Source organism: Grampus griseus (genome assembly GCF_964374135.1).
Source record: "Grampus griseus genome assembly, chromosome: 3".
Taxonomy (NCBI): Eukaryota; Metazoa; Chordata; class Mammalia; order Artiodactyla; family Delphinidae; genus Grampus; species Grampus griseus.
Window position 1 is genome coordinate 2,468,116 of NC_139019.1, and position 72,089 is coordinate 2,540,204.

The 72,089-nt window shown below is 44.6% G+C and overlaps 1 long non-coding RNA gene across 1 annotated transcript; it reads left to right on the forward strand.

Moving 5' to 3' along the window:
* Window positions 1-29,386: 29,386 nt before the first annotated feature.
* Window positions 29,387-33,810, forward strand: LOC309821267. The gene is made up of 3 exons (XR_014296583.1): window positions 29,387-29,476; window positions 31,737-31,915; window positions 33,415-33,810. It is a non-coding gene; the product is annotated as an uncharacterized lncRNA (long non-coding RNA).
* The last annotated feature ends 38,279 nt before the right edge of the window (window positions 33,811-72,089 follow it).

The following is a 72,089-nucleotide window of genomic DNA, read 5'->3' on the forward strand; positions in this document are numbered from 1 at the left end:
AGAGGCCTGAGGAATGAGAGGATGGCTGGCACTCTGGGCTGGACAGGAGGGGGCTCTGGGCATTCTTTGCAGGAAGCTCAGCAAGGCCACAGCTTAACTGGAAGATGCCAACAGTCAGAGAGCCAGGACCAGAGGATGCACCTTCAGAGATGGTCCTGGCTGCTGGGAGGAGGAGAAGCTGCAGGGCCGAGGTGAGCCTGGGCGTCCACTGCTCGGGGTTGAGGGCTCCAGGATAGGGACACTGGTGGATGGCACTAAGGTACCAGCAGTGGAGGTGGACAGAGGGGTGTGTAGTGGTGGTCTGGAGGGTTGGAGGGGACGGGGGCCTTCATAGTAACCGACATGGTGGCCAATGAACTCTCCCAACAGGGGTGATGGATGCTAATCTAGATGTGGCCTCCTTGTCGCAACAGTACCCTAACATCCCAGCCCTTCAGCCAGGCTATAACCCTCACAGCAGCCTGTGCAGAGGTTGGGAGACATCAAGGGGGAGGGGGGAGCCCCGCCCCCATCGTCACTGGCTGACTTTGCATCTCACTTCCCACTGCAGAGAAGTAAAAGGGGTGATCCAGCGGGACCCTTTCTTCTCTTCCAGGGGTCCCCGCCACACACACACACACACATGCAGCCCAGCTCGCTGGAGTATATGTATGAGGGCAGCACCACGTCTCTGTGCTCACAGGTGAGCAGAGAACAGAGGACCCTGGCCAGCGCTTGGGGAATGGCCCAACCAGGTCTCCCTGGCCAGTGGAGAACTTCTGTCCCTGGTGGGGTCGAGGAGGGACTCAGGCCGATGCTTGTGGTGTCCAGACCCAAGCTCTGACACGTGCCCCATCCACGGGTGGCAAGAGGCAGGCTGACCCGACTAACAAGTGTGTCAATGACACAAGGCAGGGAATCCTGCTCCAGCATCTGCCACCCAGACTCCAGGACATGTTCCTTCACAGTGACACTTCTGTGCCCTCACCCCATCACTTCCAGGGTCCCTCGCTGCCCTAGTGGTGCTCGATCCCATTGCCCGCGATCCCAGCCCTGGCCACTGGGCAGATGAGGGGTGTGATGGTTCAGGGCAGAGTCATGAGCACTCAGAGCAGAGCCTGCCTTAGAGGGTCAGTAATACGGGTCAGTAATGCCATCTTCATATATTCAAGAAGAAGCTGTCCTTCGTGAGGAACCAGGGACAGCTCTATCAGCATAACTTTTTAAAACAGTGACAAAAGTATCTATCATTTCACCATATATGAATTTTTTAATATTTCCAATATAGATGATGCTGAATGTGGGATTTCACGAGATATGATTCTACTTAGCCTGGGGGCCTTTTGATTCCTCTGACATTTTTTATCAGGTTTCATCAGCTTTATTGGAAAATGGGCTAGGGCCTTATTGGAAGATGGGGGGAAATTTGTCAAACACTTAGCCATGCCATCGCACCCAGCACACTTGGCTGCTCAGACACAATTATTGCGGCAGGGGGTGTGGATGTAGAGAGCTCCTAGAATATTCTCTCCATGGAAAGAATCTATAGATAAGCACAGAATAAATATGCTTTTTTACACATATAGCAACTAATACAGGAGAATGGGAGGTAGGCCAAAAAAAAGACAGATATGGTTATAATACCTCCCTTAGAATTACTGAAAACTACCAATATTTTCAAGCTGCAGTTAGAGAGAACTGAGACAAGGCTGAAAATATATGCTAAATGAACAAGCGTAGGAGAGAATTTCTTTCTCCAAAGGGAAGGGGTGAGAGAGATCCAAGGGTGACCATGGAAATTGTGAGATCATATCCAGGCTTAGAGGGTGGGGTGAAGTGAGGGTCTGGGGGGCGGGGGTGGCAGGTAGAGTGAGGTCTCAGAAAATGCCCTTTGGGGCATGTTTTGGGGAGACTGATCACTAGCCTTGAACCCTACAGAAAGACCTCTGCATCCTGTCCTTAAGGAGACTTTTAGAGCAGTGTTTCTCTGAGCAGAGCCCCCGACAAGCAGCATCAGTTACCTGGGAACTTGCTAGAAATGCAATTCCCCAGGGTCCACGCAGACCTGCTGGAGGAGAAGGTCTGGAGTGAGGCTAGGTGGTCTGTTGTAACAAGCTCTCCAGGGCAGTCCTGATGTGTGGTTAGTTTGAGAACCTGTGTCCCAAAATTCCATGTCTCCAGAACAGTGAAAGGGTGAACCAGATGGCTGGGGGCAGATGGCAGTGTTTAGGGGATGAAAAATGAATCAGAGAGTAGAATTTTAGTGTTAAAAGAAATTCTTCCAAGACAGAGGGCAGTTGACCACAAAGAAGGGCAGCTCTGAGAGGGAGCAGTGAGGTGAGAAGGGCAAGCAGGGAACACCATGAGGTAAGAAATCCTTGGTATCTCACCTACCCATGTAACTCAAATACTTCACCCGAAACATAACATTTAAAAGACACACACATTTGTTGAATAAAGACATGTGTATTCTTTTGCTCTGTTTTCCATGTCAGGCAATCAAATAGTTGTGTGATTCTGATGAGAATGTTTAACCTCATCAGGCCTTTGTTCCTTTGTCTATATTGAGATAAACTTTAACCTTCTTTCTGACTCAAATTTCTCATTAACTCAGGCTGAACTATGTTTAGCAAGATGACACCCTGAAGAAAGGGTTCACACTTCTGTTCTCCTCTCCAAATTTCCTAACACATTCTACTGTCTCCAAATCTTTTCACTCCCTGAGTGTCACTAATGAACAAAAGAATAATTAATTGAAAAAAAACCTAACAAATATATTCACTTTTTAAAAACATTTTAGATATAGAAATCTAAATGTTGACTAAAAATTCACAAGTTTATTATTTTTACAAAATAATGACAATATTTTTTTTTCTCCTAGCCATGACAGAATAACTGGTATCAGATGAGCCCTCCTGCTATAAAATTATAAAACTGAACAGTTCTGAGGCATTGGACAGCAGGCAGAGCAAGGCCACAGTCTAAAAATCTCAGTGTGGGAACCCTTAGCTGAGGATCAGTCTGGATACACACAAGGTGAAGTTTATGTTCAAGTGTCAGTTACAGGGTTGAAAGTATGAGATTAATCAATGCTGAGAGACATTGGTTTCCAGACCAGTTAGAGTGAAAAGAGCTCAAGGACATCCCAGCCTCTATCTGAGACATGAGAAAGACTGAGGCATAGATTTAAGGACTATAACATATATTAAGGCATTCTCTAGGCCCAGGTTAACAAGGTAGAAAGTCAAGCATAACACAACCCACAGAAAAGACAGAATTTGGAGATTTAGTCATGTCAAGTTAGATAGGTTTGGTAAACACTCAGCCTTTCCACATTTGTAATAAAAAAAAGCATCAAACCAAGTCTAAAATGTCCACAATAATCAGTCAACAATTGAACTTTATGTTATACAAATGAAGTCTTTATCATTCAACACTCTCCAGAGGAATATAACAAAATTCAGAGATTTTATAGTATATCATCCTCAATCAAAATTGACTTGTCATAGAAAGAAATACAAAAATGTGAACCATAGTCAAGAAAAATATCAAACCACAGAAACACACCTTGAGATGGTCCAAATGTTGGATTTAGCAGCCACAGGTATTTAAAACAGATATAAATATGTTCAAGGATGTAAAAGAAAATATGGTCTTAATGAGTGAACAGATAGGGAATATCAGCTGAGAAATAGCAATTGTTAAATAAATAAAAAACCTAGAACTGAAAAGTACAATATCTGAAATGAAAACAGTCACTAGATTATCTTAACAGATTAAATATGACAGAATAATGGTCAGTGCCCTGAGATAGAGCAATAAATATTTATCCAGTGTGAAGAACAGAAATAAAGAAATTATTGGATAGAGTTTCACTGATTTCTCAGGCAACAGTAAATGTGCTTAAATACGTGAAGCTGGTATCCCCAAAAGAATTTCAAGGATGGGGCAGAAAAACTATTTTAAATATAATGACCAAAAACTCTCCAAATTTGATGAAAGCACATCAATACACAGACCCAAGAAGGTCAACCAAACTCAAGTAGAATAAACACAGAGTAAGCCACATCTAGGAACATCAAGGTCAAATGACTGAAACTAAATATATAGAAAAGAATTTTGAAAGCAGCCAAAGAAAAAAGGAACATTATATATAGGAAAACAATGATACAAAAGATGCCTATATTCTCATCAGAAACACTGTAGACCAGGAGACTAAATGAAATCTTTAAACTGAAACAGAAAAAAAAATCTGCTAATGAAGAATTCTATAAGCAAAATATTCTTCAAAAATTAGAATAAAATGAAGCCATTGTCAGATAAGCAAAAACTGAGAGAAAGCGGAGTGAAAGCTGAGTTGCCAGAACACCTGCATTACAAGACATGCTAAAAGATATTCTTTAGGTTGAAGGAAAGTTCCATATGGTAACTTCCTTCTAAAGGAAAAAATAAAGAGCATGAAGAATGGCAACCAAACAGGCAAATGCAAAATAATCATGTGAGTAACTTAAATTTTCCAGTGTACAAAGCAAAGATTTTGGATGTTTTTGAAATTGCTTTTCATTATGCTTATCCATTCTAAACAAAACCACAGATTATTTTTAGCTCTAAAAAGAGGGCAATAAAGATTATCTAGTCTAATGCTCTAATTTTTCAGTTTGAAAATAAACTGTCACTTTCAAAACTCATTCAACAAATAGAAGTATCACTTATATCAGAGCTTTCCTGACCACCACATACAAGCCCCGCTTCACATGGGTTTTCCCACTGTGGGGTCAAGTGGAAGAAGATACTTCATAGTAATGATTCGGAGCCCGAGGACAGCCCCCATGACTGGAACTCTTGCTCCCAAGCCCTCATCCATTCTTCCAGAGGGATCACTGACTGTCTCCCCACACACAATGTTAACAGTCCTCACTGGGCTCCTATACATCACCACCCATAGGATATAGTCTCCATTCTTCCATTTATGTATTAATGCATTTTTATTCACTAAATGTGCATTGAGTTCCTACCATATGGTAGGTAACATGCTGGTGGGGGAGACATGGAGTAGGTAAACAAACAGGCCAACCCTGGGCCTTCTGGAAACCTGGGTCTTCTGGAGTCTGCTCACGTGGCTTCTGTTTTTCTCCACCAATCACAAGCATTCCTTCTATGTGGAAGCTTCCATCCCTGGGCTGCCCTGAGCAATAGGAATATTTTAGCTGCCCTCTGCCTCTTCAGGACTGCACTGTAGAGCAGAATGAAGAAAGAACCTTGGTTAAACTTTGCCATGAGCAATGGCCACTGATGTCGTTAGAGCCCCATGGATTTCCCCTCTGTGCTCACCATTTCTATAAGCGTTGAGGGCTTTGTACTGCAAAAGTGACTCTGCCTGATGTCTTTCTCTGGCTGGGGGCATGCTTGGTCCACGTGTGGAGGGGGCTAGAGGTGCCCGAGAACTAATTCCCTAGGGCAGCCGTTGGTGATGGATGGGAGTTGATGGAAAACAACCCCACTTCCTGGAACGATACACATGGTATCCCAGGCCATCAGGGTCTGCAGGGCTCACCTGTCTGTTGGTGCATCCTCTACTTGTGTCCTCCACTCTCTGTATCACTTCCTCACTCCTCTCTTCCTCTCTTCAAAGCACCTGCTTGTACTCAAACCTTTGTCTCCAGCTCTGCTTCTGGGGAGCTCACACTGGGATCCCACCATGCTCACAGGTTTGCACTCCTGGATCCCCCTCCTCCATGGTGCTGTGGTTTCCTTACTGCTTTTCTACCATTTAACGTGCTTTATCCCCACCATGGCCTCTTCCCCAGCAAGTGGAAACCAGGCACATGTTTCCCAGCAGCGGTGTGAATAAGGTTCCCTCTTGCTTTAAATCCTGAAGACACACTTGCTGACTCCCAGCTGATGTCCCAGGCCATACCCGAGTACCACCATGCTCTCTCCTTCCTGGTGAGTCCATATATTGCCTGGGGGTGTAGAAAGTGGTCACTGCTCCCCAGAGGCTCAGCCATAAAAACCAAGCCACTTTCTCTCCCATAGGTGTGCTTATTTCCATCTAATTCATGATAGATCAAACGAGCCAAGTCAGATTGTCAGCGCCCATCACTTCATCTGCTGCACAGAACCCTTTGCACACCTTTTGATAAGAAACTCTAAACCCTGTGAAATTGGCAGTGTGGTGGCAATTGGATGGATATTTGCATACTTGTCAAGCTCAGCCCAGCAGCAAGTCGCAAGTGAACTGCAGGAGGTGGAAATGTTTTCTTTAATTTTTTTCAGCATTTCTGTATATGTATTTCAGTGTTTGCAAAAGCTCTGTAAGTCAGAAAAGGGCCTCTGGGTGTACATACAATACTTAAACATCACATATTCACTATTAGCCAAACTGGAATCTGCCCAACAAATCAAATCCACCCCAGTGATTTTTGACAAAGCCACCTAAGAACATACTTCTTCAGGTGCTTTTGCTACTTTATAATCAATTTGAGCATTTTTTTTTCATCCAAAGACTAGAGTTGCATTAATAATCCCGTTTAGGGATGATGTTGTAGAGGGACAAGATTTTATGCAGAACTGGATAATGTCTCTCAAATTATTATGGTCAGGGAAATTTGGAAGTTTATTTAGTGAGAGGGAAAATAAAGATTTTAAAATATATACTTACATTTTATTTTTGAACTCCATTCTGGGAAAGTTTTTGTCTTAGTAATTGATGACTGTTAATAGGTGACCCCCAAATTTAGTGACTGAAAACAATGAACATCTATTTTCTCAAAGTGTTTGTAAGTCAGCCATCCACATACAGCTTAGCTGGGCCCCAGCTCGAGGTTTGTCACAGACTGTGATTACAGTGTCACCTGGGGCTGGGTCATCTCACCCTCACTGTCAGCTGGGGCCAGATGCCCTTCTGATGTCCCTCTCCTGGTTGTTGATGGGACTCAGATCTCAGTGGCTCTTGGATGGAGGCCTCAGGTGTCAAGTCCTCAAAGAACACCATCTTAAGTACCAATGTGCACCAGTGTCAACACTGTTGCCAAAGTTGCATGGTGCCCTCTATTTTTAATCAAATAATATTTAACCATAAATTATTTTTCAAAAAACTATTTTTCATGTTGAAAACAAATTCTATTCTGTTGTTGAGTTCTTAACAAAACTTTCCTCTAGATGGGGTTGCTCAGTGTCGTGCTGGGCTCTGTGAGTGTTGTAAAGTGTGTAGCTGCAGGAGACGGGGGTCGGGCAGGTGGACGGCCCTGGGGAGAGACCCTGAACGTCAGGGCACATTGTCAGGGGCCCAGATTCCAGCCCTGGGTCCACCTCTCACTGTTGCTTTATCACCTCGGTCTAATCCTTCCACTGCTTGAGGTGCAGTTCCTTCCCTTGTAAAACTAGGAGAGCTGAAATAAAGGATGTTTCTGGTGCCACTGCCTTTGTCTGTCCGGGCTGCTATAACAGAATATCATAAGCTGGCTGGCTGATGACCAACAGAGACTTACTTCTCACAGTTCTAAAGGGCAGGAGGTCCAAGGTCAAGGCACTGGCAGATATGGTGTCAGCTGAGGGTCCGATTCCTGGTTCATAGATGGCTGTATACTCTCTGTGGCCACACATGGCAGAAGGGATTTAGGGACTCTGTGAGGCCTCTTTCATTAGGGCATTAATTCCATTCCTTAGGGCCCCAGCCTAACTACCTCCCAAAGGTCTTACTGCCTAATACCATCACCATACAGTTAAGATTTCAATACATGAATTGTGGGGGGGAGGAGCACAAACATTCCGTGGATAGCAGCCCTCTACAACCAACGGTCCATGTGGTTAAAGAACACAAAGTCTCTTTGTTCAGAGGAATAAATGCAATGCCTAACCAACGGGTGTTCATCAGAGAGCGTTAACCTCTGTGTGTGGTGATGGGGATGCAGGGTGGTCCCTCTGCTCAGGAGAAGAGCAGAACACGGGTACATATCACAAGTTGTACCTTGGTCTGAGGCCACGCAAAGTTAAATTCAATGAGCTCCTTGGGTTTGAGATCCCCAAATCCAAACCCAGGAGAAAGGAAAGGAAGAGAAGATGCTCTGAGGACCGGGCCCCAGAGGCGGTATGTCGCACACTGGCAGGGTGTTTGGGGTGAGCATCCAAGGCAGAGGCCCTTATTGGCATGCGGCCGGCACTTCCTGCTGCCTCCGCTCCTGTGGCCTCACTCTTGACTCCAGAATTACCCTGAACCCCAGCCAGAGAGAAAGCTCTGTCTCCCTTTTAACCTGCCATCAGGAGTCGCAGCCTGCAGGGAGAGATGTGCCCTCTGTGTTTCTCTTACTAAACCCACACAATATCTACACTTGCCTCTTCTGATTGAATCAGAAATCACTCTAAATCTATCATTCAATTACAAGCAAAATGCAGTTAAATCAGCAGGCTCAGAGCACTGTTGTTTCCTCTGTCCGTTGCCTCTAAAACTGTCACAGCCTTCCTCAGCCTCCTCTGCTCTCTAGAAAAGGGCCTTGAGTGTCTCTCTGTCTCTTTATGTCTGTGTCTTTCTCTCTGTGTGACTCACTCTCATAATTTATACAGTACTTCAAGATTACAGAAAAGTACAGAGAAAAATAGAAGCAATGCTTTCATTAACCACTTGCTTTCCCAAACCTCTCATTTTTCCCATATTTGTTCCAGGGTTCTTAAAGAAGTAACATCTTAAGGATTATGTTTGAGTCCTTCTCTGTATTACTTCCTTCTCATCCTAAATGGGGTGCGGACTGTTCCCATGCACAATTTAATACCCTTTCTGCTTATGCTGTGCCAACATACTTTTTACAGCATGGTGTTACTGGCTTTACAATCACACATGAGCACAAGCGTTTACCCTTGTGCCCTTTGTTTTGTGGCTTCAACACTCTGTGTTTCGAGGTATATTTCTTTGTACCCAAGGCTTAATTTCTTTATGCATACTTTCATTTTAAAATTCATTCATTTTGTCTTTTTTCTGCATGTAATGTTTTATTTTGAAAGAATTATAAATCCCAGTAAATTACAAAACTATTGCAGAGTTTCCCTGTACTCTTCACTCAGTTTCCTCAGGGATGACATGCTACATGATTACACAACTTCAAAACTAGGACTCTGACACTGATGTGATGTATGTCTATGATCTGATGCCATTTGATCACAGGTGTAAATCCTTGTGACCATGTCATAATCCAGACCCAGGACTGTGACAGCACCACACTGATCTCCCCACTCTATCCTTTATAGTGAGACTCTTCCTCCCTAAATCTGGGCAATCACTGGTCTGTTTTCCATCTATCATGTTGTAATTTCAAGAACATCACACAAATGGAATCATGTAATATGTCACCTTTCGGGACGGGCTTATTTTTACTCAGATGGTACCCAGAGGGCACATGCACGTAGCTGTGCACATACAGAATTTCTCCCTCTGTGCTGCTGAATCATGTTCCAGCATTCCAAAGTATGATGGACACAGTGTGCGTGACCATTCATCTGCAGAGGGACATTCGGGCAGTTTATAATTTGGAGCTGTTGCAAATAATGCTGCTTTGCACAGTCCTGCAGTTTTTTGTGTGGATGTAAATTTTCTTTGCTCTGGATTAAGTGCCCGCGAGTACAATTGCTGGATTGTGTGGTTAACGTTTTTGTTTTGCTTTTCTTTTAAGGAAATTGTTCCACTACTTTCCAGAGTAGCTGGACCATTTTACATCCCCTGCACAATGCAGGGAACATCCTCTGTCTCATTTCCACAGCATTTGGCTCATCGAGGTCCTCGTTCATCCCACCCTCCTGGCCAGTGATGGCAAACCTCTTTTCACGTGCTTATTTACCATCCATACACACCCCTGGTGAAACATCTTCATATTTTGCTTATTTTCCAACGAGACTATTTGGTTTTGATTGTTGAATTTTGAGAATTCTTTATACGTTCTAGGTATGGATTCTTTGTCAGATATGGGCTTTGGAAATATTTTCTCCCAGCCCACAGCTTGTACTCTCATCTGCCTTACCCCAGAGAAAAAAATATTCAATTTTGGTGAAGTCTAACGTATTTATTTATCTTTTACAAATTGTGCTTTTGATCATGTCTAAGAACTGTTCACCCAGCCCTAGCTCCTAATGACATGCTTCTATACTATCCTGTAAAAGTTTCATACTTGTTTGTTTTACATTTAAATCCATGATCCCTTCTGAGTGAATTTTTGTATGAGATATACAGTTTACGCTGACTTAATTTTTTCCTAAGGGTCTTCAATCACTTCAGCGACATTTGCTGTAAAGTTTTTCCTTCCTCCAATTGAATTGCTTTTTCATATTTGTCAAAAATCAGCTGGCTGTAGGGGGCTATTTCTGGGTTCTCTTATTTTGTTTTATAAACCTATGTCCTATTCCTCCACCAGTATCACATGATCACACAGTCTTACTGTGTGTGTGTGTTTGTGTGTAATGAGATAGACAGACAGAGACAGAGACGGTCTTTAAATAGGGTAGAGTGATTCCTCCTACTTTATTTTTCTTTTTCAGAATAATGTCAGCTATTCAAGTACCTTAGATTTTCATATACATTTTGGAAAAGTCTTGTCTCTATTTATAAAAAGAATCTTAAGCCTATTTATTGATTTAGGGGGAAATGACAACATCACAGTGTTGAATCTTTCAGTCCTTGAACAGGATGGTCTCCATTTATTTAAATCTCCTTTGATGTCTTTCCTCCACATTTCATATCTTTCGGGGCACCACCCCCACCCCAGCGTGGCTTCACCTTAACGAATTGTGTCTGCAGTCACCCTATTTCCAAACAGTTCTTCAACACATGAATTTGGAGGGTTCACGACTCCAGCCATAATAGGCCACAACCATGGGAATGGCTTGTACTTCTTCTCTCCTTGTCCGAATTCTGGCACTTCTCTCCTTTAGAATTTTCCAAAATTCCTCAATTTCCAGAGAGTGGACTCAAAACTGCCTGCCTGTGGCTTCTAGAGGGGAAGCAACCTACTTTCCAACCACATCTCCCACAACTTTCTCCAACCCGCAAGTCCCACTTTGCCCTTATTCTCCATGAGAAGTCAACCAACAAACAAGTGGGGACCCACCAGGTCCCAGATGCTGGGACGATGACCCAAGGAGTAAGCAAGGATGCAGTGACAACAGATTCTTCACGAGTTACAAAATCCATGGATACTGGCACATGGCCTAATGCTAGGACTTTGCTTTTTCTGTTTAGTTAAAGCCATAAAATGAACATAGTTCCAAAACAATCAAAATCCTGTGAACGTAAGGCTCAGTGGCAGTGCAAAGTCAGTGCTAGTATTCACCGTGATTTATGCTAAGCCTATAGCATGCTCACAAAAAGTAGAACATAAGGCCTGGTAAAATACACACTAGGATTTTGTACAAAAATTAAATAAATCACGAAACCATTTGTGAAGAATTAATCTGCCTCCTTCTTCACTCATGAACCTGTGGCTCCTAAGAGTGTACTTTCTAGGGCCAAAGGCGGTGACTTACCTGTGTCCCCCTTACCTCTCCATAGAACAGTTTGCTCAAATTCACTCCATTTCTTCAATGTCTCCAAAGGCATCTGCAGTGGATTGAATGGTGGCCCTTAAAAAAATTGTGTCCAAGTTCTGACCAGAGGAACCCACAAATGGGAACTTATGTGAAAAAAGGGTCTTTGCAGATGGGACTAAGTTAAGAATCTGGAGAAGAGATCGTCCTGGATTATCTGGATGTACCCTAAATGCAGTGACAATTGTCCTTACAAGAGAAAAAAGAGGGGATAAGGCACAGAGACACACGGAGGAAAAGACATGGATAGAAACTGAGGAGACATGTAAAGATGGAGTCAGAGGCTGGAGTGACACGGCCACAAGCCAAGGGACACTTGATTTTCCAGAAGCTGGGCAAGGGGAGCAGGACTTTCTCCAGAGCTCCTGGATGTGTGTGGCCCTGCCGACACCTTGATTTCAGACTTCTAGCCTCCAGGACTGAAAGAGAATAAATAAATGTTCCTTGCTTTAGGCCACTCAGTTTGTGGTACTTTGTTACCTCAGTTCCAGGAAACATACAAATCTATGATCATCCTTTGAATCAAAACCAAGATGACACCAGAAAAAATGATGAGGGGTGAGGGTCCACCAGCCATGCCAACCAGGACCCCTGATGAAGCACTCATGTGGGCCCTGGAGCTTCTCCTGGAGGGTCCACACCACTGGAGCTGGACCCTGAGGGTGCAAACCTCCTCCCCGAGGGCTAAGTTTGTCCAGTAGGCCCTGGGCTATGCAAGGGACACCTCTGGACCTATGGCTTCCTTGACGTGTATGGCCTACGTTAGTCACTTTCAAGAAGAGAGAGTCCACTGAAGCATCTGCTTTGTGCTTGTTTGGCCTCAGAAGAGCCTGTGAGGCAGGTGGGAGCCCTGGTTCCCCAGGGAGCAGGGTCCAGGCGGAGAGTTCCTGTACAGGGGGCCGAAGGCTGATGCCTCGTGGAGTGGCTGCCTATCCCTTGGGACCTTCCTGCTAGGATCCCTGTGCCCTGGACTCAGAGGGGCTGCAGGAGGGGTGTCAAAGGGAGGACATGTCCATCCAGCCTGCCTCCATTGACCAAAAGCCTGTCCTTGGGAGGTGGACACCCCCGAGTTGCCTGGGGTGTGTGCAGCTCCAGATCACAAGGTTGGGCTAAGGCTTCGCTGATTGGAGGCCACAGAGCCTGAAGAGCCAGTGGATCCAGAGCCTCAAGGAGGGGTCACAAGAGCCCATGGGCACACAGCCTTCTCAAAGGACTGGGCGGCTACCGAGGGCCTCCCTGAACTTCTTTGTGCAACTCAGCCAGTTGACCCTGCAGCCTGTGCATGTCACCAAGCTTGGCACTGGGTACATGAACAAGAAGAAGGCATGGCTGGGTCCTCAGGAACAAGTAATTTGTGTGTGTCCATGTGTATCATTTTCATTGCTTTAAGTAATTTGCAAATATAGTTAAGTCACTCAAATAAGACCATCTGACAGGGGTATGTACTGAGGTCTGTTCGTGGTGAGAACACTGTGCACAGAGGGGATCTGCTCCAGGTCCCCCGTGGGCCAGCGTTAGATCGAGGGTACAGACAGACCCAGACCCCTGGCCCAGAGCCACACCACAACATCCACACCTGTCCACCCCTCCTTGAGATCCTTAGGGGTAGTGGATTAACAGAGGTATTTGTGTGGAGGGGAAGGAAATGGTAAGTGCCCAAGAAAGAGAAATAAAACGCTGATGGAAGCAGAAGGGTAATGGTGGCAAATATGGGACCAGCAGAGGCAGAGGTGCGCTCTGAGTTCCACCCCAAAGGACATGCACTTTGGCACTGGAAGAGTGAGTCAGTGGGGAACAGAATGTGCCCCCCCAATCAGAGTCTCCCCAGCTCAGGTCCAACTCTCTTGCTGCCCATGCTGGCTCACCCCAATCACCAATGCAGTTGTAGGTTCCTAGCCCGAGCACTGGAGAAGTGAGGGTGGAGAACCGGCCTTCTCAAGGTCAAAGCTGTCAGGCTGGGAACAGCGGCTGCAGAGCCAGAGCGCCATCCCACCCACAGCTCACATTTCCTGTCCCCACTCCACGAGCCAAGCTCTCTCCCTCCCCAACCTGCTCCCAAATGCACTCCTCTGCATTTACATATTTCTTCTCTATCTTATTTGACCTTTCTGAGACACAAGGTTATGAGATCCAGTTCCCAGGGAGGGATCGTTTACCTGTTTTCACATCTCCTGCCAGGATCATAGCCGTCAGCAGTTTTGACCACGGCTTGCTAAGCAGATGTTGTACAGAGCAGCGCTGGCATCACACGGCCAGCGTGGTGCAGAGGACACACGGTACGTGGCTCAGCTCTCCTGCAGCGCTGCCCTGTGACCTGCTCTGGCCCTGGGCTGTGAGGGGTGAAATTTCTCCATCTCAGAGTCAGAGACGCAAGGAGACAACTTGCCCTCTAATTGGAGCACATCGATGAGATAAGAGGTCTATTTGTTGGGAACTCACAGGCTTATACCAAGCATGGGGGAGGACATGGTTCCCAAGTCCAAATAGCCCTGGGGGCCCTGAGCAAGCACGTCATCCATCCAAAGAGGAAATATGTGCACAAGACCAAAGCCAGAAGGGGAAGCTCCCTTCTGGGAGCTGAGAGGGCGTTTCCAAGTTCTCGGGGTTGGACTTTCCAGGTGCAGGGCAGAGATCGTTTCTGAAATAATCAGCAGGACGTCAAGCATGGGGACTATCACACAAGGAGATCCAACCTCTGGGGAAAGGGGGAAAGAAAGAACCAGAGGAAGAAATGGGGAGGAGGAAGCCTGGCCTAAGGACACCGGTATCACCCATCATTGGCTCAGAATTGTCAAGAGATGGATTTCCGAGATTCTGAAACTTCCAGGTGTTACCCATATGATCCCCTGGTTTCTAGGACCTATAAAGGTGGTCAGTGCAGTAGTTTTGCAACTAAGGAATATATCACCACATTAACATAAGCTGAATGCATTTGATGACATAACTAACAGACCTGCTGGAGCTCTGAGATCACAGGCACATGAAGTATCTCTGAATCATCCTGAAGCCCACTGTGTGTTGAATGTGATGTTACTGCCCACCAAGAATTCCTCTCCAACCCCAGAAGAAAAGCTCTCTCCATGCTGTTATTCACCCCTTACCCCGCTACTTTCTAGTTTTAACCCATTTCTAGGTATGCCACAGGTGCTGCAGAAACTGGTCCTCTGGAGACCCTCAATGTCCTGTCCATCCCATGGTCACTTCGTCCACCTAAAGTCCACCTCCCAGAGTCTCCGGGGAGCAACTGTGTCGACCTGGCTATGCTCCCTCCACCCTGTTTCCAGCCCGCCCTCCGATCGAGGCACCTACATTTCTCAAAGTGGGTTCCTTCCTGTCCCTAATCTTCCACACGCGTCCAGACAATTTCCTGCTGGCCACAAAATCACTGCTAAAGCACACTTGACTGCGCAGGCCATTCAAGGTAAAATGAACCCTAGTAGAGCAAGGGCGGTTCTGTGCCCAGCAGGAGGAAGCCAGAACCCGTAGCTGGAAATGGATGGATGGCCGACCCTCCCTGACCCATGCAACGGGGAACTGGTCCCCACAGGATGCTGAGGTGGAGCCGAAGGGAGGGGCTGGCTCTGGGCTCTCTGGCTCCCCACACTGGCCCTCCCCCCGGTCTGCACGACCATCAGAGAGCCCCCCCCCCCAGTCCCGGCCAAGCCTTCCTGTGGCCAGATGTGCTATTAGGCACCAGTCACTGGAGGGGACAAGAGGACATTGCTGTATGAATCTCACCACCCTAGTTGATGATGAGGTTACATGTGGCATTCTTTTTGGTCTGTTTATGGTATTTTTTTGTCATAAAGAAGCTTTTAATTTTGATGCGTGTGTGTGTGTGTGTGTGTGTGTGTGTATTCAGATATATGTATATACACATATATGCACATTGACATTAAAATTAGAGTATATAAATATATGATTTATTTCACATATATAAATAGTAAAGAAAATTGTATAAATAAAATTTTCCTGTGTAATTTCTGCTCTATAATACTAGTTCCAGCGCTCTCTCCCTTCTCTGGGGTCATAAAAGCATTTATGTTTAACTTTCCTGTTCAGGTCTGTCACAGTTCTACACGGAGAAACACTCAGGGCATGATTTTCTGCATCATTTGTGACAAAATTGCACAGAAATTCTCTGTCCGTTTAAGAAATAGAGAAGGTCTGGGATGTTATTCTAATGGAATGCTTGGCACCAGATACATAGATTAAATAGCCAGAGGTGCAGGTGGGCCCAGGCGGCCGGGAAGCCCCGCTGCCATGGAAGGGAGCACAGCCTCCACTGGGCCGGCACTGGGGTCGCATGCCAGGGGTCTGTGCAGCTCGGCGATCAAGAATAAAGGGGTGGCTACCTGGGTCAAGCGTTTCTTTTTGGAAAATAATCTCGAGACACTTTGGGTACCTTAGCACTATTATTCTGATTAACTTAGGTAAAATTTTCTTACTGACCCAGAGTCACAAATTACTTTCCTAAACAAAAACAGCACAGCCAACTCTTAAGGAAACTGATTTCCATTTTCCGACTTGAATATCTAAATGGAAGTAGGCATCTGAGCCTGGCTTTGAGCACCTGCTCATGAAAGCGTCTGTGACAGGAGAATCCCCACCTGCGACAGCCTCTGTTCTGGAAAGGGGCTGTGAAAGCCGAAAATGTCACACCCCAGTGGGAGGGAAACAGAGGCAGGGCTCGGAGCTGCACGCGGGGACTCTGGAAACAGCGTCTGCAAATGACTTTGGTCCCCTGGAGTGATGAATCATGGAGTCGCAAATCCTTTTTAGCTAATTGCTATCAGCTTGTGAGATTTTCCCTTCCATGTTCAATATCAATTTTCATGGCCATAGGAGATAGCGCTGCTCCCCTGAGCCCACTGGCGACTGGCCGATAACAGGCAGAAGCAGCACTTAGAGCTGAAAGGGGGTGTCGTCTGATGTGCAGCTGCTGCCAGGGACCGAGGGGAAGCCGGGGCCACCGTGCATCGCCCGCCTCACTAATGCATTCAGGTCTGTGACCTTCTCGCAAAAACGTCCTCCGGTGCTGACAGGCTGTCCACACACTCGGCCTTGTCCAACACGGGCTTGGCCTTCCTGGACATGAAAGCTGGACTTTGTATCATCCTTAGTATGCAGTACAACACAGAAAATAAACCGGTTTATGACATGAAAGTGATGCTGTATTTTAAGGTGGATGCGTGGTAAGGTCACTGGTCCTCTCCCTGGAGTATGTAAAGCTGTATTGAATCAGGAACTAAACAGGTATCAATGCTGCCATTCCAGGAAAACAAACACAGATTCATGACTCGAGTTCGACCCCAAGGAGTTCCTCAGAGTTTCCAGAACTGGCAGAACTTTCCTGCATGCAAAGAAGCACTTTTCATGACAAGGTAGCCACAACTAGATGCGTATTTACCGTGAGTCCAATAAACACACGGGTACTGTGACATGGGCATGGTACCATGAGACACCCAGCTCCGTGAGACACTGGGCAAAGGAGCCTGAACTAACGTACGGATCTGGACCAGATCATCTTAACTGAGGATCTTCGCTGTAAAGATTTGACATGCGAGTAACAAATCGGTGAGCTTTAGGCGACACGTGTGTTTTCTCCCAAGCAAGAGCTAAAGAGATTCACAGTCTTGAGATCAATCAGTGGAGAGGTTTTAAGTACCGTCATGTTGCCATGACTTGGATATCTGGCCAGCAATCCCTCAGCAAATCCCTGAATGGATCACACACCGTCATTCAACAAACATTCACTGGACAACATGACAAACCAAATGTGCACAAGACAGTGGGAGACACGGCAGAGCCCAAAGACATTGGGAGCTCAGAGGACAGGGTTAGCCCCACCTCAGGGAGATGGAGTGGGGTGAGCCAGCCAGGCTTTCTGAAGGACGACTTCTTGAGGCCCTTTGTGACAGAGATGGTGGCTTTCCATGAAGGCACCCTTTTTTATCAGATGAGCATGGTTTCATGTGGGAAGAACAGTAGCATATGACATTTTTAGATAATTCAGGTTAAATAATGTGTTTCATCTGTGGAGGGTTTACTCGACCAACTCTGGACAGCTGCCTGCTTATGAGGCATCAGCACAGGTGGACATTCTTACCTGTGTACCCACAGCAGGTCCACGGGGCACAGACCTGGGTGTAGTCTCCACTGACCCCATGATCCATGTGGTCCCTCTTTCAGCTCCCGCACCTTCCAGCCTGAAAAGCCAGGGTTTCTCACCACCAGCTCCAGCAGTCAGATTGGTCTCAAGTGGGAATACCTTGGCCTGCCTTGTCTTTGCTCTGAAAGAACAGCAACGGGTCTACAGTAGACGCTAAAACCATTCTGTCCACTTTTGCTTTATTTGCGTGGACGGCTGTGGGCCTGTGGTATTGGACAGCACAGATCTGCAGTACAGTGGTGGTGAGGACAGCTCTCGGGCCGGGATCAGCCACAAAAGAATGCACAGTTTGGGACAGCGGTATTTAATCATCCGATATAACTGCTATCATTTTCTTAATCTGTTTCTAATAAGGTGATCTGAAAACACAAAACTCTTCAAGTATCCTGGATCCCCCGAATAAGAATAATGAGCTTATTCAATAAATATACAGCACTATTGTATTAACGTGCGTGTCTTTCCACACATTTCTGTATATGTCACATTGTTACATTACAGCATCCTTTGATTTATATCATTACCTTGGTTATACAGATGAGAATTCATGTATTCACACGTATTAATTATATCATTTTTATCTATTGGAGAATTATCACTAAATCTTATTGATTGATCCTATTAAGAAATAAAGCCTATAGTTGACCAAGGCTATGTTCGCACTTGATTTCTTTGTATGAACCCAGATATGTCCTCCAATGTTAGGTCAGACTAAGGCACAGGTTGTAGTTTCCCTGTAGAACTCAAGGCACAGGTGTTGTTACAGCAGGATGCCACCTCCCTAGGACCCATCACCATGTCACCTAGTGCCACCTCCCCAGGACCCATCACTGTGTCACCTAGTGTCACCTCCCTGGGACCCATCACCACATCACCCAGTGCCACCTCCCAGGGACCCATCACCAACTCAGTGCCGGCCCCTGGCCGCCCGTGTCCTGTAGTGGGGCTGAGCTGAGCCATCACAGACTAGGGGACTTGGACTTGCTGAGGCAAAGGTCCTCCAGTTCAATGTCCCTGCTCGTGGAAGGCAAGGGCTTGGCCTCCAAAACGTGGACAGTTCAGGGTGACCTGTCTCCTCCAGGCCTCTCTGATGTATCATTAGCAGAATCCTTGGGTTTAAGGTACAAGACAAGCCTAATAATCAAGATGATGGAACAGAAGTGGTGTTGGAATCTGTTGGGCTCCATCTCCATTGTCTCCTTGGTTATCCATCGCCAAGGAAGTTGATTAAACAGGGGAAAATAAGACCGGGAAGTGAGGCCCAGAGCTGGACTTGGGTCCATCACAGGAAACAGGGAAGACATTCTGCTTCTGAGCTGATGCTGGTTTGATGTCTAAGAGTCTACACTTGCCGGAGGCCATCTGGCAGTTACTCAGAGAAGAGATTCCAACTGCTGGGCCCCTGCCTCCCATATCAGAAGGGTGCGAGAGGTAAACGGTTTCACAACAGGGTTTCTTGTCCCCCATCTCTGGACCTCGGGGCTGGAATGGTGCTTCTGTTACAGTGGCTCCACCAGCGAGCCAGGCGCCTCCAGCCCGCCATTCGCGTGTTCCGTTGTGTATTCTCAAGGTCCCTTCCTAGACTGAGCATGCTGGGTTGCCTCCCTCTCCTGGGGACCGGCTCCATCTCAGGACACTGTGTTCACTGGCTTGGGCCGGGCCTTCGGAATTGGCTTAGAGAGAGAGGACGGTGAGGCCCTGGACGAGCATCTGACTGGCCGGCACAAGGGTCTGGATGCATGCAGCATTTCCTTAGGTTGGAGGCTGTGCAGTCCGGAATCGTCACTGAAAGGCTCGCTGTCACAGGGGTAGGATGGATGGCAGCCTTACACACACACACACACACACACACACACACACACACACAATATAAGGAAACCAGCTCTCTGTGCTAACCTGTGCTGAGGATTAAAAAGGGTGCCTGGTCTAAGTAGAAATTCTCTATTTAGGCTGTGGAGGTCAAATTACTAACAATACAGTGCACTTTTTCAATCCACATCAAAATCTCATTTATTTTTTACAAAAGTGCCTGGGTGTGTCGATGAGCAAAGACTCCACCTTTCAGGAACATTCTCCCAATGCTAGCGATACCGCCTTTGCGGGCTCTGCCCTGCGTCTCTCCTGCATTGGCCAGACTTGGTGATTCAGAGGCAACGTCGTGAGATCAGGTGCCTTGAGGGTGACCCTCTGCCTGTCCTGAAGCCCCAAAAGATGATAAGTCACAATTACGTACCAGCCCTCCTGTGTGCAGCTCAGAGCGCTTAGAGTTTTTTCTCACTAATCTTCCCAAGAAATGCAAGCCCCCTCCCCAGCCCCCCTCCACTTAAAAAAAAAAAATCCCCTTGACAGCTGGAGATAGGGAAATATGGGCAAGTCAGGAGAGCTGTCCGACAATTCCTTATTTTTATTCCAAGTGTTTATCTGATCTGCTTTGTTCCTGTCCTTTCCTTCCTTCCTGACCACAGATTGGCTTTGCCCCATGCAATTCTGTCTTCCCAACAATCTAAAATCCTCTTGAACTCCTTAACCCCTTGCTCATAAAATCACTTACATCTGGAGTTGGTTTTCTTTATTTCCTATAATTTGAGCAGAAGAAAAGCACAGCCAGCTTGACGGGGAAACTGCAACATGGCACCGCGTCTGGGAGGAACGCAGACGCGACCCCAGTTGATAAAGACGCACCTGCAGAAACACAAGTGCGGCAGAGGCAGGACGCCAGGGGACACCTGAGTTTGTCCTTGTGTTGTGTTTTTAAGTCTTGTGAGGCAGAATCAAAGGCGGGGATTCGCCAGTGCGACTCACTGCCAAACGCTGGAGACTGAGCCAGGCTCAGACAGTGGTGGCTAATTTAATTGCCATCCTGCAAGCGTGGTGCATTTCTTATTTGTTCATTTTTGAACGGCATCACCCCCTCCCCAGGTCCCGGGGGGAATCCTCAGGCTCTGGACCTTTGCCTTTGAACATATCTGGATTTGAGCATCAAGAGGAGGTGACGAAGGCTGGGAGGCCCCCCACGCGCGGCTCCAGCACCAGCCTCTGCAATTACCGCCCGGTTCCTGCAGAAGGAAATTGAAAGTGTGAACCACATGGGTGAGAGTCGGTGACACGTCGGCCACAGATGACACTCGGCGCTGCCGCGGCTGCGGTCCTCTCGCTCTGCTGTTCACCTTTTATCCTTCTCAGCATCACGACTTAATCCACTCTAATGAGGTGACTCGACTGCCAAAATCCAGCGGCCATGTGGCTGTCTTCTGGCACTGCGTGGGGCTTCCTGAAAAAGAAGGGACTTTGTCAGCCTTCCAGGAGAGGAGCCCGCGCTCCTTTGACCATGTTTCCTTTCTCGCAGCAAGTTCTCTCCATCCTCGCCTGGGACAGGCTGAGCTGTGCGCCGTGTCCATCATGAGATGGGGGCCAGCTCAAGGTTGCCCGCCTGCACGTTTAACTTATCGGCGCTTGAAGGACACGGCTGGTGGCCACATGTCACTGTTTACAAACAGCAGGTGACGGCCAACAGCGGCGAGAGTGTGAATCCTTCGCCCTCCTTATCCATCTGTCCACGCGACCTGGGTTGGAAGCACCCGTGGGTAGAGGCAGCGGCGGGGACCATAGAGGCAAGATGGTATTGCAGACAAAACCACACGGAGGAGCCGGGAAGAAAATAACCGACTGTGTCTAACGTGGCAGCACGTTTTAAAGGAAGAAACAGGAGCCAGTTTAATTGGTGAATCCCATATGTTTCCCGGGCTCCGTCTCAGAGATCTGCAGCAAGGTGGTGACGCCAGGAGATCAGATGTCGCGGAGCTGCGCTTACACCTGCCCCACCGCCAGCCCGGCTCCATGGCAGCCTGTGTTAATAATTAGCATCTTCTCTTCCGCTGACTTCACACTGCTCCACCGTGTGTCTCGGACCCAGAAAATGCCAGGCCTCTGACCCTTCCCGGGCGGACAAGCGAGCCCACAGGCTGTATTGCACACCCAAATTGCTGGACTTCTCTAAACCGGGCAACTCCACCAGCCCTCGATGTGCAGGGCTCATATTTTGATAATTAATACAATATTTCACTTTAATGACTTTTTTTTTTTCCGATTGAAAGAAGAGGCAGAAGAAGAAAAGGCAAGCACAATGCGCTATAAGCCCGTGGGATTAACCGCATGGTCTTAATAAATGGACACACATCCAAGGCAGGGAGAAAACATGTGCCTGTTACACGGCTCGAAACTCCCCCCTTTCTCCAGCCTTAATCTGATTTTTGCCAATTCCTTTTGATCTATCGGGGCCAGGCAAGTCAGGTCCACCAGTACAGATGGACTAAATATGGAGATTAGCCCCTCTCCTCCTGCCTCAGCGCCTAATACCTGATTAAGTCTAGAATCGCACAATTGTCTCCGAGCTGACTATCAGAGTGGCCGGGCTCAGAAGGGGGCAGGATGAAGGGCGATTTTGTAATGGATACTTATTTTATCCCAGTGCTCTAAGAAGATTAGGCCTGGGGGTGTCACATTAGCCGTGATCTCTGGGCCCCTGGTCGTCTCTTGCGGTTTTCAAACACCTCTCCTCGGCCTTAGAACAAACAGGGAGCTTGGACCCAGCGGCCCCATGTCGGGCATGAATAATTGCCCACTGCAAACTGTTTGAAGATCACAAAGTGCTGTGTAAATTACTCAGTTTGGGCTTCAGCCGGGGTGATTTGTGGTGACTTATTGAATCTTTTCACAGTTCAGAATTAAACTTTCTCCGCTGCTAACTGCAGACAGCGTGGAATGAAAGTTGGGTCTTAAGTGACAGCGCTCTCCTTAGATCAATCTCTGCAGAAGCCCAGAGGAATCGGGAGGTTCCGAGCCAGCCTCCCCTGCATTTCAGAGGGACGGGTGGACGTCTATTCTTAGCTGCCCTGCCAAGTTGTGCCTATTCAGCCGGCAACTTAAAATAGCTATTGAAACCAAAAAAGGAGGGGAACTGCTCGTTCTGAATCACCCACACGTTTTTGGCATGATCTCTTGGGCAATTTTCCTACCAGCATATCCAATTATTTTTTGTTTGTTTTCAAACACGGCACATTTCTTTAATTAGTGAGGGCAAACAAGTTAGGAACAGAAAGAAAAAAATAGTAAGTTTAAGAATTCTGGTCCGGGAAACGATGTGATTAAACAACATTCAATTAGAGGGAATTAGCCAGGCGGCTAGTTTCCCATCCGAGTTAATTCTGGGTAAGAGTAACTGACCCTGGGTGTTTACGGCCCAGGTGCCAGCACCACTGACAGCCATTTGAATAGAGAGCGTGAACTGCTTTTGTATTTCAAATACACTTGTGCTGTAGGTTATTGAAGGTTCTCTGTTATCTGGCATTTTGCCTGCCCTGGTTCTATCCAGGAGGTTGCTTGGAAAAATTAATTACTGTGTATTTTTTCATTGTGTTTACCCAATCTGAATTGCTTTTGGTAAATAATAATTATGAAATTTAAAACAGATTCTGTACTATCAGAAATAATGATGATTTCTAATCTTGTCAAATATTTTAGAAATAATGTAAGAATATAGATCATTGTTTTTATGTCCTCAGATAGTGTTTGTGTGTTTTTACCCTTGTATTGGAAAGTAGTAGCTCTAAAAATCTGTTTTTAAATTATCCAGAAACTTATCATCAGACATCTGAACATATAAATATTTTTAATCACATACCGTTAAGAGAAACATCAAAATTAGATTGTGAAAATAAAAAATGTAATTATCTCTTTAGTGGAAAAGGTTATTACAGTTCTTTTATATACTTGTTTATTTTCGGATTAACATTTTTTATTATGCTATATTTTTTAAATAAATGCTGACTAGATTTTCATAGCAATTAAGATTTTCTGGGTTTATTTCTGAAAATGCAAAAGAAATGCAATCCACCCATCTACAGAGCATCCTGCATCTCCCTGAATAGAATAGTTTTTTTTTTTTTTAATGTTGTTACTAAGGTGCATTTATCACCTAGTGAAGATCAAGAAAAATTGAGAGGCAAAGCCCAAATAGACCGTGCTTTGTTTTAAAATAGGAGTAGTAAATAGAAAAAAATCAGTACAGTTTGTATTGTAAAGGTAGGTAAATTTTGTGATCCTTGTTGAAGTCATCCTAGTTAACTATTAACCATAGCATTTACCTAAATTATGGAAACAAATGCAGTGCTTAGAAGGATAAACTGAGCTCAATTCTATACCTAGACATTTCACCATGCACATTTTTGTGCTCACTCTGGGCTCAAAAATTCCTGACTGGGGCTTCCCTGGTGGCGCAGTGGTTGAGAGTCCGCCTGCCGATGCAGGGGACACGGGTTCATGCCCCAGTCCGGGAAGATCCCACGTGCCGCGGAGCAGCTAGGCCCCTGAGCCATGGCCGCTGAGCCTGCGCGTCCGGAGCCTGTGCTCCGCAACGGGAGAGGCCATAACAGTGAGAGGCCTGCATACCGCCAAAAAAAAAAAAAAAAAAAAATCCTGACTAATGTGCAGAGAGCAAAATATTGTAAACAAATAGGTTTATGCTTGGTGGGGTATGAGGTGCTAGGAACAATCTAGGTCATTGTTGTGGCGGTCAAGTTCATTCAGATATTATCTGTCTAAATTTAGACCAGGTTACTTCTTGTAGAAAGATTGTATTCTCATAGAAATAATGCATATTTCTACATATTCACTTACTACCATATTCAAGGCATCACACTAGGTATCAAGGTGACATGTGGGTAAGAGGCTTCTTGAAACTTTAGACCTCTGGAGAGTTATGGGAGTGTGGGCACGTGTGCAGGAGGAAGACAAGAGAAGAACCTCCTAACAATAACAAACCGTTGGTTCTAAGAGCTATATATATGTTTTATATACGCTTTATAACGTTGTGAGTTGGCATTATGATGCTCTCCGTTTCACGTGGGGGGAGCTGAGGTGAGGTGGTGTGTCCAGGATCACACCAGGCAGGAAGTGGCAGAACGGGGCTGAGAGTCAAGCTGCCTGGCTCCAGAGTCCCTCCTCACCACACCAACTTCCTCTTGTCCTGAGAGTGGTGGACATTCAGAGAAAGGACACGCTTCCTTGGGAGCCAGGAAGGAGTAAGGCTTTTTAAACGTGGTGGCATTTGAGCTGAGCCTTGGAGTGTTTTTAGGGACACAGATTGGGATGCGAGCTTTCCAGGCAGGGTTAGAGCCTGCCATGCCAATACACCAACTGCTGGTGGCCTCATTCAATGTGGCTGAACCAGAGGGTTGGTAAGGGGTGCAGCTGAGGAAAAAGCTACAAAATAGAGTTGAGGTCCGACTGCAGAAGAGGTCAGAGGCCTTTGGAGGCAACCCACCTCCAACCGACAGACAAACACAAGCATCTGGAGGATTTCACATGGGGCTGCAACTTAAAGTCTAAACAAACTGGTCAGCAGGAACGAGTACTGAAGCACATCTAAGTATCTCTACAGCAAGGAGTGCATCAAAAATGGCAGAAGCTTATTGATTGTTTTTTAATGATGACATATCCGTGTAGCTACAATATGAACCCAGGCTACTTTCATTTTGTTTGTGATGATGATTTAGCTTTCTTGTGAGTTTTATTGAGACTTTAGTGTCCAATTGAAACATAATCTGCCCTTTGTCCCATAAACACCGTGCAACTCTACATGGCCCCTGGGTCTAGGGTTTCAGGCCAGCTCAGGGATTCCCTATCTGTCCGCAGGAAATGTTCAAGTATCTTAATGATCAGGACATTTGGAAACTTAGTTCCTCAATCCCTCAGAGTCCTCTTGGGGAGGGGAGAGGAACCTGGCTCAAGCTCCAAGTTCTCAACAGGAAAGTGTACAGTGCAGGAGAAGTTTGATTTGGTTGCCAGAGATACCGCCAGGCATCTATAACCCAGAGCCCATGAGGGCAAGACAACAGGGTTGGTTCACCTTGCTGGGTCTGTTTGCCTGTGGGACCCAAGGCCTTTGCATGCTATTCACAGGATGATTCTGTGACTTCCAGTGGTTTCTCAGGTGACAATGGAACATTGGATGCCATTTCTTCCTACACAGGCAAACTGTGCAAACGGGACCCGGGACCCACATTTTGTCCTGGTGCGTCATTCTGCTTCAGTACTAATTGGCTAGGCATGGAAGATGTGCTGAGGGATACAAGGGGGCAGCTCCCTGGCCAGTCAGTGTTATGGGGAACCTCCAAGCTCATGCTCTCCTGGGGCTGGGCCCCTTGTGTTCTCATCAGTATTTCTCATCCAGGAACCGTGATAAAAATCCTGATTCTCACATCCCGCATCCAGATTCTGAGTTAGTAAGTCTGGTCCAGGGCCTCAGAACCTGCATTTTAACAAGTTCCCAGGTTACCTTTATGCAGTTTTAGAACCCAGATAACCTGCTCAGATCTTGACCTTGTGAGTTTTCTGTCTTGACAGTAGCTCATTGTGAAATAGTTATTACGAGCAAAGAGTAAAAGAACAACAACAAAATTGAGATAAAAAGGCAAATCAACATTTTTAATGCTTTATTATTTGAGGCATAAACAGACAGCTATTCATCCCTCTCACTTACTTTGAGGCCTCAAATCCCTTCATTTAAGGATGTTTCCCAACTCTATCCCTCCCTTTGCATCTCTACAGAGCAAATGTGTTTACTATGCCTTTCTGTTTCCATACGTCTATGTGACCATCTCAGGATGTCCCTGGAATTTTTACTGCTTCATTTGTGTATTGTTGTTTCAAACAGAGAGATTTACCAAAGTCACATTTCATTGCATTGCAGAATATCGGACAATTCCCTTAGGTTAGCTGAGTGCAGTGCTTTGATTTAGGCACTGCCTATTTCTTTACTTTGCTGTTTCATGGAGCTTTCACACGCTCCCAGGACCATGGTGGCTGCAGGTCCTCCTCACCTGAAGGCAGAAGACTGGAGCCTGATTCGACTCTCTAATTCACAGCCTCATCCTTCCTGCCTCTGGTGTGCAGGGGGCTCCTGAGACACAGACTCCACAACAAGACATCCCCAGGGTTGGGAAACTGCTCCAAGGAGAGCCAGGCAAAGGTCAGATCTTAGAAAGGAAGTGATAGTTATTTGAATATTACAAGGGTCAGTTCGATAATTACCCAGCTGAAGTGAGCCGTGGCCCAGGCCCCCAAGTTACAAAACACACCACAGGCTCTTTATTAGTGACTCAGGGCCTCAGTCAGGGATGCTGACTGTTTCCCTAACCCCTCTGGCCACAGTCTCTCAGCCAGCCCTGCAACATGCCTGTCAATCCTATAGGATTATTAATAGAAGCTAATCAATAAAGATAGACATGGGGCTTTGGTGCAGCAGGCAAGGTCATCCAACTGCAGGGCAACCCCCAGCCTCTTGCTAAGCCCCTGATCTTTAACTGATGTTCCCTGCCCCAAAGGTGCAGCCTCTGAAGACGCGACAAAGGAAGACTGCAGTCCTGTCTTTCTCCTGAGTTTATGGTGGAGACCTTAAGAAGAGGCTCAGGGAGGAGGTGGGGCCGTTCTGGGAGACCACTGGACATGTGCCTTCTGGGGCTTCCTGGGTGGAGGGGTGCCCTTACTAGGACGACTTCCTGGGGGGACCATACTTGTTCAATTTCATCTACTGGGTTCCTGTCTCTCTCCTTCCCTCCCCACAGGTACGGTTTTAAATGGTCACAATGTGTATTTTTATTTATTTATTTATTTTGCAGTATGTGGGCCTCTCACTGTTGTGGCCTCTCCCATTGTGGAGCACAGCCTCCGAAGCGCAGGCTCAGCGGCCATGGCTCACGGGCCTAGCTGCTCTGCGGCATGTGGGATCTTCCCAGACTGGGGCACGAACCCGTGTCCCCTGTATCGGCAGGCAGACTCTCAACCACTGGGCCACCAGGGAAGCCTACAATGTGTATTTTTAAAGTTAATTTAAGCTACTGTAATGATGTTTATTCAATTATAAAATTATTATATTATCTTGTAAAGTGGAAGAATCTTTCTCAGAAGTAATCATGATTCATGTTTGAAACACTTCTTCTTAATATTTGTAATGCATAGATGTCTCTCTAGCACATGAAAATTGCAGCTGTTATGGGTACCTACATTTCCCTAATACACTCTCCCATGTTTACATTTCTCTGTCCCGGACATTTGCATAGGTGCATTTTTCACTCCTACAAACAAGGCTGCGACCATGATCTCAGCTGAGACTGCTGACTGCATCCCTGAGTCTTTTCTTAGGAGAGATTCCTCGAGTGGAATTGCTGAAATTGTGGACGTGCAAAAGCTCTTACTACACATCGTCAAACTGCTGTATGGAAAATGTGTGCCAGATTGAAAATCCTGCTGAAACTCAGACAGAGGTGTCCCGGGGCGTCATGGACAGGACTCAGCATTGCCTGCTGAAATCCGGCAGACCAGGCAAAGCTTTAACTTGCAATTTATCTGGATGCAATAATGTTGGAAAATCATTTCCTAACTTGGAGTATTTTTGTTTCTAACCTTATATTTTCATACGTGTCTTTTTTTTTTCCATTGATTTTTTTGGTAGAAATTATGCTTTAAGAATAATAATCTGACACATGGATTACAAATTCACTTGAAAAAAAATGGATTTGTAAAAATATTTTTTTCTCCATTTAGGATATTTTTAATATCATAACCTTCCATTGCAGTGGAGATTTTCCATTGCTAAATGTGCTTGAAGTGTCTCATTCCTCAGATCAGATAAAGATAAAATAGTTTATTCTGTACAGTAATTTCTTAATCCACTTGAAGAATATTTTTCAAAGGATATAATTTGAGTTTCTGTCATCTTTTTCAAATACTTATTTTGGGAATTTATTTTCTGAATAATGTGTCCCTCCTTATTCTGTTAGTTGCATTTATGGCCACAGAACAAGTACTGAACCAGAGTAGGGTCAGCTTCAAGGAGCCTGTTCTGTTCTCCTGACCATCAGCTTGGGGACGAGTACTGGTCAGTGGACAACGTCATCTCATATTGAGAGTGACTAGACCCCCTTCGTCATTCTCATTTGTTTTTTACATTCTTTTAAAACAATTATTTTCCCTTATGGTTTATCATAGGATATTGAATATAGTTCCCTGCGCTATGGAGTAGGTCCTTGTTGTTGATCAATTCTCTATATAATAGTTTTCCTCTGTTAACCCCAAACTTCCAATCCATCCCTTCTCCCTCTCTCTTGGCAACCACAAGTCTGTTCTCTATGTCTTTGAGTCTGTTTCTCTTCCATAGATAAGTTCATTTGTGTGATATTTTAGATTCCACATATAAGAGATATCACGTGGTATTTGTCTTTCTCTTTCTGACTCACTTCACTTAGTATGACGAGTTGCATCCTCATTTTTAAACATTTTGTTGTCAACTTTTGTTGTTATGTTCCAGATGAAGTTTAGAACATTTTGTGTCTTGGTGAAAACCTGGGCTGGGGACAACCTTATGTCTGGGCAAGTGTGGGAGAGGGCAGCTCGCATTTCAGGGGCTCTTCTGTGTGGTGAGAAACAAAGCAACTGTGCTTTATGTATCCTTGTACTTTGATCGCATCAGTGCTGTTGTCAGCATTTTCTAGAAGAGAAAGCTGAGGCAGAAGGGGTTGAGCAACTTGCCTGGGTTTCACAATGAACAGAGGCAGAGCTGATGCATGGTGCAGGCAGTGTGAGGACACGTCCCACCCAGTCCCTCCCTCCCCAAATCAGAAACAGCAAAGAACCCTCCTCATTTGTCATGATGTTTCCTGCCAATAAAGCTTTCAACTTTCTTCATACAGAACTCACACACCTGAGGTGAGGGTACTTCTAAGTGGTTATATTTAAAAGACTTCAGTATTTTTTTTTATAATTTCTCCCATAAATTTCCTAGTCCTATTTTCATAGATTTATTCTTAGAATTTTTGTTGCTGTTGTACAAGTTGTATCTTTACCTTTGTGTGTATGGTGAGTTTGGAGGAAGTGAATACAGCTGTTTTTCTTGTTATTGGTATTATATTGTTTTCTATCCTGAAATCCTGATGAATAGTTTATAGTGAGCAAGAGTTAGTTGATTTTCTGGAATTTTCAGTATAGATAATCATGTCTTCTAGAAACCAGGAAAATAGTGTCTCATCCTTACCAATGCCTATTCATCATATTTCTTTTTTAAATATATAATGTCTTTGAATTGTCGATTGTAAAAAAAAATGTTAAATAGAAGAGAGTGATGAGAGGTAACCTTGATTTCTTCCTGATTTAATAAAAATGCTTCTAATCTCCCATTGCTAAGGAGTATGCAGCCTTTAGTGGATAGCTTTATTGCAATAAAGATGTCTTCCTAGTTCTCTAAGAATTTTTCTTGAATGAATGTTGAATTTTATATATTTTTCTCTCTCTAATGAGATAACATGTTTTATTTTTTCTCTTTTAACATATTAATCTGGGTGAACTAGGTTGATAGAATTTCACATGCCAAACCATCCAAATATAAATGCTACTTGTTAATTACATATTACTTTTATATACACCACTAAATGTCTTCTTTTTAATTAATTCAATATATTATTTCATTTTATCTGTTCTAGTAGATTTTTTTATTTTGTTTATTATCACTTTGTAGTCATCTCAAAAATTTTTAAAAATGGATCCTTACCTATCATTAACTCCTTTAAGTTGGCACTTTTCTATATCCCAAACAATGAAACCTCTAAGAGCAATTTAACTTGATTTTACACCAATTCTTCTCTCACATATTGTCATATGTTTTATTTCTATACAGGTTATAAGCCCCTCATTGTTATTATTTTTGTTTTAAAGACAATATATTATAAAATTATTGATACATTTTTCTTTTTCAATGACCTTTCTTTTTCCCCAGTTCTCTGCTTTTTTCTGGAACCCTTGTCTTTTCTCCTGAACAAGGCCCTTTCATAGTTTCAATAGTGTGAAATCTGATGGAAACAAATACTCTCAGCTTTTGTCTAAAAAGATCTTTATTTTCCTGTAATGTTGGAGCAATATTTTCACTGAGGATAAAATTTCAGAGCTTCAGGTGGTCATCCCTCCTCTTCCCCTGAAGTTAATGGATACCCACTCCACCCCCAGTGCTTTTAATATTCCCCTTTATCTTTGGTTTTAAACAATCAGACAATGATATGATTAATTGCAGTTATCTCTGCATTGTGCTTTGAATTTGCTGAGTTGTAAGCAGATTAGCTGTTTGTGAGTTGATGTCTTATCATTTGGAAAGTTCTGGGTAATTACTTTTCAATATTGCTTCTGTTTCATTCTCTCATTCATATCTTCACTCATATTTCTCTCATGCTCTGTTCTGCTGTTTCCATTCTTTCTTATCTTTAAAATTGAGCCCAAATACTATATTCTGAATTATTTTCAAGTTTATAAATTCTATCCTCTGCTTTAATTTTAAAATTAAGTCAATATACTTTTTTAAAAAATTATATTTTGCAGTTTGTATTTCTAGAAAGCTTATTGATTATATTTTGCTCAGTGTTGTTTGTCCATTTGTCCATATTAGTCATACTTATTTTGAAGTCTTTACCCACTAATGACAATATTTGATTTATCTCCTATTTGCTTCTATTGAATATTTTATCTCTTGATTCTTTGCCATTTTTTCTTGCTTTTTGATTATATATATATATATATATATATATATATAATTTTAACATGTGCTGGAGTTAGTGTATAATTTATTGTAGGGCTTCTGAATTATATTCTCTTCCTCTAAAGAGTGTTGATTTTTTTTCTGCCTTTTTCTGTTAAATTTGATTTGCTGTCCTTTTACAATATGTATATTTTTACGTATATGGTCATAACTCCACTGTGATTTCTTTAACTTGTGAATTGGATGTGGGTTGTTTGATTCTGAATGGGTTGGGATGGAGGCACTTTCAGTTGTTAATTTCTAGTTTCAGTCCTTGGCTGTCAGAACCCAGAGAAGGAAGAAAAGAGGGGGCAGCATCAGGACCATCTACTCATGCATCTCTCCATTGTCGAGGAGGAGGCCCTTTACCAGAAGCCTTAGCATATGTCCTCTTACATCTCTTAACAGAACTTGGTCCCTGGACTAAATCACTGGCAAAGAGGAAAGGACCATCATGGACCATCCTCAGAGTCAGGTACATGGTCACCCAAATGTGATCAGGTCAGTAGAGAAAGGAGGAATCAATATTGGTCTGCTAACCAATAAAGTCTGCCGAAAACATTGTGCCGAGTCACTGCATATGACAAGTGAGTATTCCTTTGTCAGAACTGCTGTGAAAAAGTGCCACAGACTTGGTGGCCTAAACAACAATAATTTATTTTCTCACAGTTCTGGAGGCTGGAAGTCCAAGATATCAGCAGGACTAGTTTCTTCTGAGGCCTCTCCCCTTGGAATGTAGATGGCTGTCTTCTTCCTGTGTCTGTGTCCTAATCTCCTATTCTTATAAGGACACCAGTCATATTGGATTAGGGCCCCACCTGTGTGACCTCACTTTACCTTAATTACCTTTCTAAATTCCCTATCTCCAAATACAGTCATATTCTGAGATACCAGTGGTTTGACTTCAACATATCAATTTTGGGGGGACACAATTCAGTCCAGAACATAAACCAGTGGGCAATTCTCTGATCTTGGCTTATCTGAGCTGTTAATAATAGTTGACATGTGATCAACTGCTCTTTCAAAAAAAAAAATCTCCTTCACTGGCTCTTGAAAAGTTACTCCTGGTTCTTCTACCTCACTGAGTGTTTCTTTTACTCGCACTGTTAGAGGATAACACTCAACTGTCATTTAAAAAGTCCACCTATACACGGGTGATTCACAAAGTATCCCTCCAATCCAGACCTCTCTCCTGAACTACAGTCCTGTAAGTCCAGCTACATTCTCAATATTTCCACTTAGATGTTCAAGAAGCATCTCAGTCTTCATGTCTTAAAAGGAACTCAATCTTTATCCCCAAACATTCCTCTCCCATAGTTTTCCCCATCCTGGTAAGTTATAACTACATTCTTCAATTTGTTTTAACTAAGATCTTAGAGTCATAATTAGATCCTTTCTCTCTCTCTCTCTCTCTCTCTCTCTCTCTCTCTCTCTTTTCACTCAATGTGTAACTCAAGAAAAAATTCTGTCATTTCTACTTTAAAATATATCCATATTGCAACTACAATGTGGAATCCCATTGACGGGACTTCCCATCTCCCTGAGTGTGGAGACCTGGCCCCGCTTCCTCTCTGGCCTTATTACCTGTTACTCCCCTCCACCTTATCATCCCCACCTCACTCTGCTACCACAATACCACCTCCCCCTGTCCTTGAATTTGCAGAAGACCCTGCCAAGACCACCTGCACTCCCTCTGCCTAGACACTCCCTTAGCTGATTTTGGTCTGGTCCCTGCTAAACTCCAGCCTGCTACCCAAGACCACCTCTCCTGACACCCCACTCTGCTTTATCTCCATCACTCATCATTCCCTGGGGTCTTGTGTGTTTGTTTGCCCATCCCTCTCCACTGGATTAGGATCCCTGGAGAACAGACACTTATCTCATAGATCTCTGTATCCTCAGAGTCTGGAAGAATGCCTGACAATAATTAGTGCTAATAAATATCTTCCAAAGGCAATTGTATGTGTGCCATTGTAACTCACATCTCTTTGCTAGTTAATAAGTTTGAACATTTTCCTCTTGTGTGGGTGACCTGTTCATATTTGTGTCCATCTTGGCTTCCTGATATTTTTCCTTTTAATTTCAGACCATCAGTGTTAGTAAGCTCACTTCATTCCATCCCATAAGAGTTGGAGTCTCCTGGCGGTTACCCCTGCCTCTGCACAGATGGACCCACAGGGAAGCCACGTCATGTATGATGTCACACCAGAAGCTAAGTTTCCTCCAGGTGCCAAAGCTGAAACATGCCCTTCTGCTGGGCTGTATCTTCAGCACAGATACATCAACCTTGAATCTGAGAAACCTGCTGAATGCAGCTCCCTTTGGGTCGAGAGAGTAGAGACGTCACAGCCGAGGTCCCCAAGTCTGGGAGCTGGGGACCCGTCACCATGGGCTGGCTGTCAGTGTGGCAGCAGCAGGTTCTAATAAGGCACAGATTCAAGGGGAGCTTGCACCCCGACCCCCTGGTGAGGTGATTATGATTTGTTCATGGGCATTAGCAAATTTTGCTCAAATGTGCATTGGACCATGTTTCTGCACATTTCATGAATAATTAAAAATGGAAGTCTAAACAGTTCACGTGTGGGATTTGTGTATGATTCTCATGATAAAGACAATCACCAAGGTCTTAGAACTTTATCAAGAGCACAGGATGTTTCAGTAGCAGCTTATTCATGACGTAGGCTGCATGGGAACTTTAAACCGCACCCCCCCCCTTTAAAAAAGGTGATTCATGGGGTCTGTGTTCTTGAAGACAGTGTGTTTTTAACAAAAAGAAAAAGAAGGCTTTAAAATATTCAAATGATGCTTTCACATAGCCTGTATGAACACAGAACACATTCTAAGATTCCAGCATTTTCGACATCCTTTATCTGTTTTCACTTACAAAGGCTAACGTGTTTTCAACTGTATGATAAATCCATTTTTTAAAGCGATCACTTTGACCTCTATTATAGGAAGCAAGTGGAAGCAAGAGATGCGGTGACCTGGAAGGACATCATTTCCTAGGAGTCAGGCCCTAAATGTTCATGATGAAGTTGCTCAGAGTGGAGCTACTCTGAGGGCCCCTCATGGCAAACACCTATCCAGAGCCTTGGAGCCAGCCCAACAGGGCCACTGGACTCCTCTGCCCTCTCCTCTGCTCCCACCCAGCCCTACCCACACCCTGGACTGTGGCTCTCTCTCCCCAGCTGGGTCTGTCTTTGTTCTTGTTGTCCATTCTCAGGCCTGAATCCACTGCAGATGGACCTCAGATCTGCCCTTCCCTCCAAACCCTCAATGCCCCCTGTGGTCCTGATGTGCCCACAGGTTCCAGCCTCGCCCACCCTCCCTACCTGGCTGTTCTCAGTCACCTCACTCACCCCACTGGCTTCAAACACGCTGGCCTCCCTGGGGCCCTGACCCTGCTCTTCCCACCATCTGGAACGTTCCTGCTCTCTCTCCCTCCCTGTCTTCTGGTCTCTTGCAGCCAGGCCTTCTCGCAGTCCTAGTTAAAAGTGGCAGCACCTCCGTCCCCATCCCTAAGTCATGGCCCTGTGTTGATCTGCCTCAGACACATGGAGGCATAGTTTATTTAGTTATTGATTATCTGCCCCACACACCTGTGTCCACTCTAGTGAGAGGAGGCTTTTCTCCTATTTTGTCCACTGTGTGTCCAGGATAAGAATGCCTTACCTGCAGCAGGTCCTTAATCAGTATTTGTTGAATAAATAAATTCTTAAAATGTCATTAGGCCTTTCAGGGCCACCAGGCTGAAGGTCAAGGGCACCTGCAGTCCACATGCTCCCTCTGTAACCCGCCCCGCAACCCTATCATGCAGGAGGCTTCCGGATGTTGCGGGAAAGGCACTCGGTGGGGACACAGATGCCCTGGGACCCCTGACGCTGAGCAGCCCTGCCAAGCACATGATGGGCTAAATGCATGTCTCCTGTGGGGAGTGTGTCGGGGACTCCTCACCTATGCGCCCCCATCGCCATCCCCAGGGCACCCAGCTCTGCTTCTTTCCATGGGGTGTCCCGAGGACACAAGGCAGATGTGATAGACCCGCGGGGATATCCCAGTAACAAATGGAGAACATTCTCAAAGGAATGCCTTTCTTCCAAAAAAAGCAAAACAACAAAACCTCCGTCCTCCCACGTGGAGGCAATAGGGCCCACACGTCACCTCCTTTCTTTCCTACGTCCCCAATGGGCCCCTGAAAACCAGCGGGGATTTCACTATGGGCCACTTCTGCACAAAGAACGTGGCTAAGTGTCACTAAGTCACTCAAGTCACCCACGTGGGGAAGTGCCCAACGTTTTCGAACTTCTAGATCTTTAACTTTTCTGTGGCTGCTCAGCTCTATGGTTCACTGTTAAAACAGCTGAGATAGGAGCAGGCCCTGCAGGATGGCCCTCATGGAGAGAGAAGAGCAGTGCGTTTCTCGGTGTGGGGGGATGGGAGGCGGAGGGGGGCGGAGGGGAGGAGCGGGGCGGAGGGGAGGAGGGTGTGGGGTGGAGGGGGAAGGGTGGAAGGGGGAGGGGAGGGCTGGGCAGCTTGGATTCAGCGAGAGTAGCGTTTGGAGCAGCAGCGAATTGTGCATCTGAGGAACAAGCAAGTGAAAACTTCCGGTAGCTTCTCCCCACGGGGGCTGCTCTTTAGTGTAGGGACTTGAGACGAAGCCTCGGTCATCTCCTCACGTCCCTCCCAGGAAATCAGGGCAGGGCCGGCCTGGGATGCTGGTCAGATGCTCCCTGGGATGTGGGCCCTGGAGGTGGCGCCCTGCTCCCGGGGACTCTCTCTCACTGAGGCCTGGAGCCCACTCCCCGCACACCTTCCCCACTCTCCAGGCTCCACCAGACTCCAGCTCAAGGTTCCAACAGCGGGCAGCCAGAGGGGTCTGCGCTCGAGAGGGGGTGGCGGCCTCAGCCGGTGAGCATGCGTCTCAGTTCTCTCTTGTCTTCTGCTTCCGGCCCGACCCCGTCCTCGCCCCCGGATGCCTTCTCTCCCCTGATGGGCTCTGGCCAGAGCAGCAGTGGGAGAAGGGGTGGTGTCACCCTCCTAGACTGGCACGGGTGACAAAGGCAGAGGTGACTCCGGTTCCGCCGAGCCCCTGACCTGCACCTGAGCTCTTTATCACTGGCCACGCCCAGGCCACCACGTGGCGGCTCGCGCTATGCTTACTAAAGGGGTGTATTTACCCCCGCTGTCCCCCTTGCCTTGACACATCCTCATACCAGACTCACAGTTATGGGTTGAATTGTGTCACCCCCTCCCAAGAAAGTCATATGTGAAGTCCTCACCCCCCGCCCCCCTGGACCTCAGAATGTCACCTTTTTTGGAAATAGGGTCATTGCAGATGTAACTAGGTGAGGAGAGGTCGTAGTGGAGCAGAGCCCCTCAGGTGAGGAGAGGTCGTAGTGGAGCAGAGCCCCTCATCCAATAGGACGGGTGTCATGAAAAGGAGAAATTTGGACACAGACACACACAGGGAAAAGACCTGGTAGAGACTGGAGTTCCGCAGCCACCGGCAAGGACCTTCCAGAAGCTTGGAGAGTGGCCTGGAGCAGATCCCACCCTGCTGCTTCCAAAAGGAGCATGGCCCTGTCCACACCTGGGCTGGGGCATCCCACCTCCAGACTGAGAGACAGTAAATGCCTGTTGTCTAGGCCCCGTGGTTTGTGACACTTTGTTAAGGCAGCCCGAGGAGACCAGCACGCACACCCCAGGACGTGACGATGTGGAGATGGAGGCAGTGGGTCGTCTGAGTGTTGACCCAGAGGCTTAGGTGAGAACCACACATTTCTGATCTGCTGAGGACAAGAAAGATAATTCCACCCAACCATTTACCATTAACAAGTAAGTGAGACCCAGAGAGATTAAGTGACTTGTGAGGATATGATGACTAAAAACAGCCATCAGCCTGGAACCCAGGCCTCCCCAGCCCCAGGTCAGTGTTCTCTCTGTTGCCTGATTTTTTTCTTGAACTTTTATTCTGAGCTCATCAAAAGAGGCCACCACTACCTGGCTTCTCAGTAATGGGATTTGCTCTGGGGCCATCGTCAGGGCCAGAGCATCCAAGACCACAGCCCAACATCATCCCGGGTGAAGCACAATCCATGGGGCACCTTCTCAACCCCAAATGTGCCCACATTGGTGGGAGGTGGAATGGAAGCGTGCATGGCCTCCAGGTGTGAGGCGGGCGCTTCCAGACGGGCAGCGGTCAAGACAAAGAATGCCAGCAGGGCCCCGCCTGATACTTGCCAGGCAAAACTGCATGTGAGGAGAGGACGTATCCACTCCTGAGGTTTTACTCTGAGGACGAAGACCACAGCACTGATTGTGCAGGGTGAGCAGAGTTGCCTTCTCAACGCAGGGATGACACAACTAGAATGGTTTAAGGGTCCACACAGAGAGGATTCATGTGAGAACCCATGGGTGGATGCCTGGCCTCTGTCCTTGAACCACACCATTGCAGAGAAAGTGGCCATGGAATCAGGCACATGCTTTCAGGGGGGCATGAACACAGACACTTGAAGATAATAACCTACCGCTGGTCAAGAAAAAAATCAAAACTTTCAAGTAATGAATGGGAGTATTTGTTTTGGCAGGAATTGTCTGATGCGCTGGCCTGGCGTCCACCTCCGATTGCTAAGGTGGGTGTGGCCAGAAGTCATGTCCACAACAAGTGGAGTCGTTGTGCCCACTGGTGATTCTGCTTAATGAAATGTTTTCACCTGAGCAACCACGTGAATCTAACACAATATTGCCTGTAGGGCTGCAGCATGGGCCTCACACCTGCAACAGTCCACCCAAGACGCAGGCCAGAGAGAGAGGCCGAGACACACAGAGGGGATGCTTTTGGTAAAGAGACTTCAGGTTCCCTAAAACTAAAGTATCCTGATGTGTGTTCTGCACATCAAGCACACCAGTCTCTTAAAAGTTCCAAGAAAAGCCCAAATACCCTTCTTCCTAGGGGACAGTGTTTATGTCCCTTCTCTCTGGAGGGAGGCTGGATGGAGGGGGAGATGGGAAGGATGCCTCAGGTGGAGGAGGGGGAGATGGAGGGTCAGAGAAGGGCAGCTAGGGAAACACAGGCTCCCCAGACACAGGGAAGGGCTAGTTCGTGAGCCCAGTGACTGCCTTGAATTTCTATGGGGTTTCTCCTGATACTGTCAGAGAAAGGGGGCTGAAGACACAGGAGATGGAGGGGGAGAGAGCTGGGACGGGGGGGTGTAGCTGAAGAAAACCTCTCTCTCCTTGATATCTGGGCCTCCTCAGGAACATGGCAGGGTCAACCTTCAGCCGGAGGGTTGGGCAAGGGATCAGGCTGCAGGCAGGTGATGGATCACACATGGGATGGTGTGGACAGAGCCCACTATGCGTGTGCTACAGAATAAATAAGTGTATTTCCAGATTTCTCCAGCAGCTCCATCAATCCGAACTACAACAAACCACATGGAGCTCACTAGGTAGTCTTTAAAGGAAACAAGTGATTCAGAACAACTCAGTATTATATGATATTTGTCTTTCTCTTTCTGACTTACTTCACTTAGTATGATAATCTCCAGTTGCATCTATGTTGCTGCACATGACATTATTTCATTCTTTTTTTTATGGCTGAGTAGTATTCCATTGTATATATGTACCATATGATATCACTTATATGTGGAATCTAAAATATGACACAAATGAACCTATCTGTGAAACAGAAACAGACTCACAGACATAGCGAACAGATTTGTGGTGACCAAGGGGGATGGGGGTGAGGGAGGGATGGACTGGGAGTTTGGAGTTAGCAGATGCAAACTATTACATGTAGGACGGATAAACAGCAAGGTCCTACTCTATAGCATAAGGAACTATATTCAATATCCTGTGATAAACCATCATGGAAAAGAATACGAAAAAGAATATGTGTGTATATATGTGTGTGTGTGTGTATATATATATATATATGTATGTATAACCAAGTATCTTTGCTGCACAGCAGTAGTTAACATAACACTGTAAATCAACTATACTTCATTAAAAAATATGGTTAAAAAAACTGAGTGTTTATCAGTACTTATCATGGGCTGGGAGAAGGGCCTTCCTGGTGCCCATGAGAACCCTGATGTGTGGACAGCTGGGCAAGTCCTTCACGTGCTCAGAGCAGCAGATGGATGAGGTGAATTCCAGCCCTGTCTTCGTGAGAAAGCCCGGCTCCTGGGCACAAGGCTGAATGGCCCATCTCTGCAGCCACTAGTGCCGTGACCCACAGCACTTGGGGGCCTGAGAATTGCCTGCAATATTTGGAAAGTTGAGAAATGTGATCAGCAAATGGGCTAAAAAATCTGATGTAGCGTGAGACCAGGTTTGTGCCTGGGTAGTTTCGGTGGTGCTTTGGCTGGAAGGGCGAGGTCACATGACTCCTTCCACTGATAGTTTTACAGAAATAAACTCACACATCCATCAATGCATCCACCCAGACACCCGGTGGTACCTTCCTGTGTCTGGACATGGCTATCGACATCTGAAGGCAAACCAGCCCAGGGTCCTGCAGAACACGTTTCTGGACCTTTCCTAAAGGGGCTGTGCTGCACCCTGGTGACATTTCTGCATACATTATTTAGGGAAATGATGGTGGGGAGGGGAAGGAGAGGGAATAAAAGAGAGAAAGGAAGAAAAAGGAAGAAAGGAACGAGGCTTGTCCTGCTTGAGATTCAATATTTCTTCTTCCCGTTTTAATAGTAAATAGAGCAAGCCTTCCTGACAGTTGTTCCTTTTAAAATGAAATTATTAGACTGTGAATTGCAGAGGCTGGAGAGCAAATCAAACAAACAAACAAAAGATTATTTCTATTTCTTTGCTGGATGGTCTGTCCAAACCAATGAATGCAATTTAAAGGCAGGGCCTGGGAAAGTGTAGTCCACATAATACACGCTGAGACCCATTCCGTGCGGGCACAAAGGACTAAAAATAAGAAAGAAAAAGGGAAAATCTATATAAAAAAGGATAATCTCAGCCCTGGAAGCACAGGGGAATTGCCTTTACTGCGACAACCAGAGAAAAGTAGAGAAACGGCATCTTCGAGCAACGTGGTACAGCCAGAGGAATCAGTGGCAACATCAATTGACTCCAGCCTGACAACCTGGAGGGCCGGGGGTCCTGTCCACCTAAGGCCCTTCCATTTCCCAGGGAGACCCTCCCTTCCCCTTGCTGCTCCTCTGTGTTGTATCCGTCTCCTTCCCTTCCGCTACCTGGCTGGCCTGTAATATGTTTTTTCTCAGTGTTCACTCTGTAATGATCCCTGTCTCCTACAAAGGCCACGGCGTAAATGAGATGTGACGCCACTGCAGTGAGGCAGTGTCTAAATTGAAATATTATAGGAAGGGCAGCTCACTGCAGACCTTTGATGTAACAGCCCCTGTCTCCGAGGGGAGCTGTGAATACAGAAGCCATTGTCGGCTGCACAAAGTTCGTCGTCATTGCCAAGAGGGAGAGGAGAAAGCAGACAGAGTCAATAAAAATAATTCCAACTGGGTCAGCAAAGTGGGGGCCGTGAGCTTGCTGAGTGGGACGCATTCCCTGATGGCCCCTGGCTCTAGAAAGTAAAGCCAAGGAGGATCACTCCGTACTTAAAGTGGCTTAAAATACGTTTATACGTGGTGGTCTTTTTGCTGCTGTTATTAGAAAAACAAACACATAAATCCAAGCCATGAATGAAATGAACCTGTAAATTAAACCGTAAAATTGTTTGAAAATGACCTGTTACAGATAAATATGGAGGGGGATCTCTGAGATGGTGAATTATCTCCCATCAGGAGCAAGGGGGTGTCTGTGCCCTTTTACTTCTTTTAAAACAGGCTGGTGATTATTTTCAATACATAAGTATAGTTGTGCATAGCTCTAAGAACAAACTTGCTCACAGGTAACATGATCTCATATGGGGAAAACTCAAAAGGTTCCATAAAAAAAAAAAAAAGAAACTGTCAGACCAATAAATGAATCAAGTGAAACTGCAGAATGTAAAATCAACACACAAAGATCAGTTGCATTTCTATACACTGACAATGAACAATCAAAAAGGAAACTTTTTTTAAAATTCTATTTACAATAGTATCCAAGGGAATAAAATACTTAGGAATAAATCTAACCAAGCAGGCAAAATACTTGTACATTGAAAACTACAAAACATTCCTGAAAGAAATTAAAGATTTAAATGGAAAGACATGCCTTTTTCATGGATTAGAAGACTTAATATTAAGATGTCAATACTACCCAAAGTGATCTTTCATGGATTAGAAGACTTAATATTAAGATGTCAATACTACCCAAAGTGATCTTGAAAGTCTTAAAATTCCTTTCAAAGTCCCAACAAAGTTTTTGTAGAATGAGAAAAATCTATTCTTAAATTTCATATGGAATTTCAAGTGACACTGAAGAGCCAAAACAATGTTGAAAATGAAGTACAAAATTAAAAGTCTCACGTGTCCTGATTTCAAAACTTAATACAAACCTATAGAAATCAAAACAGTGTGGTACTGGCATAAAGACAGATATATAGACCAATAGAGAACCCAGAAATAAGCCCTCAGATATAAGATCAAATGATTTTCAACAAGGGTCTCAAACCATTCAATGAGGAAAGTATTTTCAAGGAATGGTATTGGGAAAACTGCATACCCACATGCAGAAAAAAAGTGAAAATAGACCTTTATCTTACACCATATACAAAAATTAACTCATAATGGGTCAGGGACCTCAACGCAAGGATAACAACTATAAAGTTCTTAGGAGAAAAGCCAGGGGAAAAGCTTCATGACTTTGGACTTAGCAATGATTTCTTGGATATGAACCCAGAAGTACACATAACAAAAGAAAAAAAAAATTAGATAAATTGGATTTCAGGACTTTATCATCAAAATTTAAAAACTTTTGTGGATCAAAGGATACAGTCAACAGAGTGAAAAGTCACCTCACAGAATGGGAGAAAATACGTATAATATCTGATAAGGTGTTAATATTCAAGTATATAAAGTACTCCTATAATTCAATAACAAAAATCAACCCAATTAAAAACTAGGCAAAGGGCTTGGGGAAATAGATCTCCAAAGATATTCAAATAGCCCAGCATATACAAATATGCTCAGTATCGTTAATCATTAGGGAATGCTAACCAAATCACAATGAGATGCCATATCACACCCACCAGGATAGCTATTATCAAAAAAAAAAAGTGTTAGTGAGGATGTGGATAAATTGGAACCGTTGTGCACCACAGGTGATAATGTAGAGTGGAAAACAATATGGTGTTTCCTCTAAAAACTAAAACTGGAATTACCATGTGATTCAGCACTTCCACGTCCGGATTTACACCCAAAAGGAAGAAAGTGGACAAGTAAGTCGAGATGGGTGCTCTGTAGGAGGGGTAAGTCACAGCTGTGTGGAATCTTCCAAGAATCAATTTTTCTGTTGTTAGAAAAACAGTTGTTTTTGAGCATATTTTTATGTGCTAGGGGCCATTTGTATATCTGTGGAGAAATGCCTATTCAAGTCCTTTGCCTATTTTTAAATTAGGTTTATTTTTGTTATTGAGTTGTAGGAGTTCTTTGGGTACTTGAATATTAACACCTTATCAGATATTGTATTTTCTCCCATTCTGTGAGTTGTATTTTGTCTTATTTTCTTGTGGAATTGAATGATTTTGAATAAGTTAAATCATCTGACTCAAGTCAAGTATTCCAGTCAGCTTCTTCTTGCACAGATAAAGGCATAGAGAGTTAACCAGACTCCCCGATTATCATGGTCAAGATCATTGGGCAGCAGGAGTAAATTAAAACCCAAAAATCAAAGTCTTGCTTTCTCTTAGGGTCTATAGGACAGCAAATCATGCAAGGAGGCACAGAAGTGTCCTGACAGTAAAGCCGAAAATGAAACAACCCCTGTTCTGCAGTTGTTCACTTTGTCCTGGGGTAAAAAGAGTCGTAACCCACAAATCCAGACTTTCAGGCTTGTCCGTGCCTGTTGCTGTTCTTAATTGCCTCATGTTAAAAAAAAAAAAAAAAAAAAAAAAAAAAACGAGGGGGAAAAATGAGGCTAATTACAGCAACATGGCACATTTCACTGGGGTGCCATAGAAGTAACATGAGAGGATGGACAAGAAAGCACTTAAAAGTTTAAAAGTGATGCACAATGGGTTATTAGTTTTATCCCTGAATGATGTATCTCATCAAGGAGGATGGTTCTTCAGTGTCTTTCTATGTCCTAAATTATACCAACAATACAAGAAAATATAAGTTTGTTGGGGGAATTAAGCTGACATTATTCTCTTAGATAATTGTTATTTGCCATCATGCTTTAGCCCATAAAATAGGCTTTAGATTTTTCTGTGTGAGTGAGTGGGGGTTAATGGTAAGGAAATAGACACCACAAACATGGTCCAAGTACATATACGCTGTGGGGTGTTTCTGCTTGTAATGCCCTTTGATTCTGCCACATGGTGAAGAAAGCACACGTGATTTTGATGCCAGCAAAGACCCTGATTTCCCTGCGCTCAGCCCTGCCCCTCCCCCAGAGTGTTCTTGTTAGGGCTTAAATTGATGAGGGTCCTCACACTGGGGCCTAAGCTCCTTCCTCCCCATGTCCACCAGGCACTACTTGGTGAGGAGCCAGGCTGGGAGCTCGAGCTCACCTCCTCCCACCCCCGGCCTCAGTCAGAGCTGCTGCTTTTATTTTTACATATTGGGCATCTGATTAAGACATGTTTTCATTTAAATAAAGGGTTATACTGCTTTAGGGAGAAAAACGGTGGAGAGAGAGATTTAGATGATGATTGGTCTCCACTGGTGTCAGTGGTTTGCTTCTGCACTCACTAGGAAAGTCATCTCCTGAGCACCTGACCATGACTGAAAGGGGCGGGTGAAACTGACATAAACCCAACAGCAACGGAAAGTCTCTTCACGAGCAGCCAGGCCTCCCTTTTCATCCCCGGCACAAACCAAAATACGTATAATAAGCTACCCATTCCCAGGGTGACTCCTCTGTTCTTAGACTTACTACAAAGTACGGTTTGCTGGTACAGGTTTTTCTGGACTCTGGAAGGGTGAAATCCCATTCTTCCAAGCGGAGTGCCCTTTCCATTTCTGGAAAAATTGATCATCGGTTAGCAAATCATTTCAAACAGGCAGAGCGTCCTGTTTCTGAATCTTTCTGAATGACAGAACGATAACTGCAACCCTCTGGGTATATACAGTACACAGTTGTTGTTATTAAGATGATGTATCTTTAGGGTGACCTTCAGTTTCCCCAGAAGGAGGGGAATCTGGGGATGTGGTACCACCATTGATAAAACTGGGCAGTCCCAGGTAAACTGAGGCTGTTAACAGGTCACCCTTTGTGTCTTGTGTCTGAACATTATCTTTTTTTTTTATTGAAGTATAGTTGAGTTACAATGTTTCAGGTATATAGCCAACTGATTCAGTTGTACATATATATATATATATACATATATATATATACAAATATATATACACATATATATATCCTTTTTCAGATTATTTTCCATTATAGATTATTACAAGATATTAAATATAGCTCCCTGTGCTATACAGCAGGTCCTTGTTTATCTATTGCATGCCACCTTAAACGTCTCATCAACTCATTGATTCATTCATTCCCGAAGAATTCAGTGAATGACCCCTGGGCACCTAACCAGCCCCAGGGTTCACAAGGTGAGATTGATTTCACATGCAGCATTTGCTGCCTAGAGTAACTACAAAGCCAGGGAGTGATTAAAACCTCTGAGAACTCATGTACCCACAAGGCTGGGAGTTAGGGAAAATAATTGCCACCAGGGAGAAACTGAGGAAATCCCATGGTCACTGGACTCGTAATGGCCAAAGCTGGGCCATGTACAGCCAGGAATGGAGGTGATCCCAATGAAGAAAGAGTGTGGACAAAGGTACAGAGAATACTGACCAATCCGTCATCAGTTTTATTCCAAAACACCACTTTCCAACCCCTTCACACACTCTCCTATGGGACCCCCTTTTGTTGGACACTCAGAGACCCACGCACACTCTTCCAAGGGACTGTGGTGCTGTCAGAGGCATATGCAGGTGTGCACATGTGCTAGCAATGCCCCAGCAACATTGTACAACATCAATTGCATCCTTGCTGTGAACTAGGCTTTGGGGATTCAGAGAAGAGCAAGACCAAGTTTCTCCCTCAAGGAACCAGACATATGGAGGAGCCGATTGTAAACCAACAAGGAGGTGAGTGAAGGAATGAGGTGAACTGGTCTCATTTGCAACAAAGGAAAACACGCCAAGTACTAGCAGGGAGAGTGATGAGGTGGGCAGGGCTATTTGGGTTGGAGGAACTGGGGACAGCTTCTCCGGGGAGAGCACATCTGAAGAGAGTCTGAAATGCAGGGAGGGAGTGAGGAAGCCCAGAACCAAGGGAAAGGGCTCTCCATGCAGAGGGACCGCTGTGCTAGGACCCTGAGTGAGAGTGAGCAGGGTGTGCTGGAGGTGAGGGTGCCTGGGAGCACATGAAAGTGGACTTAACCCAAGAGGAGGTTGAGGGGTCGTGGGAAGGGGATGCCACAGGGCAGAGGGGCTAGTCTTTGGAGGGTTTTAGGAGAGGAGTGACATGATTCTACTGCATGTTCAGATGACTGCTCCGATGCCGAGTGGAGAATGGACAGGATGGGGGCATCGTCCCAGGAGTTCAGGTGAGAAGGCACTGTGATCCAGACAAGAGTGTCCAAAGGAGAGTGTGGGCAGTGGAAGGAGTCAGAATAATCTTTGGAAGGATTTGTGTTGAGATAGCGTGTGGAAAAACAGAGGGCATCTCCAAGGCTTTTGTGATAAGCAATTGGTGGGAGACAGTGAAATGGGGGATTCCAGCGCAGGGACAGGTCTGGGATAAGGATGGAGGTCGAGGGCTCCACTCAAGTCATCCAACTGATGCCCAGATGGAGACGCCCAGGGTCAAGTTGGCTTTGACTCTGGAGCTCATTGCAGAGATGGAGATGAAACCAGGGAGTGGATCAGCTCCCGAGGGCAGAAATCTTGCACAGTGAAGAGCCTGCCACCAAGCTTTGGTCCTTCCAGACTTTAGACATCAGGAAGAGAGAAGGTGGTGAGGAAACAGAAGCAAGAAGGAGCAGCTGGCGCCACCACATGAAACCAGGAGTGTGGTGTGCTGAGAAGCAAAGAAGAAGGTAAAATTGCCTGGCTTTCAACCCAGACCCTCCAGCCATCAGTATGGGGTCTCAAGTGAGATTTTTCTAATTCAGCCTACATAACTATACAAACTTCAAAATGTTATGAGCAACGAGCAGACACTGAACGTGAAGCACCGGAAAGGTACAGCGTGGACACCATGGCGGGATGTCTCTACACGGTGCAGGCAATTACGACAGTGTCCTAGTCCACCTTTCTTTACATCACCTGTATCTTCAGTTGGTTGGGTGAGCTAAAGTATTATTCATCCTTGTGTCCCAGGTACCTGTTTCCCCACCCAGGTGGCCCACTTCTCCCATGTAGGTTCAGCCTCAGGTTAGGCATTAAAATAATCTGCTGCAGGAAGCACACTGCTGTCTTCCATCAAAAATTCTTGGTGCTCTTGGAAATGACTGATCTTGCTTATCCCACTCTGTTGTATGTTTTCGAGCCACCATATCTACGCTTTACTGAAACCTTAGGAAAGCATGTATTAGATGGGTTTCAAGGAGCTGTATTATTTTTCCTTCTGTGCTGCAATGAATTACCACCAACTTAGTGCCTTAAATTAACAGCACAAGTGTATTATCTTGCAGTTCTGCAGCTTAGAAATCCAGCATAGGTCTCAACGGGTGTAAATCAAGTTGCCAGCAGGGCTGTACTCTTTTCTGGAAGATCTGGGGGAAAATCTATTTTCATGCCGTTTGCTAGGCCACCCACATTTCTTGGCTCAGGGCCCCTTCCTCTGTAGTCAGAGCCAGCGATGGCCAGCCGAGTCCTTGTACGACATCACTCTAACATGCTTGTCATCACATCTCTTCCTCAGACTCTCTTTTCTGCCTTCTCTTCCACTTTGAAGGACTCTTGTGATGACATCGGACTCACCTGGGTAATCCAAGATAATCCCCCCCACATCAAGGTCATCTGATTAACAACCTTAATTCCATCTGCAATATTTACTCTCCTTTGCCATGTACCAAGTGTATTTACAGGTGGCAGGATTGGGATGTAGACATCTTCTGGTGGGCCTTATACTTCCTACCACAATCTTGGACTTGTGTGCAAAACTTACTGGGTATGTGAGTTTGAAGTTATTTTTTCCTGGGAGAGAATCCATAGGTTTCATCAAATTTCAAAGGAGTTAGCGGCCCAAGGCAAAGGTTAGAACCACTGTTTGAACAAACACACAAAAGACACTTGTCCACGCACCAGCAGGGTGGGAGTCCCCACCACTTATTTTATTAATCCTCAAATGCTTATCATCAATCAAACATTGACTGACAAAGCGAACCAGAGTTCGAGCTTTCCTTTCCCTTCTGCAGCAAAGGCAAGACTCCATCTTTTCCCAGATCAAGTATCATTGCCATATTACCACCTACCTTATATTTTCTTTAGAACTTCCTGTAATGACAAAGATTAAGACAAACAAATCACACTGTATGTATTGGGTTTTATGTGGCTTTGAAACCAGAAACTGGTCAACTGACAAGCCATCCTCTATGTTTTCACATAGTCATTTTATGTGCGTGTCCATGGCTCTCCACAAACCCTAGACTTATTTATTAAATGTATAATGCTTATCTTGAGACTCCAAAGGGAGGAACTGAGAATAGAACATGTTAATTTTGGCAATTCTCTGGGTAAATCCTGTACTGGTCAGAGACAATGGAACCCTATTGTACACCCAGTGGCCTTTCTCACCTCCAATCTGCCAGCAGCCTCTTATCTACTCAAAGATAAAACAAATCAGATCAAAGTTGAATGCATTAAGGATTTGTTGACTAAAAGGCTATTGTATTATCTAAATCAAGTGACACACAATAGGTCTATATAATGGGGAAGAAAATAAAAATGAAGGCAAGTGGCATCTAATTGGGGAAACGTAAACTTTTATCCCCAATATCATCCAGTTCCCAAATCCTCACTCACAGACTCATAAACTAGTGGAAACGAGAGCAAGTTTAGAGTTGAGTAAAATTTATACTCTCACAATTTACCCCTGTGTAAATTGAGCCATGCAGAAGCTCCACAATTCTTTCAAATTCACAGAAAAATTACTATGTTTAAGTTCTTTCCGATAGACGGCCTTGTCACTTAGCTGCTTCTACTGTCCCACTGCGAGGATGTTATCAGTAACTTTCTTGCAGCATCCTGACTCATCTGGGTTTGTTTGTAGCCGGACAACCCACATTCAGTGTAACGGGGGTAAGTCAGAAAAATGTCCCTATTGAAGAGCTATTTCTGGTGGAGTCCCGGATCTTTGAGTCTTATTCATGACATAGATGCATAACATTGTTGTTGATTTATACAGATAATTCACTCTGAGGGAAGGAAAAAGAATCAGCTCCCCTCCGTGCTGCCAAATACAAATATACAGACTGTGATGGAAACCACCGGACTTACACTTGGGAAGATGGAGCAGTCATTGGTCATGATATTCGAAGGTGACAAGCAAACAAACTATTGTTGGGCTTGTGAAGTTTTCGGATGAAAGTTTACGTGCTTAAGAGAATCCATCTCTGCTCGTGCAGCCTTGGGTGATTTTGCCCCCGTCACCAAAGGAGACCCCTGGGACTGACGGTCGGCTGCACCCATAATGAGGTACTTCATCCCAGAGCAGCTGCCACCTCACCTGTTTGCCAGTTCATCCGCAGGCCTGAGAAATTCTCCAATTTAGCAAGCAAACTTAAGTCATTATTAGAAATGACAGGGAAACCTGATGAAATTGTACTTTCAATTGGAAAACAAAATTGCAATCAGACCAACATGATTTCCTCATGGTCTGACCGTGCTAATGCCAGCCGAGACATGGGCAAATGTATTTAAAAGTCATAATGGAGCATTACCATGCGATCTCCTTTCACTGGCCCTTATTAATATAAAACTTCAATTTGCATGTAAATGTGGTCAACTTTCATATCATCAAAATACATGAGGCCTGGGAAAGTAATGAATTGAAGTTGGATGCAGCAATTACTGACGTTTATAAAGAATTTTAAAGAGGTCAGTCTAGCCTTGGCTGAGAAAATGAGGAAATCAACAGGGAATATTGTCAATATAGCAACCAGGGGACTTGGAGTCAGTCCCAGGTGCTGGGAGTGAGATGATGATTAATAGAGTGGGACGGAGGCGTCTCTCACCCAGAAGGGCTCGGCTAGACCCCCGGCCAGCGCGATGCGGCATGAAAGGTTCTTGCTGGTCCTCTCTCCAGCCGCCTTGCAGTGCGATCCAGAGGGAATAAAGTAGCAAGTGTTTATGCGGGAGAGCAAGGCTGAAAGTTTAATTGGACTCGCTCTGCTTTCAGCCCCCTTCAGTAGCTGATGTGCAGTTTAACCTTTCTCCCCACCTCAGACACTCCAGAGCCTCGGGGATTTTAATAAGGCCCCCGCATGACGGCTGCACTAAACATTGACTTTGTTGCTAAATTGAGTTAAACTGCCTTAGTGTGTTGTAGTGGCAATTTATAAGTTACTTGATTTTTTTTTTAAGAGGAAATATTTATCCAGGTCGCATATTTCATAAATCCTCAACCACGTGGAGTGATTTGGGGAGATTTTCTTTGCCTATTGCTACAAGCAAGTTAACAGGCAACATCCTTTTAAACATGCCCAGAAAAATCAACGCAAAGATAGGTGTACTGCTCTAATTTTTGAGTATTTTATTGCGTGTAAAGCAGGGTCAGGGTATCTCCTCTGAATGTGCCAGCCATGTGTGTACAATGTGACATGACCAGTCAGGGCCTCTCACGGTTTCCAAGAAGGACAGAAATCACATGGCCTCTTGCAGAAAAGAGGCAGAAGTGGAGACCCAGCCGGGCACGCAGTCTCAGTGGGCCACATGCAAGGCTGCAGTGTTTGCAATTTTCCATGTGTTATTTACACTTTGCATCTCTTCCCTTTTTCAAGATTTTAGAGGCTTCTATAAACCTATTATAAATGCAGCCACCTCAGAATCACAGAGACATTTACGAAATCAATATGTGTAATAGCTACTTTTACCAATCGCTTAGTTTAAGGGAAATCCCATGTCTGGCCCATCCTGTGCCTGGTTTGGTGGCTTTTTTGCTATTGGGCAGAGGTAATCTCTCTTGCACCAAAGTCCTCACTTGACATTTTGTTGTCTCCGTGGCCATTTTTTCTTTTTTGGCTTTTTATTATTTATTCCTTCCTGAGAGTGTGCATAAATATGGCTGCTCAGCCGCCTTTAGAGCTACAATACAAATATATAATTTCACTGACATAGGCATCTGCCATCCTGAAAACCTAGAGTCCAGATACCATGGCCATCAGTGCTGGGAGCTGGCAAATGTAAGTCTTTGAATAGGGGGTCTGCATTTGCAATGATGTAATCACCATCATTTACCCCCCTTTAACTACCGGTAGTATTTTAAATACTTACAAGAAAGCGCTTTCCTTCTAGTTAATAAGCAAAGTTCCTCTTTCCCAAGAGCTGTTGTAAATAGATGAAGTCAGGGACATTTATTGAGCAGGGAAAAGAGCAGCCAGGTACTGGGAACATCCTTCAAGACTGGACTTTGGATGCACATATCCCATAAGAGTTAGCAATTTCCTAAGGCTTTAAAATTAAATATATATTCTTCCCACACATGTTATCTCCTTTATGAACTATATCTTGCTGCATTTTATATTATTTATTTTTTATTGAGATGTAATTGACACGTAACTGTGTGTAAGTTTAAGATGTGCAATGCATTAATTTCATACATTTATACATTGCAATACAGTTACCACTGCAGTGCTAGATAACCTCTCTACCATGTCACCTAATTATCATTTCTTTTTCTGTGGTGAGAACAATTAAGATCTAGTCTCTTCGCAACTTTGAAGTTTCTTAAGGCAGTATCATTGACGATAATCATTATGCTGTGCGTTAGCTTTCCAGAACTAGTTGCAAGTTTGTATCCTTAAATATTATCTTCTCACTTCCAGCCCTCAGCCCCTGGTAACCACCATTTTGCTCTCTGTATTTATGAGTTTGGCTCTTTTAGATTCCACCTATTAGTGAAATCATACAATATTTGTCTTTCTCTGTCTGACTTATCTCACTTAGCATAATACCCTCAAGGTCCCTCTATACTTTTGCAGATGGCAAAACTTCATTCTCTTTTATGGCTGAGTAGTAGTCGTGTGTGTGTGTGTGTGTGTGTGTGTGTGTGTGTGTGTGTGTGAGTTCCATTTTTACTCTTTTAAGGAATCTCAGTAGTGTTTTCCATAGTGGCTGCACCAATTTACTTTCCCACTAATGGTGGGTTATTTACATTTTTTTGTATATTGAGTTGTATGAGCTGTTTATAAACTCTGGATATTAACCCCTTGTCAGTCATATCATTTGCAAATATTTTGTCCCATTCAGTATATGCTGTCTTTTCATTTTGTCAGTGGTTTCTTTTGCTGTGCAAAAAGATTTAAGTTTAATTGTGTCCTATTTGTTTATTTTTGCTTTTGTTTCCTTTGCCTTAGGCAACAGATCCAAAAAAATACTGCTACAAATTATGTCAAAGTGTTCTGTCTATGTTTTCTTCTAAGAGTTTTATGGTCTCCAGCCTTATATTTACATCCTTAGTCTATTTTGAGTTTTTGTATATAATGTGAGAAAATGTTCTAATTTTGTTATTTTACATGTAGCTGTCCAGTTTTACCAGCACCACTCATTGAATAGACTGTCTTTCCTCATTGCATGTTCTTGACTCTTTTGTCATAGATTTATTGACCTTAAGTTTGTAGGTTTATTTCTGGGCTCTCTATTATGTTCCATTGCTCTATTTGTCTATTTTTGTGCCAGTACTGTACTGCTTTGATTACTGTAGCTTTGTAGTATAGTCTGAAGTCAGGGAGTGCAATTCCTCCAACTCTGTTCTTCCTCAAGATTGTTTTGGCTTTTCAGGGTCTTTTGTATTTCCATACAAATTTTAAAATCCTTTGATCTAGTTCTGTGAAAAATGCCATTGGTATTTTGATAGAGATTACATTGAATCTGTAGACTGCATTGACCATCTGTAGTATGGTCATTTTAGCAATAGTAATTCTTCCAATCAATGAACATGGTATGTCTTTCCATCTGTTTGTGTTGTCTTCAATTTCTCTCATCAGTGTCTTATAGATCTCTGAGTACAGGTCTTTCACCTCCTAGTATTTTATTCTTTTTGATGCAATTGTAAATGGAATTGTCTCTCTTTAATGTCTCTTTCTTTTGGTTTCTGATAATTTGTTGTTAGTGTATAGAAATGCAACAGATTTCTATTTATTAATTTTGTATCCTGTTACTTTACTGAATTTATTGATGAGCTCTAGTAGTTTGTTGGTAGCATTTTTTAGGATTTTCTATGTATAGAATCATGTCATCTGCAAAAAGTAATAGTTTTACTTCTTCCCTTCTAATTTGGATTCTGTTTATTTCTTTTTCTTCTCTGATTTCTGTGGCTAGGACTTCCAATAATATGTTGAATAAAAGTGGCAAAAGCAGTCATCCTTGATGACTTGATGATCGTATAGTTTTTATTCTTCAGTTTGTTAATGTGGTGTATTACAGTGATTGATTTGCATGTACAGGAAGTCTCCTACATACTAACCTTCAAGTTGCAAACTTTCAAACATGTGAACATGTGTTCCATCGATGTCAGGCATGAGTGAAATTGCAACTTGCCCTCTATCTCCTATTGCTGATGATCTGTTAGCTCTCTTGGTCTTACAAACAAATTGGACTTACAAATGCACTCTTGGAATGGAAATTACCAATACACTCTTGGAATGGAACTCATTCATATGTAGGGGACTTACTGTATTGAACCATCCTTGCATCTCTGGGATGACTCCCACTTGATCATGGTGTGATCCCTTTCATGTATCATTGGATTCAGCTTGTTAATATTTTGTTGAGGATTTCTGCATTTATGTTTATCAATGATATTGGCCTGTGATTTTCTCTTTTTGTAATATCTTCATCTGATTTTGGTATCAGGGTGATCTTGGCCTCATAGAATGAATTTGGAAGAGTTCCTTCCTCTGAAATTTTTTGGAATAGTTTGAGAAGAATAGGTGTTAACTTTTCTCTAAATGTTTGGTAGAACTCACTTGTGAAGCCATCAGGTCCTGGGGTTTTGTTTGTGGAGAGTTTTGAAATTACTGATTCAGTTTCAGTACTGGTAATGGGCCCATTCACAACTTCTATTTCTTCCTGGTTCCTTCTTGGGAGAATGTACATTTCTCGGAATTTGTCCATTTCTTCTAGGTTGTCCATTTCATTGACATATATTTGTTTGTAGTAATCTTTTATGATCCTTCGTATCTGTGATATTGGTTGTAACTTAGCCTTTTTCATTTCTGATTTTGTTGATTTGAGCCCTCTCTACTTATTGATGAGTCTGGCCAAAGGTTTATCAATTTTGTTTATTTTTTTTAAAGAACCAGCTCTTAATTTCATTGATCTTTTCAATTTTTTTAAAGTATCTATTTCACTTATTTCTGCTTTATGATTTCTTTCCTTCTACTACCTTTGGTTTTGTTTGTTTTTATTTTTCTAGCTCCATTAGGTGTAAGGTTAATTTGTTTATTTGAGATGTTTCTTGTTTCTTGAGGTAAACCACTCTCATCTCATCACTAGTGCCATATGCTCCAGGGGTTCCCCTTATGTGGGCTGCACGTGTACTTCTGTTGTGGTAGGTTGACCACTGTGGGTGGTCTGATAGGCTTGTCAAGCCCCAGGTCAGGTTGGTTGCCAGGCCCTGCCTTGTGTGGAGACTTCTGGCCACTGGTTGGAGGGGCCAGGTCACAGATGGCTGGCTGTAGAAACCCAGGGGACCTGGGGCTAGTGCTGGATCACTGGTGGGTGGAGTTGGGGTTCAAAAAATCCTTGAACTGGTGCCCACCCACCAGTGGGTGAAGCCAGGTCCTGGGTCTAGTGCTGCTCTACTAATGGGCATAGCTGGGTCCAGGGGTCTGGCTACAGGGAACAAGGGTCCCAGAACTAGAACTAAATCACCGGTGGGTAGATCCAGTTCCTGACACAGCTGGCTGCACTGTCCAGGGTGTCCTGAAGCTGATGGTGGCCTGCTGGTAGGTGGAATGGGTCCTGTCACAGCAGGTTGTAAGGCTATGGTTTTCTTGGGGCTGGTGTCCACCTTCTGGAGGGTGAGCCTGGTCCAGAGGCTGAAGTAGGATGGCTGGTGGTTGGGGCAGCAGTTCAGGGCATTCTGGGGCTGGTGCCTATCCACTGGTGGGTGGAACTGGGTCCTGGGGTCTCTGGCTGCAGAGCTTTGGGAATCCCAGGTCTAGTGTCGGTGCACTAGGCCCTCTGGTGGGCAGGGCAGTGCCCAGGGGTGGCTGTGAACTCCGGGAGTCTTAAGGAAGGCTTTCTGCTGGTGGGTGGCGCTGTGTCTCTGCCCAGTTGATTGCTTGGCCAGAACTGGTTCCTACAGTCTGGTGGACATGGGCAGGTCTGAGTCCTGAAGCTAATAAGCTAGGAGGGGGGAAGATTCCAAAATGGCTCTTGTCAGCACCAGCATCCAGGTAGTAGAAGGAGTTCCCCAATGGCTGCTGCCAGTGTCTGTGTCCCCAGGGTGACCTGCAATGCCTCCTGTCTCTCCAGGAGGCTCTACAAGAGCAGCAGGGGGTCTGACCCAAGCTTCTATCAAATTACTGCTTCTGCCCTGGGTTGCAGAGTGGGTGAGATTATGTGTGCACCCGTTAGGAGAGGAGTCTGTTTCCCACAGCCCTCTGGGTCTCCCAAAAGTAGCCCCACTGGCCCTCAAGGCCAGCGTTCTGGGGGTTTGCCCTCCGGGCACAGGAACCCAGGGCTGGGAGGCCTGAGGTGGGGCTCAGACCCCTCACTCCCTGGGGAGAACCTCTGCAATATAATTATTCTCCTGTTTGTGGGTCTTAACTATACCACGACTCTGTCCCTTATCGTTCTTTCTTTATATGTTTAGTTGTAGAAGATCTTTTCTGGTAGGTTCTGGTCTTTTCCATTGATAGATGTTCTGTGAATAGTTGTAATTTTGATGTGAGAGGAGGTGAGCTCAGGGTCTTTCTACTCCACCATCCTGTCTTGCCTTCCTGATAACAGTCAACCTAACAATAAAGGCCGCTTAAATGCCTCACTGTTCCTTCAAATCTCACTGCCTCGCCCAACCCAGTCCCCACCTGAGAGCTTCTGGACAGTCAGGAATCCTGCCCTCCCTTGAATAAAATTAATTTGATTTTAAAGTGTAGAAAATGTAGGGGCTTCCCTGGTGGCGCAGTGGTTGAGAGTCCGATTCAGGGGACACGGGTTTGTGCCCCAGTCCGGGAAGATCCCACATGCCACGGAGCGGCTAGGCCCGTGAGCCATGGCCACTGAGCCTGCGCGTCCGGAGCCTGTGCTCCACAACGGGAGAGGCCACAATAGTGAGAGGCCTGCGTACCGCAATAAATAAATAAATAAATGTAGAAAATGTAATTAAAAATAAATTAACTACTTTAAAATGTAGAAAGTGTCTGCCTTCCTTAGGCTGTGTGATGTTTACTGTTTTTCTTGTCTGGTTGACTTTCCTTTTCCACATTGATTGATATAGTGTATAAATTCAGGACTCATAAAATCATTTTTTCTACATAGAAGAATTCATGGCTGATGCTTAAAGATCAATTAGAAAAGGAAAATCTAATCATTGAGATAATCAGATCGATCTGGAAAATCATTGGATTTCTGTAATTCTATTTTTTTCTCTTCTCTAAAAAAAAAAATCTAATTCTTACTACTATTAACTGAAACCAATCAATCAATCAGTTGTACTGTTATAAGAAAGTAAACAAATGTATTCTGCTTAAAATCATTCCTTATGTTTTTAAATCATGCACAGTTACGAACTTTAAAACCTTGCCCATACTTGTAGCATAGTATTTCACCTTTTATTTCTTAATGGTCTCTCCACTGCTCCAGTGCATCTAGAAATCACTGTGCTTTCCATGTACCAAGAAGAAGGTAGCATACTGCCACGTTATAGCTATGTCACAGCACAAGATGAAGGAGTCACAGCTGGGCATTTTCTGATGTTTCTGTTAGGTACACAGCATAAAATATTCCCTGAAGATGGTTTTAAAATGTCTTTCTACTAAATGTATATTAATTAGGTCCGCAAGTCCAGCCCCATATTCAGACTCCTTGCAGCCTGGTACTCTGTGATCTCAAGGAACTAATCAAGGCAGTGCCCATTCATTGAAAAAAGAAGTATAAATTCAATTCTTATTTTTAAATGAATGGATACATAACCAAAATTTATCCAAAGCCAAATTGAACTTTGGCAAGGTAATCTGCCCATTTGATTCTAAAGCTTAGTATTAGAAATAAGAAATTTCTCACATTGTTTTTCTCAAGACTTCATAATTCAAGTTTATATAAATATACAGTTGAAGAATTTTATTTCCTCTCATATTGTCACTAGAAAAAGTTGTTGAATTTCATGCTGGGATTTAACATGGGATATTCTTAAGTGACTGAAGTTCTATTGTCATTATCATCTTATATTTCTGATTACTGGGTTCTTCTCCTTTAACCTCATTTATTCACAGATTTACCTTCGTTCTTGTTCTGTGAGGGGACAAGTGCCAGAAGACCTTCTGAGTTCTAGCTTCAAAGGAGAGACCACACACTCAGGAGCTGGAGCAGAAAGCTGACTTTATTACGTAAGTAGGGGGGGTGACATGCCTCTCAGACACAGGACACCTGAGCAAAGTCGACATATCTTCATGGTATAGGGCTCGGGGGTTGGAGCATTAACAGAGGCTGAAGGGAGGGGGTCCCCCAATGATTTAACTGGTGCTCAGAGGTGAGTTTATTGGAGCAAGGCTCTTCCCAGTTGGCTGACTTCCAGAAGTACGAAGGTGCTACTAGTGGTTTGGCTTTTGGAAGTGTACGTACTGGTGCCAATTCATCAATAGTTGATCACAAGGTTTAAACAGAATCTGGGGGACCATAGTAGGGCTGTGTATCTGGGACTGTGGCACCTCTGTTTACCATACTACAAAAGCACATCCCTTCCCTGGAGTGCTAAAGAGACCACCAAGAAGTGTCCAAATCTCCACCAGTGTTATGTTTTTTCCTGAAGATGATATTCCATTTGAAATAGTGTGAGTTTCAGTTTATGTGCCCATCAGCCTAATTTTACCCTTGTTTGGCCTTTGAATCATTTGTTGAAGTATCTGATAGAGCAGTAGCTATACAGAAGTATTCATCAGATATTAAAATACTGTAAATATTATAATAAGGGGGAGATTTGGGTGTTAATCCTGGTATAGTATGTAGTGGTAGCAATGGCTTAAATTACGCTTGGGTTGGCCAAGAGGAAATCCAAGACTGAAGTATTACCCCTAACTACTTGGGCTGAAGAGTGTGAACTAGTTTGCTACCTGAGCCAAAGTGAAAGGTGCATTTTTGACGGCCACCTCACTTTGTGCAGCTCCTATAAATGGGATCATTCTTTCCAGGGGTCAGTCCCCTGATTACACACCCAGGTTACACGCAGGGATTCTTTTCTCTCTGGAGACTCTGTTTAGAGAGACACAGTCCACCAAGGGTAACTGAGAGTCATACAGGTGCAATGATCTCTTAGTCCCACAGAAAACATCCAAGATTTCTCTCAATATTTTGTGCTAGCAATTTCTGGAGAGTCAATTTGTAGAGTGAAGATGGTGACTGTCCTATAAAGTCTAAATAAGCAGCTGATTGACAGTAGTCAGTGAAGCATGAGAGATTAGAACAGAAGCAAATTTAGCCTAAACCACTAAAGAGGAAAAATATGACCCCAAATACAGAAGAAAGTATGCAAAGGGGAGTAAAATGATCAGACGAGATGGCTTCTAAGCAGCAGAAATGTATGTAGACTTCTTGTATTTTCACATGGTGGAAAGGGCAGGGGAGCCCTGTGAGGTGTCTTCTAAAAGGGTACTAATCCCATTCATGGAGGGATCCACCCTCATGACCTAATCACTTTCCAAAGGCCCCATCTCCTAATACAATCACTTTGGGATTTCAACATATAAATTTGGGAGGGAGATACAGATATTTAGATCATAGCATCCGTATTCCTTGGCTCATGGCCCCTTCCGTCTTCAAAGCCAGAAATCTCATCTCCAACCTCTTCTTCTGTCCCATCTCCTTCTCTGAGTCTCACCATCCTGCTTTCCTCTTTCACTTATAAGGACCCTTGTGACTATATCCAGCCCACTCGGATAACCCAGGATGTCCAGGTTATTCGATTAGCAGCCTTAATTCCATCTGCAACCTAATCCCTTTTGCCACGTGACATAACATATTCACGTTTCCAAGTATTAGAATGTAGATGTCTTTGGGGGCCATTATTCTGTCTATCATCCCCTGAAGTAAACTCCAACTTCCTAATTTACCATCCTCTACCTCCTCAGGAGTCAGAGAGATAAAATCCTCATAAACTTATACTATTGAGGAGAAGATTGAGTTATTTGGGATCTTTAGAGTCTTCTCCTAGTACATTCTATATGATCATAGGGATTTTGTCAGTTAGGTAGAAAGGAAATTTGAAAGTGAGGTCATTATACAATGTCAATATCCTAATTGCAGTTTGGTTTCAAAAACATCCCTTTACCCCTGGGTTAGGCACCCACCTCCATGCATAAGCAAAGCATCCACTGAGTTGTCAGTTGATATCACCATGATGAGAGCAATGCAGAGTAGTGGCTCTAAAATGCCATAAGACCAAGTGGGAGCAGAATTGTTCTCTGTCTACTTCACCAGGGATCTCCAAGTGTCTAGTACAGTGCTTGGCACATAGCAGGAGCTCAGTAAATATTGGTTAACTACACAAAGGAGTGTCAGCCGGGGGAAGAGTGCTGGATTGGGTACTAACTCTGTGACCACAGGTAAGTTATTGAGCTCTCTGTGCCATAGCGTCTCATCTAAAAGCTGGGGATAATATAAGAGTACTTGCACATACAAATGAGTTAGTCATGTAAAGTTCTTGGTGCAATGGAAGTGCCCAGGACTGCTTGCTCTTACAGTTCTCCATGTGGATGTCAGCTCCTGGTGGGCAGGGCGGGAGAATCTGCTACTTTCATCCACTACTGCATCCCCAGTATCAAGACCAATGTCTAACACATTGTACGCAATCCATAAACACTTGTGAATGAATAACGTTGCATATTATTAAAACATCCTCCTTTGTCTATGATTAAAGAAGTCCTCAGCTGATGTCCTAATTTAAAAAGAGCTCAATTTTTCAGAGAGAAAGCTAGTTTTATCCCTTACAAGTCTGAAGCCTCATTATTTGCTCAATAAAAATAATGTCTGCTTAATTTTGCCTTATGTTTCTGGTATCTTCTGTAAAAGTGGTAGATGTTATCTCTGAAATAATGTTTTATTTACAAAAGAAAAATAAAATACTTTACAAATGCATATGCCTATGTTTTCTGTTCCTCTAATATGAATTTGCATTCAAATAGTTAGATGTGTTTTTAAAATGTTAGTTTATTTATAATACTTCCGTAATGTCTGGACTTAATCTTTAGAATGCTCATTATTCTACAAACAAAAGTGTTGCGACCAACTTAGTCCAGACAGTATGGCTAGTTAACATCTGGGGTAATATTACCTGGGTCTCTAGATTTGTAGTAATCAATTTGAAGGAGATGGCCATGAAGAACCTCTTTATGACTGTGCTACAGTCTAGCAAATTAATATTATTATGGTCTTTTGTTAGTGCTATTTCTGTTTGTGTCTAGAATACTACAAAAATCTCTCACTGTTTGTATAGGGCAGATCTTCCCTAAACCAAAAAATTGTCACAAGATTCAAGAAGAATTTGAAGATAGCTTGCTGGAGTGCACTCATTTAAATGAGAAACATCCATACATCTCTGGAGAACCTACACCAGAATGGGTGTCTGTGGCCCACAGGTGCTTTGTATGAATTTACTTATTATTACGTCTTGTTGATCTACAACCATGCTTGGTAAACATCAATTACTTAATTATCAGGGTTAGCTTGTTAAAATGTGCTTTTTTTTTTTTTTAACACATGTAAGTAAGCAATGAGATTTCAAGCTTTTGAGCACAGAGTGACTGCTACACCTCCTTATAAGATCAGGCATTCTTCCTTCGTTGCACTTGTAGTAATTGTAATTATGTGCTTATTTTGCACTCAGCTTTTGAAATCATTCTTTTGGTAAAGAGTCATTAATTCCCTACCAGGTTCCAATTGCTGTGCAAGTAATCAAATATTTGGTAGTAGCTAAACAGGCAAACTCTGCCCCCAGGACATTTCGATTCTAGTGAGAGGGACAGAGAACAAGCCCATGAAGCAGCCAACCCAGATGCCAATGTGCCTTGTGAGGAGTGCTGAGGACAACGCAGCCAGGGTGTAGAGATGGCCTAGCCACGGGAGCCAGTTCAGGTGGGCAGCTCCTGGGAGCTACGCTGGGGCTCGGCGCTGGGATGGAGAAGGAGCTTGCCTTGCCCAGAAGAGGCAAGGTGGTGAGGTGGGACGTGGCAGGAGGAGGCTGCTCTGGGCTGGAGGGCCAAGGGTGTCACAGGGGAGAGAGCAGTCACACCTCCCATGGTGGTCACACCTCCCATGCTCTGCAGGTCACAGCAGGGAGACGGACTTAATCCAAAATGCAAAAGAAACGCAAATGTGGGAGCATCATGGTCTGACAGATGTTTTCTGTATGAGAGGAGATCGCAGGGCTTGATGTGAACACAGGAAGTGTAGTTAAGAGGTTGTTCCCTGATTTAAATGAGAAGATGTTACCCTGATCAATGGCGGTGGCAACACAACAAAGAGGTGTAATGAACGTGGGTGGGGAGGAAGGGGGAGGACCAACGGTTCTGGCTTGAGTTCCCGGGGCAGTGGTGGTGCTATTTACTGGAGCAGCTGTAAAAATGGGCCTCCTCACTATGGCTCTACCCAGTGGGGGCAGAACAATCACTGCTATATTGACTTCCGTTGAGTTTTGTCTTGAATTTATAGACTTGTTTGTCATGATGCAAGGATGGTTGTTTTTTGCATTATAAAATTTAATACAATCTACTTATACCATACTTTACAATTTGAACAATCAACTATATCCAAGAGTGTTTAAATGTGCCACTAAAATGACCCATTTATTTAAACATTATCCATATACTTTGGAGCATTAGAAGATATCAACGTATCTTTATTCATATGATCAAATATGTAAAGAGAGTCAGAGTTTCTATTTCTAGATTGAAGATAATTTATTAAATTAAATGAATTAATTCATGTCACTCCAATAGTTTCAGGTTATTGATAACATTCTCAATTATTTCAAGTTTCTGATAGAATTAGTGCTACCGTTTTCCAATAATAGTGGGACAGCAGAGAGACATATTTTCCGTATGGTTTTCTTTGGAGGGAGTTCCTGGTTGCTAAAACCCACATTCCGGATGATCACTTATTTTAGCCTATTGTATGCCAAGTGCTGTACATACCACAGGGTCGAATGGAATTCTGCCCCCTGACCCATGATGAAGCAGAGGTTTAGAGAGGCAAAAAGCTTGTTGGAGACCCCGCTGGTCACCTCAGGTCAGCTGGATGGGTGTCCTGGAAACATTTGTTTGTCTGCTGCTTCACCCCAACTCGGCTCTTCTAGAAACTGACAACCACCCTGTCCACCTAAGCTCCCTCCCCACAACACCCCTATTCCTGGGGGAGCAGTAAACAAACAAATGTCCTGCACATTGGCCGCTGATCAACCAAAGGGATGATGCCTGGATGCCAGATCATGTATCCCTCTGGTTGCTAGGTGGTGAGGAGGTCTGGGGCTTTGGAGGTCCCACTGGCTGAGGTGTGACATCCCGGGCCTCATGGCAGTTGCTATCTGCCAACTGTCATAGAAGTGCTTCCAAAATTTAAGTACCAGTGTGTGCTGTCCAGGGCCCACCTGCACCTCAACCAGGAGGATGCCCCTCTGCAACGATAAGTGAGGGGCTCAGAGGCAAGCCTGGCACAGGTCGGCTCATGCCTTCCGTGGCTGGATGCTTGACTCAAGCTGGCCAGTCAGAACCCTTCCCTCGGGATCGGTAAGCAGAAATGAGAGTGGTTCTCCCACTGGCTTCACAGAGCAGGTGGCAGTCAGCATAAAGAACAGGACGGGGCTCATGCCTCCAAATTGAAAGAAATAAATAATAAAACTTAAAAGTAATAAGTAAAATTTAAAAAGCACATGTCTGAAAAATAAAACCATTATTTAACAGCCAGAAATAATTTATTTTGCTTAATAATATTATGTAACTTCTGGGTTTAGATATGGCCTGTTCAAGGGTTTATTTTCTTTTCCTACCTGATACTAGTGACCTATTTTTAAATATTTTTATACTTCCCTCTATATGAGTGGAAGCCCTGAGGATCACCTCATCATACAGATGAGGAAACTTAGGTCACATATGCTACCTGCATTTTTATTTTTCCATGGACATCAAACATTTAACGACTGATGTTCCCAGATGGTTTCCGCCTGTGTTAAGGACAGATCGCTACATAGGGTCGGCCTGGGGATGGCAGAGGACACCCCAGACCCTCCCTTTGGAGGAACTTGTTCATACTGGCCTGGAGGAAGAGGGCCTTATCCTGTGCCTTGGAGGTAGAATCTATCGTTTCTTGTTTTTCTTTTTTGAGTTTTCCAGTTTTATGCCCCCTGCCTCCCAGGATACCTGCTTTGCAGAGCAGATGTTTCAGCCAGAAAGAGTGTGAACATGCCCAGCTGCCTTGTGAGCCTCAGAAAGGAAGGTAGGGCAGCAGTGAGAGGAGGCGGCCTTGGTTAAGGCAGGCAGGAATGGCCTGTCGTTGAACTAGCTTCTGGCAAACATCTGCGAGTCTGATATCGATCTGGGGAACCTCGGCTGCCCCCTCCCTGCCAAGCACCAGGTCATTAGGTCAGAATCACACCCAAGGAACGTGTTCCCCCCAGACGGGAGCCCAACTTCAACCATCACTCTCTCTTTCTCCCCAGAGTTTTCCTGGGCTAAGTGATTTTGAAGATTTCTCAAAGACCTTTTCTTCCTTAGTTTGTCCTCACTCCTGTGCGTCTGCTCTCAGGACACCGTAGTATCTGCTTAGCTGAGAGAAGAAAAGAAAGTTAGTCAAGGGTCGTGATGACTCTCCCTGATTATTTAAAGACCTCTGGATGGAAAGAAGAAATAGATTTTTTTTATGACAGAAAGAAGACTAACGGGTGGCTTTTTAATTGCCCCTTCTTGTATGTATATCAGTAATAGGTGAAAGTTATAAAAAGACATATTTTGCTGGATAAAAGGAAGACAACGTTTTATAGCTCCATAATTAGGCTAAAAAAAAATAAGCTGAGTGGCCACGGGGACTGGGAAGTTTCCAGGAGGTGTTGGGTGACCGTCTGTCAGAGTCATGGTACGGGGACTCCTCCATCGGATTTGGACTGGGTGATGCCCGTAGGGGATCCTAGGATCCTCCACCCATACCTCTCTTCAGGGCTGAGGCATCTATCCCCATGGGATGCTGGGAATATCACTTGCTAACAAACAGCCTAGAGGATTGCCTGCCCCAAGGTCTTGCCCCTTCCAGGGGCCGCCAATCGCCTGCCGTGAAAGAAGACAAGACCCAGCTGCTCGGAGGAGTCTGAGGGTCATCCAGCTCCAGCACCGGTGAGACCTCGTCTTGCACCACAGAGCAAGTCACTTCTCCCCACACCGTCCTGTCTCCTCTTTCCCTACTGACCCGGCCCCCAGCTCACCCCAGCAAACAGCTGCGCACAACTCCGCCGGCCCTGGCTCTCCAAGGAGCCCAGGCTGAGATGGCCCCTCCTGACACTTAGCTACTTGTGGGTGTTTATAATCTTACCATTTCTTCTTTCTAAATGAGGAGCACTTATAGATAAGTCACAACTTATTTCTCACCCCTTGGCTGTTTCAGGTGTGTGAGCACAGAGCAGGTGACGGTCCCTGCCGTCCTCACGTCCACACATTGCGTGTCCACGTTCTCAGGGGCTGCTGGGGAGCCACAGGAGACTCACCTGGACTAAGCCGGCAGGTGAGAAGCTCAAGTCAGTGCAGGTAGCACCACAGTCTTACAAAGGCTGGAGCCAATTTGGAAAGGACCATGTTCTCCTCAGACCCATGGCCTCCTGAGTTCCAGCCACCACGATGTAGATGGGTCTACGGACAACACTCCTCTGCCTGGCGGATGAGGACGGTGGCTCTGGACGTGGATCAGTTAGGTCGTTTAGCTAAAACTTGACACTAATGAGACCACAATGCAGACCTGGGCCCCTTATGGCCAATTAACTCTGAGCAAAGGGAAAAACTCCATTCCCTTCTCAAAAGCTACCCTCTTCAACACAGTTAGTGATTCCATAAATGTGTGATGCTGACCCCAAAGGGGAACAGAGGGAAAGAGCAGGGAAGCTTCAATGCTCGACGCCGTCCCAGCTTGGGAAAGCAGCTGACAGCCCACAAGCTTTGTCTGCAGGTTGGGGTTGCCTCGCGGTCGGAACGACAGATGGAAATCTCCTGAGCCGGAGACAAAAGTTTTGTTTTGTCAGGTCCAGGTATTTCAGTAAGAAGCGGCTTTGGAGATGATGTTTCTAAACCTTTGGCTTTCTTGAGCCACTGGTTTCACTGCTTTGTTGGCTACCCAAGATGTAAACAGGGGCTTTTGGATGAAATTTTGCTTTTATCCACCTATCATTGAACAGACCCAGATTACTCTTAGCTTTAGAAGGAACCACAAAGGTCACGGCCTTCAGCGAACCCACCCAGGCTTAATTTGCCTGGAGGTAGGCAGCTGCCCACTCTATTCTCAGACAGGAAGGCAGGGCCTCCCATCCTGGAGAAACTGTTAGAAAGCTCCACCTCATTCAGAAACTAATGTATCTCATATGTGTGGGTGTCCTTCTTGGATTAATTTTTACATGTCAAATCTACAAATGGAAACAGAATTTTCATTTCACAGAAGCCACTCTAAGATGCCTCTGCAGCGCCCTTTTCCCAGGCACGTGCTTTCCCAAATTCTATGTCCACCCATTTCTAGGGACATGCCCTACACGAAAGACACACGGCCTCAGCTTCACAAGGACATCTGGGTTTCATCACAGGTAGTGAGTTCTACATAGAATCTCCCAGTGCAGGTGGACCCATTGTGATGCCTACAAGGTCCTCTCAGATATTTCACTTCCTTCTGTCTGAGTGTTTAGTCCCCATCCACCAGGGCACAAATCATGTTTGGATTCTAAGTAATGCAAACCTGGGGCTCAGACTTAACTCTTTAGTCTCCACCAGACCTCCATGAAAATTGTCTGAGGTTTTAACTATATACTTACTGCAGGTCAGTGTTGGGTTAAAGACATCTAGGACTCAAGCTCCAAGACATGGTTTCCATGCAAGTCACATGAAGGTTGTATGTTCTAAACTGACAGATTTATAACCATATGTGTGTGTTTATATATACTTTATAATGATATGAACAAGTTATATATAAACTTTGATAATATATTGATAATGGTCAACAAATTTAAAGCAAGCCTGTTAAATTACCCCTAAGATTTTAAGGGGCATAAGAATTACTATGAGGACTTGTTAAAATTCAGTATTTCTGGGCCCTAACCCTAGATATTTTATTCATTAGTTCTGGGGCAGGGCCTAGAAATCAAAATTTGTAGCTAGTTCATTATTTGAATCTGATCCTAGCAGTCTTGCCAACCACCCTTTGGTAAGCATTGCTCTATGATTCAAGTTCATGTTTTCCTTTGCTAAAAATTTGCTGTGTATATAACCAGCTTTACAAAACTAACAATCTGTATCAGAAAACCCTAAAATGATTGTTTCCCCTAAATGCTATATCTTAAGATGGAAACGAATTCATAATTTCTGGTATAAGAAGCTGAGGAAAGTACTATTTCTTGCTGTGTCTTGAAAACTGCTTGCTGCATATGAGGACTCCACCTGGTTTCCAGGTTAGCTGGAAAGTGTCCTTTAGGACTTGAATTAGAGCTGAGTTGTCCTGAAGGAAAGAGCCATGCACAGTCTCCATAGATGAGCCAGGATCCAACGTTACTGCAGACCTCAGAGCCACTTCAACCAGACCAGGCCCAGTCCTGCCCAGAGAGGTGTGTGGCCAGGGATCTTTCATCTTGCTTTTCTATTTAGGCAAACTGAGTATGTTGTGGCCATCTATACTACACACCCTAAAATAGACTTGGGAAGGATCAGAGTCCCAGGCTGGTCCTGGAAGGTCAGCATCCCTCCTGCTTACCTGTCCCAACTCCACCTTCCTGCATAGGCCAGCACATCAAATGGTACATTTCCCAAAACCGGACAAAGTTACATTGTCTTTCCCTTTCTCTAGAAAAAGGATGATTTCTGCCTTGCTTTCACACAACCAATGGAGGGCACTGCAGTGAGGTCTCCCATAAGGACAACTTGCTGCAAGGTGTTCGATGGTCCCTACACCCACACAAAGAAGTGACACACCTTAAAGAGGTCCCTGTTCCCCCAAAAAGGGCACAGCAACACACGCCTACTCTCTGTCTAGACTCTGGATTTGGGGAAGGCACAGAACATGTATTTTCATCTTTCAGCCCCAATTCTTGGCAAAATATGAAGCTTTCCATAAATATTTTTGGATAAGTTAACAAATAAATGAACCCCCCCCCAATTTTCTCCATTGAAGGCAATAAATTACAGGAGATGAAGACGTAATAATCACAGGTGGCTGTCCCCGTCTCCATCCGGGGTTCTCTCCAAAACCTCACTGTCCACACCCTCTGGCATTTGACTCCTCTCCCCAGGATTTTCACAAGAATTCCCCAGAGGGGCCAAGAGTTCCTCAGAGAAATAGACAACATTTCTTTCTTCCTTGTAGCTAAGCACGTTTTCCCCTGCAAGGTGCACTGTACGTTTATCCCGTCTCTAATGCATTAAGATGTGATGGCATCCAAGTCCCTCTGGAATGGAACTCCAGTTCTAAACGTTTTGAAGGGAAATAAGAGGTAACTGATCTTGGGCAAGTATTTCTCCTTTATGAAATGAGGTGGAATGAGGCAAACAATTATGGAATTAGTTAGAAAGGGAACTTATTTTTACAATAAAATTACTCAAGAGACAGATATTCTTAATTGGGAATATTTAGGCTCAGGATTTGCTGTTTTCTCACTGTGGTGAATGAGTACAGAGCAAAGCTGCACTGCAGCTCAGGGAAATGATGTCATCGGACTCTGTTCCCTTCTCCTGCCCTTGGAGGGGTTGACCATCAGCTGTACAGAATAGATGGCCTTATAGCACAAGAGGAAAGACTTGGACTTTATGTACGGTAAATATTTATTGAATGAATAAATAACAATTTTTAAGGTACATAAATATCACTTCAAAACCTCTTCATTATTTCATACAAGTGATTCAAAATAAACTATTTGACATTTGTCCAAATAATTTCAAAACATTACTTTTTTAAAGAATAAAATGTGAAAGCCTTTACGCTGAAGATGAACGTTAATCTATTTCTCTGACGCCCGTATAAGGAATGTTAAATGACCACAACTGGGTCTCTCACAAATGTGAAGACTTAAAATAATTTTCTTTGAGCTTTCACTAGATATTCAATGAATAAAAGCTCACTTTATCCTTTTTTTTTAAAAAAAAAAAGTTGAGTCACCGGAATTCTTACCAAATAACTTGTTGATTGAATTTGAAGCCAGCTTCTAAGAGCTGCCTACCTAATCCCACTTGAGTTTCTCCATCAGCCTCTTTCTCTGGGGACAATCATGCCCAGGAACAGAGGAGAGGTGGCTTTTTCTGTTGGTGAATGAGCTGTAAGGAGAGGTCCCCCAGCCAAGCTGGGATAGCTGGTCTACCCCGGACCTGATGAAATGCCACCAGGACAGCCCTGCAACGCTGCAACAGCATACTAATACGTTTGCTAAACTGATCAATAAGAAGATTGATAAGTCCTCTACTGGGTTAACTTAATCTTCTTATTGATCAGCCCAGCCAACACATTGCTTTTCTTGGGCAGCCTTCCTCTCCAGCTTCTCCCCCCACCTTGCCTCCCTGGTTGTCTGGTGTCATTATGAAGAGAAATAGAGCAACATTTTCTACATTAAATGCTTCCATTACATCAGGATCATCTTTGCCAACAACAAATATCTCCTCGAGTAGAGGATTTATAACTGGAAGGTGCCTGACTAAGTTTTCTGTGGGTGTTAGAATATTGATAATGATCTGGGCTTTTCCTGCCTCAGATTTTAAATTAATACGAATTACAAATGGAAGGTAGTAAGTGCCTCTCCAATTACAATGCCCAGAGCAAAGAACTTAAAAAGTAAGACTACAAATAAAGCTAAAATAAGGTGTACACCCAATCTATTCCATCCTTTTTAAAGATGGATTAAAGGTAGGGCGGTTAGAAAGTCATCTTATCAAATAGCAAGGAGCCAGCCCCAGGTGAGGAGATGAAGGTAGGGAACACTCAACATTGATGCTTAATCTAATTCAGGGGAACAATTTTACACCAGTGTCCACACTCCTACCAGGTAATTTGGGGCAAATCACTCACCTCCCATCACCTTGGCCAGTCCCTCTGTGACCTCGGACAATTATAGTGACCTGTGCCCCCTGGATGTTTTGAGGATAAATGACAGCAGACTTCCAAAGGCTCAATAGCAAAGAAAAGCTGAGGCTGGAAAGAGAAAGGGCTCCTGTCGGGTGGAAGAAGGGCAGTTCAATGCCCACGTGCTGTCAGAGCCCATATTGAGTGGGTCACCTGTCGGCCCCAGGTGTGATGGAAGCCAGCAGCCAGGGGTCCTGAGGCCTCTGTGGAATCCCAAGGAAGTGGTCAGGATAAAGCCTTTGAGGAGAAGTCTCAAAGGCTTTGAAAAGCATGTGGCAAAGCTGGTGTTTTAACTAGAGGATCCACGGTGGGCAATGCAAGGCCACGGAGAAGCAAGAGTGACATTAGACCAGCCACCAGCCATAGGCGGCCTGGCAGTGGGAGGGGTGCTCAACAAGTCAGCCGCCTCCTGTAGGTTTGTGTGAGTTAACAGGCCTCCTGGAGGGGAAAGCAGGACTCCATATTGGGGAAAATTATTGTGTTCTGTGTGTAAGGAAGACTATTCTTCAAAAGGGAATCAGGGTCTACTTCATAGGCAAGACTCCAGAAGGCACTGTCTGGAGCATCAGCTGCTCAGGTACGAACTATCAGGCCAGGAGGGAGGGGGTCCAGAGTTGATGGAGGAGGGGCTGCACATTCCCAGTAAATGAAAGGCTGTCAGCACCTGCTTCGGGGGCAGCAGGTGTGCAGGGACCCTTTCCTGGTCATGTGTCTGGGGCTGCTGGAAAAGGATCCCCTCACCCCTGGTCAGAATTTGTTCCTCGGATGCCTACAGAACCAGGAAGTCATGCAAGCTTACACCCGTCTGGCAAAGCCCTCTGCAGGGCAGGGTGCTGGCTAAACACAGAATTCTGTGGACTTCAACCCTTCAGGAAAATGCTTAGTCATCCAATTAGAGTCATTGTGACCTTATCTCCTCCACCACCCTCTCCTGACGCTGCCATCGTGGACTCCCCAGCTCAGCTGGGTCAGTTCTCTCCTCTGTCCCCTCGGCAGGCTGGCTTTGTGGGCCTCAGCCCTCCTGGAAGGCAGGTGCTTTAACCCCATGAGAATATGGCTCAGCGACCTCTGAGCATCTTGATAACACGGCTCTGCGTCTTTTTCATCATTATGTTCTCCCAGCTTTTCACAGGACACATCGTGGTCATCAGCAAACTTTTGCTGAATGATAGTGGAATAAAGAAAGCCAGGCTCAGGCCAGAAAGGCCACCCTTTTCCACGATTGCTGGGTGGCCATCGCGGGTTCAGCTTTCTAGGTGTGCTTTTCTGGAATCGAATATCAATACATCAATGCTGATGGCTACTGCTGTAGAGGCTGCTGTGGCTCAGGGCTGCCTTTCGTATTTTGTGCCAGCACACATTCCTGGTTTGGTCGTTATTATGACACATGTGTGTGAGGAAGGCTACCCTCCCCCAGATGCCACAGGGGGCAAAGGCACAGAGTGTGGGCTTGCTTGGGGCTCCAGCCACAGGGGGGTGCAGGGGAGAGCTCCGTTTCTCCACCACCTGGCGTGCGCCAATGAGGAGAACCCAGACGTGTCCCCTGGGATCACAGCTTCAGGTCAGAGAGTCAGAGCATCAGGAACAAAACCAGAGCATGCACATCAGCAAGGCTCCGGGACAGCACAGCTATGCCTGGTGCACGGGCTCCGTCCTGGCTGGGTTAGGCTTTACACTGTGGCTTATAGCCGAACAAGGAGCCCTGGTTAGAAATTCTCTCTAGGCCTCAGACAATGTAATTAATTTTCCAAAGTGGGAGAAGTGAGATCCATGGTGTATGATGAAACCTAGATGATCCCTCAGCTCTGGGTTGTTCTTTCTAAGTGATGAACAGAGATTTCTTTAAGCAGGAAAAAGTCTTCAAGTTATCAATTAGGATGGAGGCCAAAAGTAGAGGCCTGGGGGCAGAGCTGGTGGGAATTGGCATTTGCAGACGGAAGGATCAGGCTGCTGTAGGGCCCTGGCGGTGGACAAAACTCTGCCAGCTTCAGAATCCAGATAACTTCATTCCACCGCGCTCAGGCTGCATGTGTGGTGATCTTTTTCTCACCACAGGTTCTGAACAAGGACGGCTCTGAGGACAAGGTTTCCACCACCTGTATCAGATTAAAAGGCAGAATCAGTGAGCAGAAGGCTGAAAGCACGGTGAGCGCCCATGTGGGGTCAGCGATGCCAGGTGACATCTGCCGTCCAGGAGCCTCGGACACAGAGCTAGTGGAGCCCCGTCCAGTGATCACTGAAGACCTGGGGAGTCTGGGACCAAGCAGAGCAAATTATTTAAACCTGGTTCTGGCGATAGACCCCTGATATCTTTGCCACTATTTTTGAGTGACAGGCAGGTTCCTGCATCCCTTTTATTTCTGCAAGTTAATTGAGGTTTCTGCACTTTTTGCTGAGAAGAAAAAATGTCCTCTTCTTGGCGCTCTGGGACCTCTTTCTGCACACCATTTGCAACCAAGAGCTTGCGTGTTAGTCCTTTTTACTTGTCTTTTGTGAAATATCAATACTCTCTTCTGAATCTGAAAAATCCCTGGTGGACCAAAAGTGAAAAAAAAAAAAAAATTAAAGAGGAAGGGAAAAAAACCTCCCTCTACTGTCTAGAGAAAAAGTATTCTAAATCTTTCCAGGGCAAATGGTGGATGTGATGCTCTTATTTCACCTTTGGATAAATTCTCACTTCAAGCAAAACTGTTTTCCTTTGAAATTGCTGTTAGGCAGACACATACCAAAATCACTCAAAAGGAATGTTTTGCATCAGAATAATGTGATGTATTTAATGTATTCTGACAGTCGTCAACATTCTGGATGCAAAATTCCTTTCATTTCTACGTGTTCTTTTTTCTGTATGTTGGTATTGGACACCTGTCCTTAATTAGCACCTAATCTTAGATCGGTGGTTCTCTACCCGGGATGACTTTGCCACTTCATGGGGACATGTGGCCATTTCTGGAGACAT